The sequence below is a fragment of the Nycticebus coucang genome, chromosome 6, assembly GCF_027406575.1.
Source record: "Nycticebus coucang isolate mNycCou1 chromosome 6, mNycCou1.pri, whole genome shotgun sequence".
Taxonomy (NCBI): domain Eukaryota; kingdom Metazoa; phylum Chordata; class Mammalia; order Primates; family Lorisidae; genus Nycticebus; species Nycticebus coucang.
In genome coordinates this window covers 32,982,774-33,051,830 of record NC_069785.1, presented here as the reverse complement: position 1 = coordinate 33,051,830, position 69,057 = coordinate 32,982,774, and the positions used below count along the sequence as shown (strand labels likewise).

General features: G+C 48.5%; 3 protein-coding genes across 20 annotated transcripts; 2 read left to right on the top strand and 1 right to left on the bottom strand.

Moving 5' to 3' along the window:
- The first annotated feature begins 20,832 nt into the window (after nt 1-20,832).
- On the top strand, nt 20,833-43,079 carry ARHGEF40 (Rho guanine nucleotide exchange factor 40). 3 transcript variants are annotated; one of them, XM_053593963.1, is made up of 24 exons: nt 20,833-20,959; nt 25,179-25,376; nt 26,020-27,265; nt 27,411-27,578; nt 27,697-27,817; nt 28,744-28,840; nt 28,936-29,016; nt 29,146-29,262; nt 30,237-30,332; nt 30,420-30,535; nt 31,227-31,353; nt 33,189-33,311; nt 33,404-33,547; nt 34,026-34,636; nt 34,774-35,008; nt 35,559-35,645; nt 36,261-36,476; nt 37,484-37,654; nt 38,739-38,916; nt 40,278-40,382; nt 40,609-40,752; nt 41,255-41,385; nt 41,770-41,816; nt 41,931-43,079. In XM_053593963.1, the coding sequence occupies exons 3-23, from the start codon at nt 26,395-26,397 to the stop codon at nt 41,809-41,811; spliced, it is 3,981 nt and encodes a 1,326-aa protein (XP_053449938.1). In that variant the 5' UTR covers nt 20,833-20,959; nt 25,179-25,376; nt 26,020-26,394; the 3' UTR covers nt 41,812-41,816; nt 41,931-43,079. The 3 variants fall into 3 exon arrangements, with proteins under 3 accessions (XP_053449938.1, XP_053449937.1, XP_053449936.1); XM_053593961.1 differs by lacking the exon at nt 20,833-20,959 and adding an exon at nt 22,168-22,314; XM_053593962.1 differs by lacking the exons at nt 20,833-20,959; nt 40,609-40,752 and adding an exon at nt 22,166-22,314.
- On the bottom strand, nt 42,931-59,230 carry ZNF219 (zinc finger protein 219). 9 transcript variants are annotated; one of them, XM_053593966.1, is made up of 5 exons: nt 57,421-59,230; nt 46,378-46,466; nt 44,685-46,110; nt 44,255-44,386; nt 42,931-43,993 (listed from the first exon to the last, which is right to left on the bottom strand). In XM_053593966.1, the coding sequence occupies exons 2-5, from the start codon at nt 46,381-46,383 to the stop codon at nt 43,389-43,391; spliced, it is 2,169 nt and encodes a 722-aa protein (XP_053449941.1). In that variant the 5' UTR covers nt 46,384-46,466; nt 57,421-59,230; the 3' UTR covers nt 42,931-43,388. The 9 variants fall into 9 exon arrangements, with proteins under 9 accessions (XP_053449941.1, XP_053449940.1, XP_053449943.1 ...); XM_053593965.1 differs by lacking the exon at nt 57,421-59,230 and adding an exon at nt 51,878-52,082; XM_053593968.1 differs by lacking the exon at nt 57,421-59,230 and adding an exon at nt 51,388-51,768 and having other exon boundaries at nt 46,378-47,944.
- On the top strand, nt 52,122-57,427 carry TMEM253 (transmembrane protein 253). 8 transcript variants are annotated; one of them, XM_053593979.1, is made up of 10 exons: nt 52,122-52,258; nt 52,344-52,602; nt 53,805-53,947; nt 54,069-54,239; nt 54,603-54,713; nt 54,805-54,861; nt 55,426-55,536; nt 55,654-55,800; nt 56,136-56,208; nt 56,599-57,427. In XM_053593979.1, exons 4-9 carry the CDS (start codon nt 54,132-54,134, stop codon nt 56,202-56,204), a joined length of 603 nt encoding a protein of 200 aa, XP_053449954.1. In that variant the 5' UTR covers nt 52,122-52,258; nt 52,344-52,602; nt 53,805-53,947; nt 54,069-54,131; the 3' UTR covers nt 56,205-56,208; nt 56,599-57,427. The 8 variants fall into 8 exon arrangements, with proteins under 8 accessions (XP_053449954.1, XP_053449952.1, XP_053449953.1 ...); XM_053593977.1 differs by having other exon boundaries at nt 56,136-56,238; XM_053593978.1 differs by having other exon boundaries at nt 56,136-56,238; nt 56,555-57,427.
- Nucleotides 59,231-69,057: the final 9,827 nt, after the last annotated feature.

Here is a 69,057-nt window from a genome sequence, read left to right as displayed (position 1 = left end):
TTTCCCACCATTTCCTAGTTCATCATCCATTACTCAAAACCTCCACCAATGCCCATCGCTCATGTCCAAGAGACTGGTTATAGTGGGAAAATATTATGATCATTACTTTCTACAGCCTTTGCATAGAAACTTTTTATTTTGTGTTAGGTTATTTTATTTTATTTGTTTGTTTTTTATTTTTTTATTTTTTGAGACAATCTCACTCTGTCACCCTCAGTAGAGTTCTATGGAGTCATAGTTCACAGCAACCTCAAACTCGTGGGCTCAAGTGATTCTCTTGCCTCAGCCTCCCAAGTAGCTGGGACTACAGGTGCCCGCCACAATGCCTGGTTATTTTTAGAGACAGGGTCTCGATCTTGCTCAGGCTGGTCTTGAACCTGTGAGCTCAGGCATCCACCCACCTTGGCCTCCCTCCTGAGTGCTAGGATTATAGGAGTGAGCCACCTTGCCCAGCCTTTCACAGAAACTTTTTATACATGTAAAACAAACTGACTTTGATGTAAATTTATACAAATTGCTGCTTGCACCATGGCATTTAGCACATCTGCATGGCTTTAGGGCTCTTTCAGTAGCTATTCTTGAAATTATGATCTTGCAAGACACCTTGTCTGTGATCTCAGAGATCATTTATTCCTGCCTTTTTCATTTTGCAAATGAGAAAAATAACACTCGGAAGACTGAACCACTTTGCACAAGATCACCTGGCTAGTTTAGGCAAGAATTCGGTTTTTTTTTAAATGAGTCCAGAGGCTGGGCGCCGTGGCTCACACCTGTAATCCTAGCACTCTGGGAGGCTGAAGCAGATGGATCACCCGAGCTCTGGAGTTTGAGACTAGCCTGAGCAAGAGTGATATTCCATCTCTACTAAAAATAGAAAAACTAGCCAGGCATTGTGGCAGACACCTGTATTCCCAGCTATGTGGGAGGCTGAGACAAGAGGATCACTTGAGCCCAAGAGTTGGAGGTTGCTGTGAGCTATGACATCCAGCTACTCTACCCAGGGTGATAGAATGAGACTTAGTCTCAAAATAAATACATAAATAAATCAATAAAAGAGTCCAGGCTGGGCACAGTGGCTCACAACTGTAATCCTAGCATTCTTGGAAGCTGAGGCAAATAGATTGCTTGAGCTCGGGAATTTAAGACCAGACTGACAAAGGAGACTTCATCTCTACTAAAAATAGACAAACTAGCCATGCATTGTAGGGGGCACTTGTAGTCCCAGCTACTAGGGAGGGAGAAGCAGGAGGATCACTTGAGCCGAAGAGTTTGGTGCCACGGCACTCTAGCCAGGGCGACAGAGTGAGACTGTATCTCAATAAAATAAAATAAAATAAAAATGACTCCAGTGATGTTTCTAAATTGGCATTCCAATTACTGGTCCTAAATTGATCTCAGACATTTTTCAAGGTCAAATTCACCACACATGAATTGGCAAATCATTCTGCAAATAGGCAGACTCCCAGTTTTGAGACAAAAGCATGTTCATCCAAAAGAATGTTTACTGCACAAGATCCTGACATGTTTGCATTTCTGCCATTCACCTGAATGCTCATATTGTATCAATGAGATGGAGAAAAAATATATAGTCCCCAAGAACTTGATGGCAAACTATTAGTGAAGCACGTCCCTGGATATGCCTTTGGCTATTGGAAACATAAATAAGGACATGTGGTAAAAAAAAAAAAAACCTTGACCTCCCATCTGCTGTCCCAGACCAGGGTGGTGAAAACATAACAGAGATCCTGTTTGGTGAAGACCAGGTGGGCCTGAAACATTCCAAAGCGTTTATCTTTGGTAAGGATCACCATTCTTTACCCTCAACATTGGCACATCCGGAAATGACCAACTAGAACCTGTAGAGCAATGCTTCCCAGACTTTCCCTTGAAGTGCTAGTGATGGCAGAGGAGAACTAGTTAAAACACCCATAATGCCCAACGAGCTTGAGCTTTCTCTAGCATCGCCTTCCTTCACTTAACTAACATTTGTAAAATAGCCATGCGTGTGGATGTTTTACATGCTATCTTAAATTTTCATTTGTAGTAATCAGGGACCAAAGTTAATTTCCTGGTCTCGAAGGCTGTACTCTGGTTATGTAGGGAAGGGTATTTGTAATTGGGCAACTACCACTGAAGTATTAGGGAGTAATGGGCGTTGTGTCTGTAACTTATTCTCAAATAGCTCAGGGATGTTAACAATTGGGGAATCTGGGTGAAGCATATGGAGAGCTCTGGGTACTACTTCTGGAATTTTTATGTAATTTTGAAATTATTTCAAAATGAAAATATTTAAAATTAGTTTCAAAATGTTAGTCATTTAAAATTTTTTCTATCAGATAATTTTATTTTCTGTAAAGGTAATGTCTTATTCTACTACCATGCTCAAAAAAATCATTTTAACAAAATTGGGAAAGAAGGTCTCTATCTCTCTCTCTTTTTGTTTTTTCCTAGACAAGAGTATCACTCTGTCACCCTGTGTAGAATGCTATAGTGTCATAGCTCACAGCAACCCCAAACTCTTGGGCTTAAGTAATCCTCTTGCCTCAGCCTCGCAGCAGCTAGGATTACAGGTGCCCACCACCACGCTCTGCTAATTTTTCTATTTTTAGTAGAGACAGGGTCTCGCTCTTGCTCAGGCTGGTCTCAAACTCCTGAGCTCAGGCTCTCTGTCAAAAGCTTTTTATTTTGTGACTTCTGTATGCTCTGGACACACCTGCATTCTGCCCGGGGGTAGGAGTATACTGGCCTTAACTTGCTCTTTGTGGATTACTTTCTATCTCTGACGAGTATTCCCCTTCAAGAACAAGGTGAGCTGGGCACGGTGGTTCACACCTGTAATCCTAGCTCTGGGAGGCTTAGGCGGGTGGATCGCCTGAGCTCAGGAGTTTGAGACCAGCCTGAGCAAGAGTGAGACCCCTTCTCTAAAAAAGTGGCTGGCGTTGTGGCGGGTGCCTGTAGTCCCAGCTACTTGGGAGGCTGAGGCAAAAAGATAGCTTGAGCCCAAGTGTTTTTTTTTTTCTTTTTTTTTTTTTTTTTTGAGACAGAGTCTCACTATGTCGCCCTCAGTAGAGTACTGTTACATCACAGCTCACAGCAACCTCAAACTCTTGGGCTTAAGCAATTCTCTTGCCTCAGCCTCCCAAGTAGCTGGGACTATAGGCGCCCGCCACAACTCCTGGCTATTTTTTGGTTGCAGTTGTCGTTGTCGTTTAGCTGGCCTGGGCCAGGCTTGAACCCGCCAGCCCTGGTGTATATGGCTAGCACCCTACTCACTGAGCTACGGCACCAAGCCTGAGCCCAAGAGTTTGAGGTTGCTGTGAGCTATAGCACCATAGCACTCTACAGAGGACCACAAAGGGAGACTCTATCTCAAAAAATAAATTAAAAATTTAAAATTTAAAAAAGAACTAGGTGAGGAAGGGAGGATAGTCATGAAGCCAGGGCAGCAGAGAGGTCCTTACATGCTGAAAAATGAGAAAATAGACATAGAGCACTTGGGACAGTGACTGGGACTCAGAAAACACTCAGTAAATGTTAGCTTTTTTTTTTTTTTTATCAACTCTAAGAGGTCTGAAGACTGCATGCAGACTTGTGATAAATCAAAGGTCATGCAAGGGGAGCCACATGCCTCAGCTCCAGTTGGGTTGAAGACTACATCTTCTCCCTCATGAGGACAAATCCAGGCATCAGGAACTAAGGCAGATAGACAGAGGCAATATCATGGTGCAAATGGGCACTTCAACCCCAAAACCATTTGCTGGGAACGTTATAAAGAATATACCTCCGATCAGTTTAAGAGATTGGATTCAAGTGAACTCTGAAATGCCCTCCAGGTTTGGTATTGTATGAAACTGGGTCCATGTAAATTTGGTGAAATGCCTTGCACAAGGTCATGCAGCTAATTAGTGACAGAAGTGGGACAGGAATTTGAGGCTAATAATATATGATTCAGTATTCTTACCACTATGCTATTTTAACTTTGCATCTTGATTCATCTCAAAATAGGAATTTAAGTTGAACTCTGGGGACTAACCAGAAGCACCATAGAAGAACAAAATCAGTAAAAATTGGCACTGAAATGAAGCAAAGTTACATCTGACTGTGTAGCAGTGCAGCCTGACACAGCGGCTAGAGTGTGAACTTGACAGTCAGATTGAATTGGTTCTGTCACTCTGCTTCTGTGCTGTTTTGACCAAATGATTCAGCTTTCCACACATAGATATTGTTTCCTCAGCTATAAAATGATTGTAAATATTTCTGTCTCATGAAGATAGAAGTGCTACGAGATAAGTAGGAGAAGTTTTTAGATAGATTGATCAACAATAGATTAATACACACAAAGTTTGGCTCAGTGTCAAGAACATAGTAGACACCTGGAGTTGTGGCTCACACCTGTAATCCAAGCACTTTGAGAGGCTGAGGTAGGAGGATCACTTGAGGGCAGGAGTTTGAGACCAACCTGAGCAACACTACAAACAATAAAAAATTGAGCCAGGCATGGTGGCTTATACCTGTAGTCCCAGCTACTTGGAAAGCTGGGGCAGGAGGATCACTTGAGTCCAGGAGATGAAGTTGCAGTGAACTATGGTTATGCCATAGCACTCTAGCCCTGGCAACAGAGTGAGACCCTGCCTGAAAACAAGGAGGAGGAGGAGGAGAAAAAAGAAAAGAAAAAACAAGGAACATAGTAGACTTCTATTTGTGAACTTGTGATTTGATGGGCACAGGTACTGACCAGTCATGACCAATACTGGCTCAGCTGCCAAACTGGTGCCCACAAGGTAACTCTCAGCCCACAAAGTAATAATCAATAACAAGAAACCAGTGTAGCAAGGACAGATAGCATGAACTTTGGAGCCAAACAGTCCTATTTTTTTTTTTTTTTTTTTTGAGACCAAGCCTTGCTCTATCATCCCAGCTGGCGTGCAGTGGTGTTATCACAGCTCACTACAACCTCAGACTCCTGGGCTTAAGTGATCCTCCTGTCTCAGCCTCCTGAGTAGCTGGGACTACAGGTGCCCGCCACCATGCTCTGCTAATTTTTCGATGTTTCTGTAAAGATGAGTTCTTGCTCTACTCAAGCTAGTTTTGGATTCCTCAGCTCAGGCAATCTTCCTGCCTCAACCTCCCAGAGTGCTAAGATCACAGGCATGAGCCACGACACCTGGCCTGACTTAATTTTTAAGCCTTGCCCTGCCACTTACTGAATCTGTGGTCTTAACATCCCTGAGCCTCAGTTTCCTTTTCTGTAAAATGGGAATAATAACATGGAACACATAATAGTGTTTCGTTTATAAAATCATACACAAAGCACAATGCCTTGGCATATGAAGTACTTTTAAAATGATAGCTATTTTTTTTTTTTTTTGAAACAGAGTCTCACTGTGATACCCTCAGTAGAGTGCCATAGCGTCACGTCTCACAGCAACCTCCAACTTTTGGGCTTAAGCAATTCTCTTGCCTCAGCCTCCCAAGTAGCTGGGACTACAGGCGTCTGCCACAATGCCCAGCTATTTTTTGTTGCAGACTGGGTTTGAACCTGCCACCCTCAGTGTATGTGGCTGGCACTGTAACCACTGTGCTATGGGTGCTGAGCTGATAGCTATTATTTTTAACAAAGCACCTAGCATTGCACCAAGCACATACTAGATGTTCATTAAGTGGTGGTTGGTAGGATCCCTTTCCTCCTGTTGCTGTGGTCCAGCCCCATGCTGACCTGAACCTTTAGTCATGTGGTGTATGCTATCCTGGCTGCTTTTAATAAATTATTTAATATTGCACTCTATACCACCATACTCCCAAACATTTTAACATTCACCATACCACATGGAATATGTAAAATATATATTCCTCATACAACATCATTTTTGCAGAAATGTATCTGAAAGGATTTTTGCAGTTGTACATTTGAAATTATTTGACTGCAAGTAAGTTGTGATTGGCACTGTTCCTTCTGCAATCATGGTACTTGGGAATTCCTATAAAATAAGGAAATCTAACCTAAGATTGTTTTCCATTGTAATGAACTTTTTATGGATGTCTAATTTCCAAATAAATAAAATCAACTTTATGTCATTTTGGTACCAAGTAAGTAAAAAAGTCTCGCTTTGTTGGATAAAGTGCTGTGACATCATAGCTCATAGCAACCTCAAACTCCTAGGTTAGAGTAATCCTCCTGCATCAGCCTCCTGAGTAACTGGGAGTACAGGCACCTGCCACAACATCTGGCTAGCTTTTCTATTTTTTTTTTAAGACAGAGTCTCGCTATGTCACCCTCGGGAGAGTGCCATGGCATCACAACTCACAGCAACCTGAAACTCTTGGGCTTAAGCTATTTTCTTGCCTCTGCCTCCCTGGTAGCTGGGACTACAGGCGCCCGCCACAACCCCTGGCTATTTTTGTTGTTGTTGCAGTTGTTATTGTTGTTTGGCAGACCCAGGCTGGGTTCAAACCTACCAGCCCCAGTGTATGTGGCCAGCACCCTAACCACTGAGCAACAGGCACCAAGCCTAAATTTTTCTATTTTAGTAAACACAGGATCTTCCGCTTGCTCAGACTGTCTCAACCTCCCAAGTTCAGGCGATCCCCTGGCCTCGGCCTCCCAGAGTATTAGGATTACAGGTGTGAGCTACCACCCCTGGCCTGTAAAGACATTTTTTTAAAGATAGGGTCTAGCTCTGTTGTCCAGGCTGGAGTGCAGTGGTGCAATCATAGCTCACTGTAACCTCAAACTCCTGGGCTCAAGCAGCCTCCTGCCTCAGCTTCTCAAAGCACTGGGATTATAGGTGTGAGCCACTGTATCCAGCCAATAAATATTTTTAATTTGATTCTGCATTTGACTTTTCCTATATTAGAGCCAGTTTTTTTTTTTTTTTCAGTCTCAGTGTAGGCCCTTGAAAACTTCCCAGGCTTTAGGCAACGAGCCTCAGTGCTTAATGGATAAAACAGCCTGAGATTGTGGCAGTTGGGAAAACTCATGATGAATTACTAGGCTCAAAATACACAATCAAAGGAACCCCTTCCCCAGGCTTCCCTAAGTCGCCAGCTAAAGGGTCAGTACATACTTGAGGCAAAGCATGCTTGCAACTTTATTGGATTCAGAGCTTGCAAAGTCTCTGGTCAATCATCTTGGTCAGCAGGAAATGTTTAGGCCACCCGGGGCTTGTGCTGCCATCCCCACCCTCTCATTTCAAAGCCTGGGAGCTTGGGTCTGGAACTGTTAATGAGTAATCACTTGGCAATCCTTCCATCCCAAAGAGAGAAGCTTAGATTAGGGCCTCAAGAGAGAAATGACTTCCTGGGGGGTAGGGGAGAGGGAGGAGATTTACTCCCCACTGCCCAAATTAACTGCTTACTGGGTTCAAACATCAATGTTTTGTTTGCTTTGTGGGGAGGAATACATGAAAGGGTCCCCACTGCAGAAAGGGTGAATTGAATTGGTGAGCCACACTTCCCCCTGGGGAGAGAGACAAACATCTCAGAAAACTGATGTTCAGAAATCTTATGTTGAGAAATGCAGACACCAGGAGCCTCAGTGATTTTTGACACTTTAGAGAGTATTTTATCTCAAGGACAGAAAAGTCACACACAATAGAGGTTGAGATGTTGAGTAGGGTCCAACATACCAACACAAACGTGAGAAATGACAGTCCAGAGCAAGTTCCCTCAACTGCAGTCATTTGTTTAATTCCTTTATAATTTTTGCAATATCTTCTTACCATCAGTATTATAATTTGCTAAATATATATTCATTTAATTTAAATAATTATTTGAAAATAAAACTCTGTAATGCCATCTTTTAAAGAATACCAGTGTTAATAAATAGAATTTAGAAATAAATACAATGTCATCCAATTTTTTTTTTTTTGTCATCCAATTTTTTTAAAAATTGTATCCAGATATTGTCTTCAGCTGAAGACTCAGCCTGAGGCCATTATATCCCCTCTACTGAGAAGAAGGAACAAACATTAGAAAGAATGAAAGAAACCAGTGCAATGGTTCACACCTGTAATCCTAGCACTCCCGAGAGGCTCAGGCCAGTGGATCCCCTGAGCTCAGGAGTTCAAGACCAGCCCCAGTAAGAGTAAGATCCCTGTCTCTACTAAAAACAGAAAAACTAGCCAGGCACTATGACAGGCAACCGTAGTCCCAACTACTCTTGAGGCTGAGGCAAGAAGCTCTCCTGTGCCCAAGAGATAATGTTGCTGTGAGCTATAAGGACTCCAAGGCACTCTACCCAGGGCAACAGAGTAACAATCTGTCAGGAGGGAAGGATGGAAGGGAGGGAGGGAGGGAGGGAATGATTACTGGCTGGTGTGGTGGCTCAGGTCTGTAATCTCAGCAATTTGGGAGGCCAAGGCCAGGGGATCACTTGAGCTCAGGAATTCGAAACCAGCCTCAGCAAGAGCAAGACCCTGTCTCTGAAAAATAGCCAGTGCTGTGGTGGGTACCTATAGTCCCAGCTACTTGGGAGGCTGAGGCAAGAGGATTGCTTGAGCCCAAGAGTTTGAGGTTGCTGTGAGCTATGATGCCACAGCACTCTACCAGGGGCAAGAAAATAAGAATCTGTCTCGAAAAAAGAAAAAACTAGTAATGGGAGTGCAAGATCTAATGGGAGGTCTAATTTGAATTATTTGGGGATTTTCCATACTTCCTTCCCAAAAAGTTGTACTGGTTTGCAGTGCCACCAAAGTGTAAAAATGTTTCCTTCTCTCCACATCCACGCCAGCGTCTGCAGCTTTGAGACTTTGTGATGTGGGCTATTCTCCCTGGGGTTAGATGATATCTCAGGATAGTTTTGATTTGCATTTCTCTGGTGATCCAAGGATGATGAGCATTTTTTCAAATATTTGTTAGCCATTCATCTGTTTTCATCACAGAAAGTTCTGTTCATATCCCTTGCCCAGTGGTAGATGGGATTGTTTGCTCTTTTTGTGTGTGTAACCTAATTCTTCGTACTCTCAATGAACCTGAAACAATAAAAAAATAAAAATTGCAAGACAAAAAAATAGAAAACTAGCCAAACATGTAGCAAGCACCTGTAGTCCCAGCTACTCCAGAGGCTGAGGCAAGAGGATCACTCAAGCCCAAGAGTTTGAGGTTGCTGTGAGCTGTGACACCATGGCCACTCTATTCAGGGTGATAAAGTGAGAGGCTCTATCTCGAGGAAAAAAAAAAAAAAGAAGAAGAAGAAAGAAAGAAAAAATGCACTTTCTTGCTCTAAGAGGAGACTTTCTCTTACATGTTATCAGAAGGGTCAGCAGAGAATTACTTACGGCAATGTTGAACATTCCACAAACAGAGACACACTCATGATGCTCTGCCTCTGTGAGAAACTTGTTCTCCTTCCCTTTTCAGGGTGGAAGAAGCCCAAAGGGATGGGTTCAAAGTCAGGAAGCTCTTAGCCTCAGCTCTGCCTCTTGCTCAATAGCCTTAGGAAGGACACGTGCCCTTTCAGGAACTTGAGCTCATCTATAAAATGAGGGAGTCCACGGATGACCTCTCAGGTCTCTTCCAGCTCTGACCTGCTATCATTCCAAGACATTCTCCGGCAGGGCAAAATGTCAGGCGTGGAAAGAGCCCAACTCCCCATGCTGCTTTGCCAGCTGAAGCAGCAATTCCTTACCAGGAGTGACAGTTTTTTTCCAACTTCAATGGGAAACTGGCACATAGAATGGAGAGGAATTCGTTTGATTTCACAATTTTAATATCAACTCTTTCAGGAACAGGTAAGCTAGCCTAGGAGAGTGGCGTATAGACCCTTGGTATATTTGTCTTCAAAGTTTAGTTTTTCTTTTTGTGATACCCTCTCAGAGTTCCAAAAAAGAAACATGAGAGTCTGGAAAAAGAATAGGAGTTTTGGAGGTTGGGAGGCCTTGATTACAAATGGGGTATTTCAGGGCCGGGTGCAGTGGCTCACGCTTGTAATCCCAGCACTTTGAGAGGCCGAGGTGGGCGGATTGCCTAAGGTCACAGGTTCAAGACCAGCCTGAGCCAGAGGGAGACCCCATCTCTAAAAATAGCTGGGTGTTGTGGCGGGCACCTGTAGTCCCAGCTACTAGGGAGGCTGAGGCAAGAGAATCACTTGAACCTAAGAGTTAGAGGCTACTGTGAGCTGTGACGCCAGTGCACTCTATCAGGGTGACAAAGTGAGACTCTGTCTCAAAATAAACAAAGGCGGGGTGGGGGGTGGGGTAGATTTCAGACTGGCTGATTGCTGGAGCTAAAGAGTTCCAGACCAGTCTGAGAAAGAGTGAGACCCCATATCTACTAAAAATAGAAAAACTAGCCAGGCATCATGGCAGGTGCCTATAGTCCACGCTCCTCTAGAAGCTGAAGCAAGAGGATCGCCTGAAACCAGGAGTTTGAGGTTGCTGTGAGCTATGATGTCATCGCACTCTACCCAGGGCAACAGAATAAAATGACTCTGTCTCAAAAAAAAAACTGGGGGGAGATTTCTTTCACTTTCCTGGGTCTCATTTTGCTCATATATAGTCATACTCACCTCATACAACTACTGGGAAGGTTAAACAATGCATTTATTGGAGACATAAAAAGACATACTACGTGCTGTGGTATGTCTGAACAACATGTATGAGTGAACAACATGTATGACGACAGTCGTGTTCTTAAATATCCTGGACTGCAGATTGCCCTGTAGCAACTGTCTTAGGGCTCCCCCATGAGACCTATTCACCCACCTACTTCCTCTCTGTTCCACTTTCTCCCTTAGGAGAGATGATGCCAGCCAAGACAGAGTTCCAGTCCCTGCTGCTACTGCTCCTGCTGCTGGGGCTGTGGGTGGCCCAGGCAGTGCCAAGCCCAGGCACATGACTTCATCCCAGCAGTTTCAAATTTAACACGTGCAGCCCCGCCCTCAAGCAAGCAACTCAGCAATGGGCAACATCCATAAGCACACAAAACATTGGTAAGACCGCAACCCTTCCTGCTCAAATCCTCCAGTATGGCCAGCACCTGCCAGACCCCCAAAGTAGCCTGCAAGAATGGCCATGGAAACTGCCGCCAGAGCCGTGGGCCCATGGGCCTGAGCATGTGTGAGCATACCTCAGAGAGGTACCCAGACGGCAGGTACAAAGAGAAACAAGTGGATGCATTCTTCATTGTGGCCTGTGGCAAGAGGATGACCTTGGGTACCCATTCGTTCCTGTGCACTTGGACAATGTTGTCTAAGGCCTGGATCCCACCCTGCCTCACCCTCGGGCTTTTTATTAATCCTTACCCCCTTTACAAATATGATTTCACTCCCACACATCCAGCCTCACATCCTCTTAATTCGCTGATGGGGGTTATGGATGCTCCAATGATGAGGGAAGAGGGGACATTCTCTTTAGCCTTTCAGGGCTGCTTACTTTGCTTTTGTAATGTCTGATACTGTGTAGCCCTTCCAGAGTCAAGCACTCAGGATTTCAGCAAAGATGGATCCAGGTTTTGTGGGCCTTCTGGTGTATGTAATTTTGGAGACCTTTTCAAAGAAAAAGAACAAAAAATTGCAAATGCAAAGTAAGTCAGAGCCATGGAAGGGCTGCGGTTGGACAGTTCACCCAGGTGAAGGTAATTATCTGAAAAAGGAAGGAAAAGCTAGGCATCGTGGCACATGCCTGTAGTCCCAGCTACTTGGGAGGCTGAGACAAAAGGATTGCTCAAGGCCAAGAGTTTGAAGTTGCGGTAAATAAATAAATAAATAAATAAATAAGGAGGAAAAGAAAATCTGTGTTGAGTTCCCCGTGTTTGGTAAAAGAATGTGTCTGGGGTGGTGCCTGTGGCTCAGTGAGTAGGGTGCCGTCCCCATATACCGAGGGTGGCGGGTTCAAATCCGGCCTCAGCCAAACTGCAACCAAAAATAGCTGTGGCGGGTGCCTGTAGTCCCAGCTACTGGGGAGACTAAGGCAGGAGAATTGCGTAAGCCCTCCAAAAAAAGCTGGAGGTTGCTGTGAGCCGTGTGATGTCATGGCACTCTATCCAGGGCAGTAAAGTGAGACTCTGTCAGGAAAGGGAAAGGGAAAGGGAAAGGGAAAGGGAAAGGGAAAGGGAAAGGGAAAGGGAAAGGGAAAGGGAAAGGGAAAGGGAAAGGGAAAGGGAAAGGGAAAGGGAAAGGGAAAGGGAAAGGGAAAGGGAAAGGGAAAGGGAAAGGGAAAGGGAAAGGGAAAGGAAAGGAAAGGAAAGGAAAGGAAAGGAAAAGAAAAGAGTCTGATTTTGCTGTAATAAAAGACTAAGTTTTTTCTGATGGAGTGTGATTTCCTGTCTGGGGGTAAGTAGGGAAATCCCATTCAGAGGCCCGCAGTACCTGCTTGGCCCATCAGTCATCAGCTTCACCTTCCCTGCAGGCAGGAGGGAGGGCAGCACCCTGGGCAGGTACAGTCTTGGAAGCTGGGCTCAATCCTGTCATCCACACCCACACGAGGGCTGTCTGGTGATCCCATCTCACAGGAAGGGAAAAAGAAAAGGAAGAAGAAACTGAGCCCCAGGTTGCTAGGCACAGTTGAGGCCTGACCTCCCCCACCTGTGCTCAAGACCCGAGTTCACACATCATCCATAAGACCCAGAGGGGGAGCCTCAGCTTTCTGCAATGAACCTCCTCCCCTTGGGAATTTCTGAATCAGGCTCTACCAATTTTCATCAGTGCTTCTCTAACTGTAGTGAAGGAGCCGTTTTATGTGCAATCTGCCATAGACTGATGCTTTCATAAAATACAGTAAGATGGATTACCAAAAAGTGAAATAGAACATACAGATATAGAATATATGAGCCCCAATTTTTTATTACTAGATTCAATCAACATAAAACAGGCCAGATGCAGTGGCTCATGCCTGTAATTCTAGTATTCTAGGAAGCCAAAGCAGAAGGATCACTTGAACTCTGGAGCTCAAGACCACCCTGACCAGGAGTGAGACCCCATCTCTACTAAAAATAGAAAAATTAGCCAGGCATGTTGGTGGCAGGAGCATCGCTTTAACCCAGGAGTTTGAGGTTGCTGTTATCTAGGTTGATGCCCCAGCTCTCTAGCCTGGGGCAACAGAGTGAGAGGCTGTTGCAAAAAAAAAACCAAAACAAAAAAAAGCAAAAATAAAACCCATAAAATCACTGTCAAAGTGCTATAATTTTTCTTAATTCTTTCTCTTAATTTCTATACTTATCTTGATAGATATTCAGACAGAGCAAAGCATACATACATACGTACACATACATACACACCATATACATACCACACACTCAGGGATATATTTACACGTGTGCACTTGTGTGGGCAAGGCACACACACATATACTCATGCTGAACAATGAGACACTCCCTATGTTTCCCTCTACCATCTCTGCTTTCTCCTCATATTCGGATGGAGATTTTACCACACAGTTTATGTGAAAGGATGTTTGGTGAAACGTGAAGTGACAGAGAAAGCACAGAATCCAGAAATTCCAACTCCTAGCCCTCTTCCACCCTTTCTAGAACCAGAGCTCTTTGCAGCCTACCACCCCCACACGAAGTGTTGTTTCCCTCACAGCACCCAGGGCTCTCCACACCATGCTCTGCCCATCACTGGATCCAAGTCTGCCACTTGGATTCTCACCCCTGTGCTTATGACCAGAAAAGACATACCGGAAGTAAGAGAGAAACAGCACGGCAGACTTTGCTTCCTGTGGTTGCACCTTAAATGATAGTTCTTCTCAACGTCCTATTCTGAGCTCTCTATTTTTGTCTTGAGTGACTTGATACACTTCCATGGCTCTTCTGACCACCACTTACCTGCTCTCAAAGGCATACCTTCAGCCCAGATCTCCCAAGGTCCAGGCACACATGTCCTTCTCCCCACTGTCACCAGGTCCATCTGTGTCCCACAGGCATCTCACTCAAAAACACTCAAAACTAAGCTCCTGATCTGCTTGTCTTCCAGACTTGCCCCTCCAACTGCAATCTCTCAGTCTTGGTTAATGGAAAATCACATTTAATCATTCAGGGTCCTAATCCAAGAGACATCTGTGCCAACTGATTTTTTCTCCAGCAATTAACCACCTTATCCCTGTACTGCCTCAAGAGGGCACAAAAGTTCTTGAGTTTTCTTTTATTTTCTTGTTTCCAAATAGCGCTGGGTTCCTAACACACATTCTGGCCTTTGAGGGGGGCTATAATTTGGAGTTAGGCAAACACACCTATGTTGGTGCAATTACAGATTCACTAACTTGTTTAGGAGGCAAGATTAAATAACACCTATCAAACTGTCAATCAATGAGACAGAAGAGAAGAATAAATCAAACATATTCAGTAATATTTTCCCCCCATCTCCTCTAAGGTTTCTTTCATTCATCCTGATCTAAAGCTCTTTCTCTGTTTAATGTTAATCTTCCTATTGTATGTCTCTTTCTGACCTAATTTCAGGTCTGTAATTAGAGTCAGGCAACACCAGGAGAAATTCAACCATGCAATATCTATAAGAGTTGTGGCCCAGAAGCTGGGAAGAGTGTGGATAGAATACAGAATAGAATGAATCCTTAAGTAGACTAATTATATCCAAACAAGTGGTATAGAAACCTAGGTAGGAGTTTCTGACTTCCGTGTGTAGGCTGAAGAATTAGATGGAGTGTAATTTGAACCTAGAGGTCATGGGCTGTAAAACCGGCCCATTCAGAAAGTAATGACACAGCACCCATATAACAGGGCTCAGAGGGGCAGCCAGGGCCAGAGAAGAGCTACCCAACAGGCTTGGGACAAATCTCTAATGAGTATCCTCTCTGGGGCCACTGAGAATGTGTTTCCAAAGAAATCACCTGGGAAGGCGCTTCCCAGACATTTGAGACAACACAATTATTTCCTAGTGGGTAAGTATATTTTAATGTCCAGAAATTTTAGAATTAAGGGTAGAATATTTAAAAGAGTCGAAAGCTTAGTTAGCATTAATGTTTAAGGAAATCTATAAGACTGGTAATCTAATTTAAAATGTACATTATTTGAAATAGAACTTTCCTTTAAAATTAGTTTTAGAATGTTTAAGGAGGGGAGGCATCTCTGGCTCAAAGGGGTAGGGCACTGGCCCCATACACCAGAGATGGTGGGTTCAAACCCGGCCCCGGCCAAAAATTGCAAAAAAAAAAAGGGAAATTAGAATGTTTAAGGAAACATAGGAATTGAATCATCCTGTTTATAAACTCTTAAATTTATAAGGGATTTTAGGTATTCAGGAATGTTTAGTTGGTTTTCTCAGATGACCAATTTACTTTATAAAGTCATAGAATATATTAAATTTATAAAATATATATTTTAATATCTAAAGAGTTTCATTATCTCTTTGTAAGTGGGACCAAATAATCAACAAATATAATATTTTGACTTGGCACTCGTAGTACAGTGGTAACAGTGCCAGCCACATACACCAAAGCTGTCGAGTTTGCACCCAGCCCGGGCCTGCTAACCAACAATGACAATGGCAACAAAAAATAGCCAGGCGTTGTGGCAGGCGCCTGTAGCCCCAGGTACTTGGGAGCTGAAGCAAGAGAATTGCTTAAGCCCAAGAGTGTGAGGATGCTGTGAGCTGTGACGCCACGGGACTCTACCCAGGGTGACATAGTGAGACTCGGTCTCGAAAAAAGAAAGAAAAGAAAATGGAAAAAGTAAAATTCAGAAACTATGCTTGGGTCTCCACCATGCTCAGTAGGGACTTTTCCTCCTTGGCTGAACTTGGAATCTGGGGGTTTTTTGGTTTTTGGGGGTTTTTTTAGCAAAGTCTCACTTTCTTGCCCCTGGTAGAGTGCTGTGGCATCATAGCTGTTGGACTCAAGCAATCCTCTTGCCTCAGCCTCCCAAGTAGCTGGGACTACAGGCACCCACCACAATGCTGGGCTACTTTTTTAGAGAAGGGGTCTTGCTCTTGCTCAGGTTGGTCTTGAACTCATGAGCTCAAGCAATCTACTTGCCTTAGCCTCCCAGAGTGCTGGGATTACAGGTGTGAGCCACCATGCCCGGCCATGAACTTGGAATTTTTAAATTACCTTTTACCAAGTAAAGTGGCTTTAAAAACAAACTAATAAAACAGATTAAGCAACCAGTTCCATCAATAAATCAGAGTGTTTGACTGGAAGTGAGGGGTGTGCGTATATGTATCTGTGTATATGTGTGTATAAACACACTTGTGTTCATGGTGAGGAGGTGAAGTTATGTTAGTAGGAGTGCTATATTCCACCAATTGTAGATTCTTTGGGGTTTAAAACTTCTCATTTGAAGTGCAAATATGCTTTGGCAGAAACAAAACAAGATCACCTAATGATGAAATCAATCACTTTGGTGCTGTGTTTGGCTTGAAAACATTTAGAATTCTGGCACAGTATATATTAATATGAGGTTTCATAGTAGGGGTCTTATGAGTAGGTTCACCATGGGCAAACACCCGGAGGGAGACAAATATAATGAGCATAGAAAAAGAGATGTCAAAGAACTGGAGACAAACTTTTACTCACCTACTTGGCAGTTATGAAGATTGGAGGAAGGGGGCGACTTCATACAGTTGTAACTCCCAGATTGCCGGGCCCCCAGGACACTCAGAGTCTCCTGGGGGGTCTGCCACTGAGGGCTCAGGGCCACTGTTAGATATAACTGGCACAGACTATGTCTTAATGAATGTTCATTTAAAATTTGGTTTGGGAGCAAAGAACTGAGGCTAGGAAAAAATACATAGAGATCACAAATCTGGAAAGTTTATAAAACAATTTCTTTAAAAACTCTCATTATGCTTAAAATTTTTCAGTGAGGAGGAATTTACTGCCTACAGAAACAGCTTGTCCCATTTTCAGGCAACTCTAAATATTTAACACTTCCTTACATAGAATCTCATCTACTTCTCTGTAAGTGCAACAAATGCAGTGATGCCATACCAATTTGAGCCTTTCAGGATTAGTCCAATTACCCTACACAATCAACCTTTTAAATACTAGAGAGTTTCATCACCTTTGCCCTCCAAATTTTGCCTCATCTGGCAAGAACAACAGCTCTAAAATGGTTCTTACTATTTGACTCAATAATTCCATTTTATAAAATATACCAAATGGGAATAACTCAAAGTGGAGAAGAGTAAATATGCATTATACAAATCTGCTTATACCTTTTCTTTGTATAACAGAGAAATGTTTAAAATAATACAAATTCCCAGAAATTGAGAGGAACTAAATGAATGATGAACAACCATTGATGACAACATATGCGAAAATTATATTCACGCCTGGAAATATATCCAGGCAATGCTACATGAAGAAAATAGAACATACAGCTATATTTTCAAATCGGTTACAACTATATAAATGAGTTTTTGGATTTGCACATCAACAAAGTTCACAAGTGAATCTACAGCCTTTCCAGAAGTCCCTTGAAACCTTGCTTCTTCCAGACTCTCCTAGTACAATAAACCTACATCTAATCCATATGACGCTCCACATTTGTTTTAAATTCTGTCCTGTGCATCTTCCACTTCAAAATTTCCCCCAATGCAGCAGTCCCCAACCTTTTTGGCCCCCAGGGGCCAGTTTCATGGAAGATGATTTTTCCATGAACAGAGGTGAGAGAGCAGGGAACATGGGATGGGGATAGAGCTCAAGTGGTGATGTGGGGATGAAGCTTCACAGGCTCGCCTGCCAGTCACCTCCTGCTGTGCAGCCAGTTTCTTTTTTTTTTTTTTTTTTGTAGAGACAGAGTCTCACTTTATGGCCCTCAGTAGAGTGCCGTGGCCTCACACAGCTCACAGCAACCTCCAACTCCTGGGCTTAAGCGATTCTCTTGCCTCAGCCTCCCGAGCAGCTGGGACTACAGGCGCCCGCCACAACGCCCAGCTATTTTTTTGTTGCAATTTGGCCGGGGCTGGGTTTGAACCTGCGACCCTCGGCATATGGGGCCGGCGCCCTACTGACTGAGCCACAGGCGCCGCCCTGTGCAGCCAGTTTCTAACAGGCCATGACCAGAACCTTTTTGGCACCAGGGTCCTGTTTCATGGATGACAATTTTTTCATGGACAAAATGGTGGTGGGGGATGGACAGGAGGCAGAGCTCAGATAGTGATGCAGTGTGGCTTGGTTCTTAAAAGTCATGATCTTAAAAGGCTGCAGGCCAGGGGTTGGGGACCACATCTCTAATGGACAAAAATAAATAAATAATTTTTGAGGACTGGGGCCAGGAAGACAAGAAAGCTAATCAACTGACCACAAGCCTCCCCCTCCTCTCTCCTTGCAGTCCTCCCCTAAATTGACAATATCTTTGGGGACCTGGTCAGATACCAGCTAAGAAATAGCAGTGACAAGATAAACAAGATCCCTCTTTATAAAGTTTATGTTTAAATTGTATGTGGTGGTAGGGGAGAGTCTATTTTGAAAGATAGAAATTAAATATATACATAATGAAATAGATTTAAATCCTGGGAAGAAAAAATAAGACATTAGGAGAGATGATGAGTAAAAGATCACTTTAGACGGAGCTGTCAAGAAAGACCTTTGAGACTGTAATATTTTAGTTAAGCCCTGAAGGATAAGAGCCAGCCATGGAATTCTGAAAAGAAAGCTTCAGGCAGAAGAAAAAGAAAGCTAAAAGGTACCAAATGAAGAATAAGCAGAGGCACATTTACAGAACTGAAAGCAGCCCACTATGGCTGGAGGGTCATTAGTAGCTTAGTATATAAGGCTGTGATAAGAGATGAGACAGAAGAGACAGGCAGGAAAGGAGTCATGATGTAAATGGATAGCCCCTAGAAGGGGTGACAGATCTGACTTGGATTTTTCAAAGATCATTCTGGCTGTTGTGCAAAGAATGGCTTATCAGTAGGTAAGAGTAAATCAGGTAAACCAGTATGGAAACTAATGCATTAGCACAGGAAAGTTGTTGGTGTTATTGACTTTGATGATACTTAGTTCAGAGAAGTCAAGTTGAAATATTACCAATCAAATAAAACCAAAACTAATGGGAAATTAAACCACAAATAGAATTGAGATATATTTATATATTATGCAGATTTCTTATCCTAAAATAACAAAGGTTTATCACACCCCATTTCTTTGGAAAGCACAGCTAACAAGAACATGTTCTCTCAAGTCTATCCCTAAAATTCCCCTTTGTAGCCCTTAATTAATTCCCCCTTATCTTGAGGCCTGGGACTGAGACAGAGCCCTAGTCACTGCTACTCTCCAAGTGGGTAAATAGTGAGCAGCTTCAAGCCCCAACCCTACTTAGGATGGCAACTATAGCTCCTAATGTATGTAAACCAGGCAACGAACATTCCTCCATATTCAGATAACACTACTTTCACATTAAGAATTATATGGGTGGTGCCTGTGGCTCAAAGGGGTGGGGTGCTGGTCCCATATGCCAAAGGTAGTGGGTTCAAACCCAGCCCCCAGTCAAAAAACACACACACACAAAAAGAATTATACTGGAAATTTCTTAGGAATTATTTAACTGTTGTTTACTCTAGAACAAGTCTAGAAAAAAGTAGTCTTTATGCTCTGACCCATAGGGACATATCTATCACTTTTAGAAACTCTTTCAGCACTGGCTACAACAAAAACAAAGTTCATATTTTTCAACATGATGGTTAAGTGGTGGTAGAAAAGGTGAATGTAGTGTTCAAAGCTCTTCTTTTATAAACTTTGATAGCTTAGGTGAAGCCTTTAGTAATTTACTGGTTGACAGGGAAGGCTCTGGAGTCAGATAGCCTGGTTTCAAGTCCTGGCTTCTCCACTTACTGTCTACCATTCAACAAGTTTCTTAACTTCAGTAAGCCAAAATTTCAACTCCACACCAGGATTTTGATAGCCCCGAAGTACCTTAAATTGGTGAAATCTAGTGAGAACTGTGAATGGAATAAAGGGCTTCTAAGCCTGGTCCATTCCCAGCCTCTAATTTTCTCCATTATAACCTTACCCTTCCTATTCCCCACCAAAACACACATATCAACGTACACTCCCTACTTTGTGCAAATACATACCCTCACACTTTTAGGTAAGAACCTGCATTCTTTGGAGAAAGTGGTATTTAACCACTGCAACCATATATGTCACTTACTTGAAATAAACCTTTGTAACTTAGCACAGATTTTTAAACTCCAGGCAACAAGCGGTAACTGCATCCCAGACCCCATATCCAAACTCCCTCCCTCCATCAGCTCAAAGATCTTCAGTGGTTCCTTTTTCCATGGGGAAAAAATAATCCACTCCTTTTCCCCAGGAGTTCATGGGCCCCCATAGCCAGCTTAATTTATATTCCACTTCCTAATGGTAGTGAATCTTGGAGTCCAGTGGAGAACCTTGCACTCTACCAAGTGTTATCCAAACAATTTGGTTGAGTATAAGGAACGTAAGATCTTGGTAAGGGAAAGTTCAGACTCTCAACACTGAGAATGGATGAGCTGGGTTTAAGACAAGCGAGCACGTTCATAAAACATCTCTAAGAAAGTTTTCTAACCCTCAATGAATCCCCAACAATAAAAAAAAAAAAAAAAGAAAGAAAGTTTTCTAAGTGCTGGCAGCTGTAACCAGATACGGGCAGTATTTACCGAGTGGACACCAGGGGGTAGCAAAATCTCATTCTCCTAGCTCTGAGACAGTAATTATAACAAAGCTAGAGAACCTAGGTGACTGAGGGTCCCTTAACCCGTTATTGGAAAGAGCTCCAACTCCACGGCTCTAACTTTACCAGGAAGATGGTCACTGGGGTTTGCTGTCCTAGATTCTTTGGGGGGCGCTATGGCGAAGAGGGCTGTTATCGTCTCTAAGAAGAATGAACATTTTTCCTCGTCTTTTCCAGACCCAAGCGACTGAAAAAAAGGATGAAATTTAGCGTCCTGAATAGGTAAGAGAAGAGCATGTAACTTTGGCAACACGCCCCTCCCCCCAACTGCCCAGAGGTGCCAGCCTCCCAGCTGCAAAGGAACTGCATCCAAGGCAGGACGTTTTCTAAACGTCGCCCCCCAACTGCACAGGTACAGGCCTTCATGCCCCTCTCTGCAGACTATTTGGCTTTCCCATAACCTTTGAAATGCCCCCCCTTTGGACGGGCCCGCCGTGCTGCAGGCCTTCCGGCTCCTGCTCAAAGGTGGGCAAGGCGTTTCCCTTCGGTGCCACTGCCTTCCTTGGCGCTCCTGGGAGACCCCACTAGGCCTTCATTCCCCATACAGACGCAATAGAGGATGCTGGGAGTTCGGTGAGACAGAGGGAGGCTAGACCTTTCTTAACTAGCCTGCCCGCTTTTGTCCACTGTGTCAGATACCCATCCCCACCTCCTTGAGCCGTAGCGGCCCTGGAGATTCTCTACCACCACCCCACAAGAAAGAAGGGTCTCTAGTATCCAGTATTGAATCCTCTGAGTGGGGAGAGGGTGCGGGTGGAGCTGGTGCCTTCTCTCCTCCAGCGAAAGGAGAACGAGGGGATGCAGAGGGGAAGAAGGGCCACCCAGGAGGGGACTCCCAACACATCCGCCAAAGTGCACGCCCCACAGGAGGATCTTGATCCGGAGACCCTGCCCCCTCAGCCACGATGTCCACCCGAATCCCAAGCCTTCGCGGCTCACTCCCTAATTCCCCCACGCTCCCGCCTTCCCAGGCAGCACAGAGGAGCCCATTGTCCAAGTCCAGAGGCTCGAGGCCCGAGGAAATGGGAGGGAAAAGAGGACAGGCAAGCCCCTGGGAGGTTGGGGGAATCCCCTGATTTCCAGGCCCTCTGCTCTACCCTAGGCGGGCAGAAGGGCCTGAGGGTCTCTTCTGAACCCCAGGTCCTGCCAAAGTCTGGAAACTGAGGGGAGAAGAGGATCCCAGGAAAGTTAGAGACAGGAGGCTTCTGCACCCGGAAGACCCTAGTCCTAGGCAGGGGACCCCAAGGGAATTCACGCCAGCCCCAGCCTTTATAGTGTCCCTTGCAGAGGCTGAACTGATGCCACCAGAAGCGAGGCGACGGCGGGAAAAAGGGGGTATTCTCGGTGGGGTGGGCCTCCGAGGGTCACTGGAGGGTGGAGCGGAGAAGGAAAAGAGTGAACCAGACGGTTTCGCTGAGGACGTCGAGGGAGCAGCGCGGAGGCTCTGCACTGGAGCTGGAGTCCCGGCGTGGGGTCCCGCGCGGAGGCGGGGGCAGGCGCTGAGGGGCGGGGCGGGGAGGGGCGGCCGTCTCGGCCCTCCCTGGTGGGGCCCCGCGGCCTGGGAGCCGGAGCGCGCCGAGCCGCCACCGCGGCCGGAGCTGTCCCCTAGCCAGACCCGGCGAGACGCGAGCGGCGGGAGGGAGGAGGTGGCGCGCCCGGCCACGCCCGCCGACAGGAGCGTCGGACGCGGCCCGGCGCAGAGCCATGGTGAGTCCAACGTCGCAGCCCCTAAGGCCCCTCGGCCTCCGCGAAGCCCGCTCCGGGTCCCCAAGTCCCGTGCCTCCAGCGAATGCCTTAGAGTGTTCAGCACTCCTGGGACTCTCCTCCCTCCCATCCCCCCTTCTTCGATCTGTCCATCCGTCTGTCCCACCGTCTGGCTCTGTCTGCACCGGGTATTGCCCTCACCCTTTCTTTCTTCCTTCTCTCCTTCGCCTCCTCCCCCATTCTCCCTTCGGTCTCTCCCTAGCCCACACACCTCCCCTTCGCCCTCCGTCCTCCTCTGTCCTGACCTGTGCTTTCCTTTGCTGAATGTTCCCTCGGCCTCCAGGTCCTAGTTTCTATCCTGTGAAAGACCAGTGCAGGTTGGTCCAGTAGTAGCCCCCTAGAAGGGGCTCGGCCTCGGGTCATGAGAATTGACCCGACTGGAACCACCATTTTTCATCCCAGTCCCAACCCCGTGAGGCAGGCCCACCCATCCGGCCCTGGGGGACCGACCACAGCTGTGGCTGGGCCGAGGCCAGGGGCATGGCCAAAGAGGGAAACTCCCGCAGAAAAAGGGGATGCCTGAGAGTAGTGGACAGCGGGGTAAAGTGTTAACTGTACCAGGGGGCGTGACGCTGCCAGAGATTTGGGGGTGGGAGAAATGTGCGCCAGAGATCTCGCTGCAGGGAACAGAAGCTCTCCTTCCCAACTCTCTTTCTGCAGAAGGGAATGAGCATGGGCAGGAGCTCCCTACAGAGGGTTGGGGGCCCTGGCTGCAGCAACTCAGGGCACAGGAAGCAGGAGGGTACTGTAAGAGCAAGCCCACACCAACAGGAGTGAACACTGTCCTGGGAACTTGCGCTCTAGAAGTATTCTCTAAAATATCATTACAAGAGCGGGCACTGACGAGAGCGCCCACGACAAGGGGGGTCACGGCCAAGGGGGCGCTTGCTGCGGAGGAGGAGGGGGAGAGGCCTAGCCAGGGGGCGCTTACTGCAGGGAGTGGAGGAGGGGCCGGAGCTTTACCCGGGCCGTTCCTCTATGAAGGGAAGGGCACCCCCTGGCAGGAGGCTGGAGCAAGAAGAAAGAGGAACTGGGCCAGGGAGAGCTGACTCAGTCTCTCTGGTCTCCTCTTTGGTCCTGGTCGGCAGGAGGCCCCGTCTCTGTGCTCCCACCCGCCGCCTCCCGCCGCAGACCTCTCCTCCCCTCCTACCGCTGCTGTTTCCTGTGGCTGAGACTCTCGCTCAGCCATGAGCTCACCGCCCCTAATGGGTTGCAGCTGCCTCGCTGCTCGAGCTCTAGCTCCCCTCCTCCCGGCCTTGGAGCCGACGGCCCACTCTGCCTCACCCCTGCCCTCTCCACCTTCCCCCCCACACACGCGCAGAGCCAGCCGGGTCTCCCGGGGTCCCGGGAACACTGGGGGTCTGTCTGTTCGCCCACACACCTTGGGGCCGGGTCTGTGTGCTGACGCACTGAATGTCCATCTCTGGAGTGGCAGCCCTAGCTTCTCAAACGGGCAACAACTCTGGCTGGAGGCACTCAGAAAAAATATGCACTTTTGTCTGGGGCAAAGGCAGTCCATGAGGGGGAGGGGCTGGTAGAGAACTAGATAAAGGCTGCACTGAGCATCCCCCTCCTCATTTACAGCAAAGTAATCTGGTAAAAGGCACTTCAAAGGCTATCTTGAAAGAGAAAAAATTGCAAACGGATAGCCCAAGGAGTGGTTGTTTGGGGTGTGGGACGGAGAAAGATGCCTCATTGATTCACTTAGGGAGGCGGGTCTGGATGTAGCATGGCTGTGTCTTTTGAGAGGGCAGCTCCAGCTCGAGGTTGGCAGCGAAAGGTCCCACTGGAATCGGAAAAGATTTCAGCCCAAATGCATACCATCAATGCCTCCTCCTCACTTCCCCCACATGTTCCTTTTGTGACTCTTTCATCTTTCAACTGCCCCCACCAGTTCTTTGTAACCCAATCCCATATGTTCTAGAATGGGTGATTGCTGTAGAGCCACTCTGGGAGAGGGAAAAGAGGTGCTAGAGAGTCCAAAAACAGTCAGTCTTTCCATCCTTCTTCCCATTAAATGACCATCTTTAAGATATACTTCTACGCCGTGTCACCTCCACTTAAGATGGGGGTCTCTGGGTGGCGCCTGTACCTCAAGCAGATAAGGCACCAGCCACATATACCAGAGTTGGTGGGTTGGAATCCAGCCCGGGCCTGCCAAACAATGACAACTACAATCAAAAAATAGCTGGGCATTGTGGCGGGCCTTGTGGTGGGCCTGTGTCCCAGCTACTCAGGAGGCTGAGGCAGGAGAATCGCTTAAGCCCAGGAGTTTGAGGTTGCTGTGAGCTGTGACGCCAAAGCACTCTACCCAGGGCAATAGCTTGAGGCTCTGTCTAAAAAAAAAGATGGGGGTCTCCGGATCAAAGGTCCTGTGAGAAAGGATCTGCAGGATGGCTGTGTGGAAGTCCCTCCCATTCCCTCCAGAAACCTCACCATCAGCTCAGTCCTCTGAGGAGTCTGCCTCCTTTCTCTTGAAGAGGACCAGTGCAATCACCCCGATTTGCAAACACCAGGAACAGTTCTGGTCAGAGGCATCCACAACTAATTCTCCCTAGATGTCTAAAGCCGGTCTCAGAGCTTGGAGTGTGAAGTGTACTGCTAGGCTTGTGCATTCTAACTGGCCCAGTTCCACTCTTATCTGGACTTATTCAACCAGCATTTCACTGGTTGAATAAGTATCCACTTTCTGCACACATTGTACAATTGGAGCCCTGGAGACACAGCCACCCCCAGACCAGTGCAGACCCCAATGAGCCATGCTTGTGTGATCTCTAGGGGTCTATATCCTTGTTCTTCTTTCCCAGGAGCCTGAGCCAGTGGAAGACTGTGTACAGAGCACGCTCGCCGCCCTGTACCCTCCCTTTGAGGCCACAGCCCCCACCCTGTTGGGCCAGGTGTTCCAGGTGGTGGAGAGGACTTACCGGGAGGATGCACTGAGATACACACTGGACTTCCTGGTACCCGCCAAGCATCTGCTTGCCAAGGTCCAACAGGAAGCCTGTGTAAGTGGCTGTGCATCCCTTTCCCACCTCCCCTAAGATCTATTGCCTCATTCTAAAAACTAGACAGAGACACAGCCTCCTCCCCCACCCCCAACCTGAAGCACTTAAGCTTTATTCACTGTCCTTCCTCAAACTTTAACCCTCACAGGCACTGACCATTCAGATACTAACACATATACACACACATTCATCTTCCCCAAATATTAACCCCTAGAAACATGGATCATGACCCCCCAGACCCAATTCCAAACATTTTCCCTCCTAATATGAATTTCTCAAGATACTAACTCCCCCAGATAGGATTCAACAGAGATCCTTCACTTCTGCAGACATAAAGACCTAAGAGTCTTTGATTCCCGCAAGACAATACCATCTTCTGACCACATCTTTGTAATGATTCCATTCTTACTCTCCTACACATGGAACTAGCTTCCTAGAGAAGCTTCCTACCACCAGAAGACTGATTCATCCCAATTCCTTCCTTTGTGCCCATGAATACTCCAAGATCTACCCCACTGCTTCCTTGAGATTATAACCCCCAGGCATAAAGCCAGTCCTGCCTAGGTTGGGCCCATTCTAACTGCCTCCTCCTGCTGGTTTCTCAGGCAAAGACCTGAGTGCAGCCTTCCACATCTCTCCGCAGGCCCAATATAGTGGATTTCTCTTCTTCCATGAGGGCTGGCCCCTCTGCCTGCACGAGCAGGTGGTGGTGCAGCTAGCAGCTCTACCCTGGCAGCTGCTGCGGCCGGGAGACTTCTACCTGCAAGTGGTGCCTTCAGCAGCCCAAGCACCCCGTCTGGCCCTCAAGTGTCTGGCTCCAGGGGGTGGGCGAGTACAGGAGCTTCCAGTGCCCAATGAGGCCTGTGCCTACCTATTCACACCTGAGTGGTTACAAGGCATCAACAAGGACCGGCCAACAGGCCGCCTCAGTACCTGCCTATTGTCTGCACCCTCTGGGATTCAGCGACTGCCCTGGGCTGAGCTCATCTGCCCACGATTTGTGCACAAAGAGGGCCTCATGGTTGGACATGGGCCAAGCACACTGCCCCCAGAACTGCCCTCTGGACCCCCAGGGCTTCCCAGCCCTCCACTCCCTGAGGAGGCCCTGGGCACCCGAAGTCCTGGGGATGGGCACAATGCGCCTGCTGAAGGACCTGAGGGTGAGTACGTGGAGCTGCTGGAGGTGACTCTGCCCATGAGGGGGAGCCCAACAGATGCTGAGGGCTCCTCAGGCCTCTCTAGAACCCGGACAGTACCCACTCGAAAGGGTGCTGGAGGGAAGGGCCGGCATCGGAGACACCGGGCATGGATGCACCACAAGGGCCTGGGGCCTCGGGATCAGGATGGAGCACGTCCACCCGGGGAGGGGAGCAGCACTGGAGCGTCCCCTGGGTCTCCCTTGGGAGCTGAGGCTCTCCCTGAGGCAGTAGTCCTGAAGATGTCCGAGCCCCCAACAGAGGCCCTCAGGGAAGCCTCTGACTCTTGCCCCCTGAGAACAGGAGAGGTTGGAGGAGAAGCAGGACAGGGGGCTGAAGGTCCACTTGGTACCCCTCGGAGAACAGGCAAGGGAAACAGGAGAAAGAAGAGAGCTGCAGGCAGAGGCGCTCTTAGCCGAGGAGGGGACAGTGCCCCACTGAGCCCTGGAGACAAGGAAGAGACAAGCCACCAGGAAGCCCTTGTCAATCTGCCCTCATCACATGAGCATGAGCTTCCAGAATGTAGCCTGTTTAAAGAGGAGCATGAAGGCTCTGAGAAGCCAGAATCTGAACCAAAAGAGGAACTTGAACCAGCAGATGAAAAAGAGTCTCAGCGCCCAGAAGCCTATAGGTCTACAGAAGAGACAACCAGAGAGAGAGAGCAGGAGGGGCTGAGCCTGGAATGCATAGCAGGTGAGATGACACAGGCCAGGGAGGCAAGGGCCAGGGCAGGCTGACCAGAGGGAGGGGGCTAGAGAATGAGCTGGGGTTAGGCTAGGAGCAGAATAGCCAGTAGCATCCTCACTTTGGGTCTAATGCTCTGCCTGTGTCTGTGCAGGACACACAGGTCCAGAGGGGCTCCTGTCTGACCCCCCAACAACACCCCTGGAGACTGTGCAGGAAGAAAGAGGGGACAGCATCCCAGAAGAGGCCCCTTTAGCCTCCATCTCTGATGACCCTGATGTAGCGTGGGACTTGATGGCATCTGGATTCCTCATCCTGACTGGTCAGTGGGCATCAGTGGGTGAAGGGGAAGGGATTGGGATTGGGGAGGGAGGCGGGGGGAAGGGAGGTAGCCAAGGACTGCTCCCAGCCAGGACAGCCTGGCCATTTTGTGTCTTCAGGTGGGGTGGACCAGAGTGGGCGAGCTCTGCTGACCATTACCCCACCGTGTGCTCCTGAGGAGCCTCTACCCTCCCAAGACATGCTGAGCACTGCTCTTCATTACCTCCACTCACTGCTCAGGTAACTGAGATCCAGCGCTGGCACCCTGGACACTAACCTCCTGAATCATAAGGACCCTGATCTCCTACTTCTCAAGATACTGGCCTACTGACCTCTAAGACACCTACTTCTTCAGCCTTCAGATTTTTAAGTCATTGACCTCTGACCTTACTGATCCAGGATAATGATCCTCAAGATCAACACTGTTGACTTTCAATACCCTATAACACTACTTAGATTATCAAGACATTGGTTCACTCATTCAACAAATATTTATTTATTTATTTATTTGGAGACAGAGTCTCACTTTGTCACCCTCAGTAGAGTACAGTACCATGGCATCATAGCTCACAGCAACCTCAAACTCTTGGGCTCAAGTGATTCTGTTGCCTCACCTCCCTGGTAGCTGGGACTACAGGCTCCCACCACAACACCCGGCTATTTTTAGAGACCGGGTCTCGCTCTGGCTCAGGCTGGTCTCCAATCTGTGAACTCAAGCAATCCACCCACCTCAGCCTCCCTGTTAGGATTATCGGCATAAGCCACTACACCCAGCCCTCAACAAATATTTATTGATCACCAAATACCTGTTAAACACCATACTACAGCTTAAGTGTGAATTTATCCCATCCAGAACATAGAATTCTTTTTTTGTTTTACGTGCAGAAAAGCCAAAGAACATAGAATTCTTAAGTTTCCTAATTTCAATCCCTTGACTTGAGGAATGTAGGGCCATATAAATATAGACTACTGATGGCCAGGTCACTGCCTCTTGGACACATATCCCACACTTTGGCCTTTTGCTCATTGCTCCTCTAATCTACCAAGAACTAACTTCTGAAGACTTAACACTAAAACCAGACCTTGTATCGCTGCCCTCTCCTATCTGATATCCACTCAACACACATACACACACGGCAGTCCCCTTGCTCTTCTTGCCCCCACAGGTCTGATCTACGGATATTGGGGCTGTCTGTCCTGCTGGACCTTCGTAAGTCACCCCCACTGCCTCCAGCACTCATTCCTGTCCTGAGCCAACTTCAGGTAACCAGTCCTTGAGATAGGCAGTTTTCCCAGATCCTAACTCTTCTCTAGTGGTCATGCCAGGCCCACAATTTAGGGTTGTTCTCTGCCCTCAGGACTCGGAAGACCCTCCCCTCATTCAGCGACTGCTGATTCTCACTCATCATGACCTTCCAACTGAACTCTGTGGATTTCAGGTTTGAGATCTTCACTCCCACTTAGTCCCCCATCAGTAGTGGAGAGAGGAGAAGAGGCTGGCCAAAGCTCTAGGCTGGTCTCTGAATCCATGGTGCCCAAGCAGAAAACCTGCCTTCTTATATCTACAGGGCGCTGAGTTACTGTCAGAAAATGATCTGAAAAGAGTGGCCAAGCCAGAGGAGCTGCAGTGGGACCTAGGAGGTCACAGGGACTTATCTCCCAGCTACTGGGTAGAGATACACCAGGTAAGGTTCCTCTATGCTACCAAGAACACTAGGAGCCAGGAATGACCCAGCTGAGGATTTTCTAGGAGTGAGGGCAGATCTAAGACACACCATGGGGTTGCAAAAAAGTGGTTTCCATTCCATTCAAATTCAACAGTATTTATGGCTGACAAATCATGAGCAAACTGTTGTACTAGGTGCCACAGGCTATTGTGGAGATGAGAGGAATATGTTAAGCAAATTCTTAATATGACAGTAAGTAGCGTATGCTTTTTGGTGGCAGATAAGTCATGGAACAACTAGAGAACAGTGCAAGATGGTATCATTGGGTTTCTAAAGCACTGAGAACAAAAGACTGGTTCTTGTTCCATGTAACCCTGGACAAGTTACTTTATTCCCTTCCAGAGAAGGGCCCTTTCTGTACCTTCTCCTTACACCAACATCCAGGCAGGCCTCCAAGTCCTCATCAGCAAAGTGTAGCTAATTATGATACGATCTCTAAAAGTGCTTTCAGCACTTATCTTCCATGATTCTCTGAACCTAGAGTACTGTGCATGTTCAAGAAGAAAGGAATAAATATGATCTGAGTATGAAGGGGGTCTGTAGCAGGGTCATAGAGCTTTCCCTTTACTATCAAAGGGGAAATAGATCTAAATAGACAGGGTTGTGGAGAGTGGAGTGGGGTTGACAGGGTAAAGTCCAGTGCAGACAGAGGGAAAGAAGGCTTACAGTTACCAAGCTGTACAATGTGCCAGGCCCAGGCTAGAGGCTGAGCTGGCACTCTGTCTTTAAGACTCACAAAATCCTATTCTTATCCTGACTTTACAGTTGAGGAAACAGGTTCAGGAAGGTTTCTGAACCTGCCCTATGTCATAATAAGCAACAAAGTAAGGAACTGAATTCAACATTGCTTCCATAAAAGTCTCCCAGGTTGCCTTACCCACAGCCTATCCTAAATTCTGACCTTTAACTCTAACCTTGCCTGTGGGTTTCAGGAAGTGGTAAGGCTATGCCATCTGTGCCGCGGTGTGCTAGGCTCTGTTCAGCAGGCCATCAAGGAGCTGGAGGGAGCAGTGGAGCCAGAGGGAGAGGTATGAAGTAAGGAGGAATAACAGGGGATGGGGGATGAGCCAGGGTGGGGACTCCCAGGTGGAACCTCTACTGTTCCCTATCCCCAGGAGGTGGAGGGAATGCTGGAACCTCTGCAGAAGGTGTTGGCAGATCCCCGGCTGACAGCACTGCAGAGGGATGGGGGAGCCATCCTGATGAAGCTGCGCTCTACCCACAGCAGCAAGTATGAAGGATGGGTGTGCGGAGGCAGGTGGAAGTGGGAAGTGGAGTCATAGCCTGTGGCTGCCAACAAATTTTCACTGCCAGATTATTCTTAACTGTGCATGTCTTTGAGCAAATTATGCTTTACACTTGTTGTCTCACAACCTTCACAGCATCCCTATGTGCTAGTTACCATTACAAATAAGGATGTGAGCTGGGTGCGGTGGCTCATGCCTGTAATCCTAGCACTCTGGGAGGCCAAGGCGATGGATTGCTTGAGCTCAGGAGTTTGAGATCAGCCTTAGCAAGAGTGAGACCCAGTCTCTAAAAAAAAAAAATAGCCAGGCATTGTGGCAGGCACCTGTTGTCCCAGCTACTCAGGAGGCTGAGGCAAGAGAATCAGTTGAGCCCAATAGTTTGCGGTTGCTGTGAGTTTGACACCATGGCACTCTACTGAGAGTGACAAAGTCAAACTCTGTCTCAAAAAAACAATGAGTATGTGGAGGGTCAGAAATGTTAAACATCTTGGCTAAGGTCATTCAGTAAAGAGTTAGGATCCAAATCAAAGCAGTCAGAGCAATCCCATGGTCTAATCGATGATGCTATGCCACCTCTCATGTTTGCCTCCCTTGGAAGGATCACTTGGAGGGATGCAAGGACAGAACTAAGAGGTTCAGTAAGGGCAGTGCTTCATTCTGCCCCCCCTTCCCCAGGCTGGAGGGCCCAGGTCCAGCTACACTATATCAGGAGGTGGATGAGGCCATTCACCAGCTCGTGCGCCTCTCCAACCTGCACGTACAGCAGCAGGAGCAGCGCCTGCGCCTGCGCCGACTCCAGCAGGTAAGCCAGGACCCCTGGACCCTCTTTAGCCTGAGAGCCAGACTTCAACACCAGTTTTCTGCTGATATTAGAGTTGATGGTGCTCCTTCTCTCCTCACCTCCCTTGGACGTCAGTCATGGTCAGTGTGAGGATCAACAACGTAATGGGAACCTCTCAGCACCAGCAAAGAAAATAAGCCAGATCTCCACCTCCCCACTGTTTATCTTTGATCAAGGATCCCTAGAGATGTTGAGAGATGCTTGGGTGCCCTAGGGGATTCTCGACAGAGCTGATTGACTCTAGAGTGACTACTTGCTTAGTTTAAAAATACTAAATGTGGGCTTGGTGCCTGTAGCTCAGTGGTTAGGGCACCAGCCACATGCACTGGAGCTGGTGGGTTCAAACTCACCCTGGGCCTGCTAAATAATAATGACTAAAAAAAAAGTACTAAATGTGTAATCCTAGCACTCTTGGAGGCTGTGGAGCTCACTAGTTCGAGACCAGCCTAAGCAAAAGTAAGACCCCATCTCTACTAACAAAAATAGAAAAACTGTAGCAAGAGGGTCACTTGAGCCCGAGCTGGAGGTTGCTGTGAGCTATGACACCATGGCACTTTACTCAGGGTGTCAGCTTGAGACTCTGTCTCAAAAAAAAGAAAATACTAAACGTCTCATGATATCTGTTAACTACATTGTCACACATGCTCCCTGACCTCCTTAGGCAATGTCATCCCTCAAACCTTTGGCTGTGAAAGTCTCACTTTTCCCCCACCTTGGAAGAGGGCACTGGAAGCCCCTGAGAGGAACCACAGGCCTCTTTAAGAGGAAGATTCAGAAATAAGGCTGGCTTCTCTCAACCTTGATTCTTCTCTCCTGGAGTTAAGAGAGCCCCTAAGGATTTGTTATCTACCTTCTGTGTAGAGTAGAGGGCTTTGAAATCTGATTGTTCCTCCTTATCCCGAAACAGGGTGAGTGAACACCTCTGTACCTGAGTTTGTGTATCAGGGAAGAGTCATAGCAGGGTCACTGCTAGAGGGGAGCCAGGACTTTCTGATTCCTCCACCCCAATGTCCAGGGGGTTGCAACTCCTACTTTTCATTGGCTTGACTGCTTATTAACTGTTTCCCTCCCTATGTAAAAACAGGATTTAGAATCTAAAGTGCTTAGCTTGAGTTCTTCTAACTCTGCTGTTTGTAAAACGCTGTACAAGTCAGGAAACTTCTAAGGCACAAGTCCTCATCTGTAGAATGGGGGTGATGAGAGTTAACTCACAAGGCAGTTAGGAAGATGTATTCATCAATCCTCACCTCAATGACACTGGCTCAGACTTCTCTTTCTTGGGCTATTATACCCCAGTTTCTAGCCTTTCTTCAGAGGACAAAATGACTGTCCCTTTTTGGTCAAACTTCTCAGAACCAGCCTGAGAGTCACTATAGCCTCATAATAGGAAGCTAGAGCTGGGCACACTTCCACATTCACATGTCCACTTTCTGGACTGTCTCTCCAGGACTGGTTCCTCTGTCCCCTGCTTACCACTCACCAGGGCTCAGTGCAGGCCCTCAGGTTATATAAATGACCTTCATCTTGCCTTTGGTTCACACCAGTTTCATCTATTTCATACTCAGGAATAGCCCTGGAACTCTAACCCACACCCCTCACTGCTAGCCTAGCTTCTCCCTTGTCTGACACTTGACTAAAAACCTCTTATCCAGTTTCTCATTTGACCCTTGTGGAAACTACCATCACGCACTGTTGTCATTCCCCACATAGCAAATGAGATGCAGTAGTTCACCCAAGTATTGGGGTGGTGCCTTTTCTCTTCATGGGCCCCTCCTCTCACACTCCATCTTCCTCAGGTGTTGCAATGGCTCTCAGGCCCAGGGGAGGAACAGCTAGCGAGCTTTGCTGTGCCCGGGGATACCCTCTCTGCCCTGCAAGAGACAGAGCTGCGATTCCGGGCTTTCAGCACTGAGGTCCAGGTGAGAAGGGGAAGGAGGGCAGGCACCGGAAGACAGATGGGGGAAACTACCTGGGAGTGAGGAACAGGTCTGAGTCTAGCTTCCTGCTCCAGGAGCGCCTGGCCCAAGCACAAGAGGCCCTGGCTCTGAAAGAGGATGCTGCCTCCCAGAAGGTTCTGGATATCTTTGAACACCGGCTGGAACAGGTCGAGAGTGGCCTCCATCGGGCCCTGCGTCTACAGCGCTTCTTCCAGCAGGTGCATGCAAAGCCTCTTCCTTCTGTACCCACCATTTCTATTTCTTTCCTCCCTTTCTGTCTGGAGATGTTAATCAGTTTCAGGGACGCAGGACGCCATCCCCTTGATTTTCAGTCTAATTCTTCTGCCTCCTTGCTGAATGACCTGGGACAAGGTGTACTAAACTTGAATGTGCTTCCTAGACCTTCTTCACAAGACTGCCTAAGGGATTATATGAGGCATTATGTAGAAGTACTTAGTACAGGGCCTGCCAAGTATAAACTTGATATAAGTATTAGCTGTTTTTATCTAGGCTACTCTGTCTCCATACCAACTCCAAATGACATGGTTAGGCAGTGATGCTGGAATATAGAGTATGGGCAGGGTGATGAGCATTGGAAAGCCAAGGGCAAGAGGACAACAGCTGTGGTTGGATGGCATTTGGGAGTAGCCCGGGTCCTCACCCTTTCTCTCCCATCCCACCCTGTTGGCTTTGTAGGTACACGAGTGGGTGGATGAGGGCTTTGCTCAGCTGGCAGGAGCTGGGCTGGGTCGGGAGGCTGTCCTGGCAGCACTTGCCCTGCGGCGGGCCCCAGAGCCCAGCACTGGCACCTTCCAGGAGATGAGGGCACTAGCCCTGGATCTGGGCAGCCCTGCAGCCCTGCGAGAATGGGGCCGCTGCCGGGCCCGTTGCCAAGAGCTGGAGAGAAGGATTCAGCAACAGCTGGGAGAGGAGGCAAGTCCCCGGGGCCACAGGCGACGACGGGCAGACAGTGCCAGCAGTGGAGGGGCCCATCGAGGCCCCCACAGCCCCTCACCCAGCCTCAGCTCCCTGCTGCTCCCTGGCAGCCCTGGACCACGGGCAGCCCCATCCCATTGCTCCTTGGCCCCATGTGGAGAGGACTATGAGGAGGAGGGCCCCGAGCTGGCCCCGGAAGCAGATGGCCGGCCCCCAAGAGCAGTGCTGATCCGAGGCCTGGAGGTCACCAGCACTGAGGTGGTAGACAGGACGTGCTCACCACGGGAACACGTGCTGCTGGGCCGGGCCGGGGGGCCAGATGGACCCTGGGGAGTAGGCACCCCCCGGATGGAGCGCAAGCGAAGCATTAGGTGAGAGCCCAGCCCAGTTGGTGTCCAAGAAGCAGATACACTGCTCAGCAGGACAAGACTAAGACAACTGTTGGGGGTGATGGCTCCCTCCTGTGCTCCAGGTGACACCCCCTCTGCCACTCCTGTTGTACCTACAGCACCCAGCAGCGTCTGGTGTCTGAGCTGATTGCCTGCGAACAGGAGTATGTGGCTACTTTGAGTGAGCCAGTGCCACCCCCTGGGCCTGAGCTGACTCCTGAACTTCGTGGCACCTGGGCTGCTGCCCTGAGTGCCCGGGAGAGGCTTCGTAGTTTCCACCGAACACAATTTCTGCGGGAGCTTCAGGGCTGTGCCACCCACCCCCTGCGCATTGGGGCTTGCTTCCTTCGCCATGTGAGTGATCCTCTAAGACAGGCGTCCTCAAACTTTTTAAACAGGGGGCCAATTCACTGTCCCTCAGACCGTTGGAGGGCCGGACTATAGTTTAAAAAAAAAAAACTATGAACAAATTCCTATGCACACTGCACGTATCTTATTTTGAAGTAAAAAAACAAAATGGGAACAGATACAATCACACCACCTCATATGGCCCGCGGGCCGCAGTTTGAGGACCCCTGCTCTAAGACTTCTTCCAAGTCCTCGCCCTTCCCAGCCCTATCCATCCATCCCTCCTCTCAGTATCCACTGCCCTTTACCCTATGTGTGACTCTGGGCCCCAGCCCTGTTCTGTGGGTCCCTCTGCCCCTCCTCAGCCTCTGTGTTCCTGCACACAAGCTGCCTGGACTTTACTCTCTCCACAGGGAGAGTTCCTTCCCCAGCAGGCTGAGTGCTCCCTGATAACCTGCCCCTCCTTTGGGCTGCAGGGAGGTTGGGAAGGGGGAATGAGAGAGGTCTGTCTACAGAGACCTCACTGGGGATGCCTTATCTCTCCCTACTGGCACAGGGGGACCAGTTCAGCCTTTACGCCCAGTATGTGAAGCACAGACACAAACTAGAGAATGCTCTGGCTGCGCTCAGCCCCCCAACCAAGGTAAACTTTTCTCCAACCCCCATGAGGAAAGAAGAGGGGCCAGAAAGACCAAAAACCCACCGAACTTCAAAATCCCACAGGGGAAAAAAGCTTTCCTGGATGTTCCCAGGAACATCCCCCAATAATAACCTCCCAGAATTGCTGAGGGTGGGATGTGCCCCGGACTGGGAACCAGGTGAGGCTGGGTTTTATCCAGTCCACCTGAGGGACCTCGGGCAAGACTTGATTCCTCTGAGCCTCTCTTTCTACATCTGGTAAATAGGGGCAATGTTTGCTACCTCTAACTCACAGGGAAGCTCTGAGGATCAAAAGAGCTCACTCACATCAAAAGATGTGCAAGTGACTTCAAAAGTTAAAAGCCAGAGAGTATAAGGGATTATTATTTGGACTTCTCTTCCATTTACCTTCAAGATAAAGAGAACAATTGTATCTCCTACAGTTTCCCTCCCTGCTTTCTTTCCAGGGAGAGTTTTTCTGCTTTACGTTGGGAGTATCTGGGCTTCTCCCATACTCAAAAGCCTAGTGTACCACCCACCTTCCTTGCCCATACAAGAGATTGATCCTCAGATGCCCCGGTCCTGCCCTTCATCTCTGTCCTTCTCCTCCCCAACCCAGGGCTCCCTGGAAGCCGGCCCTTACCTGCCCCGAGCCTTACAGCAGCCCCTGGAGCAGCTGGCTCGGTATGGGCGGCTCCTGGAGGAGCTCCTAAGGGAAGCTGGGCCTGAGCCGAGTTCTGAGCGCCAGGCCCTTGGGGCTGCTGTGCAGCTGCTCCAGGAACAAGAGGCCCATGGCAGAGACCTGCTGGCAGTGGAGGCGGTGCGTGGCTGTGAGGTGAGGCCGTGGCTCCAATCACTCCTGATCAAACCTCTTAGCCCTGTGCCCTTGGAAGCAGTGTAAGCTGGTGATAAAAGAACCAGACTCCAGGTCAGAGGGCCCCAGGCTCTGATTTCTGACCATCTGGGTGGCCTTGGTTGAGTCACCAAGCTTCACTGAGCCTCAGTTTCCTCATCTACAAATAAAAAAGCTATGTCTTGCCAATATCCCATGTTCTGACACCTACCTTGTGGTCTCTCCTATTCCTTTCCTAATTCGTTTTGGGTTTCTTTTGTTTGTTTGTCTTTTTGTTGTTGTTGTTGTTTTGAGACAGAGTTTCAGCTGTTGCCCTGGGTAGAATGCCATGGTATCACAGCTCACAGCAATCTCAAACTCTTGGGCTTAAGCGATTCTATTGCCTCAGCCTCCCAACTACCTGGGACTACCGGCACTTGCCACAATGCCTGGCTATTTTATTTGTTGCAGTTGTCATTGTTGTTTTAGCTGGCCCAGGCTGGGTTCGAACCAGCCAGCCTCAGTGTATGTGGCCGGTGCCCTACCCACTGAGCTACGAGCGCTGCCTCCTTTCCTAATTCTTATTTTTCCCTATCTACCCTACACTTTCTCCTTAACATCCAAAATAGTCCCTAGTCTCTTCTACCTACTCTTTTTCCAGCCTGATGATCTAGAATAGGTTGGAATCCTATATGGAATAGACCTACTTCCCCTTCGGTTCTTTGCTGACTCTCTTCCTGGGTCCCCAGCACACGAAGGCTTCCCTGTAGGAGGCTATAAACCCTACTGTGCGATACACCTTTCCTTCTTCACAGGCAAGGCTGTGCAGCTAGACCAGATGTGCTGTGCATAGTGATCAGTGGTTGAATTCTAGGCTGAGGCTTCCCCAATTTTCTGACTGCCTAAGAACCAGTGCATTAGGCCTCTTGCCCTATACATCTATTTTTATGCCCCATAAAATAGGCAGAAAGGGCCCTTGGGCCAACCATCTTTCCTTTTCCTTTTCCCAGATAGATCTGAAGGAGCAAGGACAGCTGTTGCATCGAGATCCCTTCACTGTCATCTGTGGCCGAAAGAAGTGCCTTCGCCATGTCTTTCTCTTTGAGCATCTCCTCCTGTTCAGCAAGCTCAAGGGCCCTGAAGGGGGATCAGAGACTTTTGTTTTCAAGCAGGCCTTTAAGGTACAATGCCTGGAGTGGGGTACAGGGCAGGCAGTCATGCTATTTTTGAGAACTCAGGATGTTCTAGAAATTCTGTCCCAACCCAGGTTCAGAATCTGCATCATCTAGAATAGGCTTTGGAGCCTGGGCTTGGTGACTCACTCCTATAATCCTAGCACTCTGGGAGGCCAAGGCGGGTGGATTACCTGAGCTCCTGGGTTCAAGACCAGCCTGAGCAACAGCAACACCCCATCTTTAAAAATAGCCAGGCATCATGGTGGGCGCCTGTAGTCCCAGCTACTTGGGAGGCTGAAGCAAGAGAACCACTTGAGACCGAGAGTTTGAGGTTGCTGTATGCTATGATGCCACGGCACTCTACCAAGGGTGGCAAAGTAAAATTCTGCCTCAAGAAAAATAAATAAATAGAACAGGCTTTGGCCTGTAAGCAGTTGTCAAGTTAGGGTCTTAGAAAATGTTACAAGTCCCTGTCACTGATCTACCTCAGGGGGTTTTCCTTATTGCTCATGCAAAACACTTATAAGGCATTCCAAGCCAGTCTGGAAGGGGACCATACCCATTAAGGACACAAATGCCTTTTGAGTCAGAGTGGTTACTGGTGGATGAGAAAGGACACTGTATGTAGTATGTAGCTTACCTTGACTGAACTAAAGAGCCAAGAAGAAGGCCTTTTAGGGAAATAAGCTTGGTGTTTAAATAAATGTTTATAGCAACCTCTGGTCCTGGATCAGGCAGTGTGACATGGATTCTAAGGGTTTCTAGACTTTGCCCCTTACACTAGTTCCAGCTCTTCATGGGGGAGTATAGCATAGACAAAAAAGCTTAGGTTTGGAGTAACATAGACATTGGTTCAAGTTCTGGCTGTAATAAGCTATGATAAGCCCCTGGGCAAGTTGCTTTATATCTCTGGGCTTCATTTCCCCTTCTGTAAATTATGGTTGTTATGAAGACTAAATGTAGAGCACTTTGCTCATGGGAGATGTTGACCAAACATTTACTGAACATCTTCCAGATGCCGGGCTAAGCACAGAGCTTGCCCATGTGAGACCACCTAGGGCTCACTCCCACTTCCCCTATTCTTCTTCAGACTGCTGACATGGGGCTGACAGAAAACATTGGGGACAGTGGACTCTGCTTTGAGCTATGGTTTCGGCGGCGGCGTGCACGAGAGGCATACACTCTGCAGGCTACCTCACCAGAGATCAAACTCAAGTGGACAAGTTCCATTGCCCAGCTGCTGTGGAGACAGGCAGCCCACAACAAGGGTACTGGGCAGAGCCAAGGGAGGATGTACTTGCAATCAGGGCTATGGCAGGATGTTTTCTGGAGAGCATGGAGACTGCTTGGGAAAATGGGGTGTAGGATAAAAAAAAAGCACAACTTATAAGAAGATTCAAGATCTGGCTTGTGAGAGATAGAAAAGAGCCTAATGTGGCTGGGCCTAGTGGCTCACACCTACAGTCCTAGCACTCTGGGAGCCTCAGGCAAGTGGATCGCCTGAGCTCAGGAGTTCAAGACCAGCCTGAGCAAGAGCAAGACTCCATCTCTACTAAAAATAGGAAAACTAGCTGGACATTATGGCAGGTTCCTGTAGTTGCAGCTACTGGGGAGACTGAAGCAAGAGGATCTCTTGAGCCTGAGTTTGAGTTGCTGTGAGCTATGACACCACAGCACTCCAGCCTGGGGCAACAGTGAGACTTTGTCTAAAAAAAAAAGATGCCTTGGCACCCATAGCACAGTGGTTATGGTGCCGGCCACATGCACCAAGGCCGGTGGGTTCAAACCCAGCCCAGGCCAGCTAAAAAACAATGACAACTGCAATAAAAAATATAACCAGGCATTGTGGTGGGCGCCTGTAGTCCCAGCTACTTGGGAGGCTGAGGCAAGAGAATGGCTTAAGCCCAAGTTTGAGGTTGCTCTGAGCTGTGATGCCACAGCACTCTACCGAGGGCAACATATTAAGACTCTGTCTCGAAAAAGAAAGAAAGAAAGAAAAGAAAAGAAAAGAAATGGGCCTAATGAGAAAGAGAAAGCTAGAAAATTTCAGAGAGGAAAAAGAAAATACTGGGTAAAAGAAGATAAGAAACTGCTCACTGGACTCAGGTTTATGAACTGGTACCACTTACTTGCTATGTGACCTGGACTCATTGTTTAGTGGTTGGTTTGGTTTGGTTTTTGTTTTTTGCTTTATTGCTGGATTTTGCTTTGGTTTTAATTCTCTGAGTTTCATTCCACTCACCAAAAAATTAAATAGTAATGTCTTCATGTTAGTGTGATAGGATTAAATGAGATTATGTATTTGTAAACTATAAAGATATGTAAAAATGCCAGTTTTGCTCTGAAAGGCCAAGATACAAGGAAGAAGCTGAGTAGTGAAAGGGAAGTTGGCAGCTGGGATGCCCAATGGGCAGGATGCACCATGTGGGAAAGAAGAGACAGTTATCTGAAAAGGAAGTGGAACCATCATTGCTGCTCAGGTTGTAACAGTTGACAGGAAGAGATACCAGAAGAATGAGGAAGGGATGAGATTTGGGAAAGAGCAGAAAAAAAGAGTTAACCATGATGTGTTAGGGCTGGAGCTGAGGAGGGGCGAGAAGAGGTTGGTAACAGGGTCTTTGTTCCCTAGAGCTCCGAGTGCAGCAGATGGTCTCCATGGGCATTGGGAACAAACCCTTCTTGGACATCAAAGCCCTTGGGGAGCGGACATTGAGTGCCCTGCTCACTGGAAGAGGTAAGAGCCAGGTTGCTGGGGGATGGCCCCCAGGAGTCAAGACTTTGACAATGAAGATACATGGGGAGGTGTGGTATAAAGTCAGGAAGGGTAACGAGTGGGCATTTCTTCTCATAATCTATGGGACTGTCTGGGCGGCTCTGTGTGAGACTGAGGGTTATTCCCAGGGAACCAGGAGAGCTTTTCCACACCAGCACCCCACCACCCCAATCCCCACTCTCTGCAGCCGCCCGCACCCGGGCCTCCGTGGCCGTGTCATCCTTTGAGCATGCCGGCCCCTCCCTTCCCGGTCTCTCACCGGGAGCCTGTTCCCTGCCTGCCCGCGTGGAGGAGGAGGCCTGGGATCTGGACGTCAAGCAAATTTCCCTGGGTGAGGCACCTCTCAAGGGTGGCTCCCAGCATCTGGGTCATTGTGGTGATGTTCAGGCTGCTTGCTGCTGAGCAATTCCTTTTTCTAGCCAAGTAGCCCAGTTGCCATGACAACTATGTACAGCTTCCCCATTGCTAAAAGAGCCTTCCATCTGGTTGCTAGGGTGATGCTTACAACAGCCTGTTGCTAAGAAGCACTTCCTCTGTACCTCTCTCTCTAGCTCTCCTTGAGTTTCTATGGAAACTGCCTCAGCTTCCTGTTGTACCCTCCTGGTTCACCACGGCAATCCTTATAGTTTCCTGTCGCTTCTTCCCTGGTTGCTCTAATGATGCTGCTGACAATTTCCTGCCTCTTGGTAGGGGGGTTCTCTTGGAACTGGATTGCTATGGTGACACAGCTTCCTGTTGCTAAGGAGCTTTTTCTTCCTTGACGGAGCAGCTTGGTTGCTTAAGGTAATCTGGAGAGGTTCTATACCCTGCTCTCACCCTAGCTTCCCCTTCAGCCCCAGAAACACTTGACTCTTCTGGAGATGTGTCCCCAGGACCAAGAAACAGCCCCAGCCTGCAACCCCCCCACCCTGGGAGCAGCACTCCCACTCTGGCCAGTGGAGGGATCTTAGGGCTATCCCGGCAGGTAAGTCCCTGCAGTAAGGCTGGGAATGGGGTGATCTCTTCAGCTACTTTCCTGGAGGGCTTTTCTGAATATTCAACCCACTGGACTGGGGGTGAGGGTAGGAGGAAAGGAAACAGTGATCTTGTGTATTGTCCAGTCTCACTCTTTTCCTCCAGGCCTGGCTGAGATGCATAAAGGTTAGCGGTGAAAAGGAATTTTTAATAAGGAGCACAGTAGATGGAAAGGAGAGAATGCCAATAGCCTGTTTTGGACTTGGGTTATAATAGCAAAATCCAAGAACTTTGGGGAGGAAAGAGATGAGTTGACAGTCTTAGCAGAGAAAAGAGAGAGTAAGAGAGAGGATATGAATATATCCCTAAATTCACTGCAGTTTCTTTTCTTCAGACTCATGCTAGAGCCCTGAGTGACCCCACCACGCCTCTGTAACCTGGGTGAGTCCCAGTACTTCTTTCCCCCTGCATGTAGCTTTCTTCCTCCTCCCAGATGCATGGGAGTCACCTTCATCCCTCTCCCAAACCATCTCTCTCTCCTCTCCTGCCTTTCAGAGACTATCCAGAACTTGGCTGCAACCCCTCCTTCTCAGCATATTTTGGACTGGGATGACAGTGGGACATAACGGAGAACTGGACAAGCACTGAATTTCTTCCCCCTGATTCCCAGACATAAAGGAGGTCTAAGGACCAGAGCATCACCCTGCTACTGCTGTCTCTAGTCTCTCCAGCTTGGTGCCTTCTCCTGCAGGAACCAGAATGGCCACATTGCTTGCCTTCACATCCTGGAGCCAGGGAAATTATCTCTTTCAGACCTTCCCAATCCTCAAGCCAGCACTCTCATGCCAGCCCTCCCCTGACAGCCTATGTTCTCTTCTGACCCCACCAACTCTCCCAGAGAACATTTATCTCTACCAGGTCAACTGGAGTTCCTGGTGACTCCATTCTGAGGTATCACTGGAAATGGAGCTATGCAAACCATTATAGGAGGGTGGGGTAGGGAATTACAGACTTTATATATGTAATACTGTTATTATAATACTATTGTTATATTAAATGTATTTACTCACACTTTGCCTCCAAGGAGCTACAGCAGTCCTCAGATAAAGGTGATCTGAATAACTTGAGAACTCCCCCTCAACTAAGCCTTAGAACACAGAAAATACAACCAAAGCTGAAAGGTACCTTCCACCTCTTACTGACCCAAAGCTGACTCTAAGCCTGGGAGAATGTGCCTCCTCCACAGTGGCTCCAAGAGGCTCAATGCACTCTTTGAAGTTCCTTCTCCCACACTGCACCCGCCTCTTCAGGCTGATCTGGTCACAAACTGGGATCCAGCACAATCCAGCAGTTCTCAAATTGAGGCTCTTGGGCCACAATGTATGAGAACTCCCCAGGCCACTTGTTAAATGCTAATTCTTGGGCCCCACCCAGAGCTACTGAATCATAAGCCTGCAGATTCTGCATTTCTTATCAAACTCTTTGGGTAGTGTCAGAAAAGGTGACTTTCCTGGACAGAAGAGCCCAAGGAGGGAATTTGATAATAGACACAGGGCCTGTGCCTCAAGACACCTGTTTATTGGGGACACGACTCTGCGACAGGGATGACAGGAATCGTACCAAAAATAGCGACGTCTACAGGGCCCCTGAATGGGGCAAGAAGGGTACAGTGCCCCCCACCCCCACCCCTCGTACAAAAATAAACTCTCACGCCTATGGACCAGCAAAGACTGGCAGAGTGGCTCCTCACCAGGGACACAACCTCTGCCAGCCCTGGGACCCCGTTCTTTGACCCTCACCTCTGCCACTTCTAAGGCACTGTGACTCCCTTGGGCTGGGTGGGTACTGCCCGCCCACCCGCCTACGCCCACCGCCCCCTCCACCTCTGGTCCGTCTGGGGCTGGGATATGGGTCCCATGCTGCCCCCTGCTGGCTGCTCTACCCAACTACCTCTAGCGCTCCCCCGCTCCGGCGGAGTAAGCTCACTAAGCTAATCGCCCCTAAGAGGGCTCCCTACCGTTCTTGCCCTGCCAGCCCCGCCTCTCCCGATCTCGACAGCCCGGGGCCCTCCTCCCCTTCCTGCAAAGGACTGGGAGGGGTCTCTCCTGATGGTGCCCGGGCATAGGGCGGGGATGCGTCAGCCTGGGGTGGTCGGCGGCCCCGAGCCCGACGGCTGTGATGCACTTGAAGGTGCAAGGCCATGAGCTCGGGGGCTCCAGTGGCAAAGGGGCAGAAGAGGCAGCGATGCAGGGCACCGCCCGGCCCGGCCTCGCCTCCTGGCCCAGCCCGCAGGGACAGGTCCAGGGGTTCAGCCTCACCGCCTCGCCCGTTGCGCAGGGTCCTCCCGGGACTGGCGGGTTTCCGACGGGACCCCGGCCCGGCACCGCTCGGAGGAGGCCGGGGACTTGCTGCGCCCTCGACCCAGGTTGCAGGCTGTGGAGCCGATTTGGCTCCGGACGACGGGGCAGAACCCCGCTGGGAAGTGGGGGGTGGTTCCGGGGGTGGCCCGGGGCCTGCCCCGCTTCTCTGCTCTCGGTGGTGACGCTGTAGGTGATACTTAAGCGAGCCGGACTGGGTACCCGCGTAGTCGCAGTGCGGACACTTGTAAGGGCGCTCGCCTGGGAAGTGTGTGGACAGGGTCACGAGGTTGTGATCACTGCACACACCCGCCCACATTTCGCTCAATTTACAGACCTTATTCTCAGGACCAGTTAAAAACATTGCCTCTTACCCACTTCCATTTAAAATAAAGGGGGGGTGGGGTCCTCACTGATAACCTCTGGCCAATCCGATGGCTTCCAAACAAGGGTTACCTTCCCAAACCCACACCTTTCTTCCAGTCCTCCAGGCCCCGCCCCGCCGGAGGATGTCTCCCTCACCTGTGTGCACTCGCAGGTGCACTTTGAGGTGGTGCGCTGAGCGAAAAGATTTTCCGCAGAAGGGACAATCCTTGCCGGTGGCCCCCCGGCCCCCTTCAGGCCGGGTCCCTCCAACCAACAGCCCGTTCTCTTCTGCAATACACATGCCAAGAGGGAATCAGAGGAGCCCTTCGTCCTCTCTAGGCCACGCGCCCCCACACCCAACCGACCACCCCCACGAAAGACTGCTTCCCCTCGGGGACACAGTAACTTGAGGGGAGTCTGAGGGGTTGAATTTTTAGTGTCCTCAGATAACAAAACCTCCAGAAAGAAAAAAAAAATCTCAATAGAAATAAAAGGTTTTTTCTACAGGGAAGCTACAGCAGGTAAGTGGTTGGCATTAGTCGGCCAAGAACGAGGGACACCGGGAGAGAGAAGGGTCCCCACGTACCCTGCGTGGTGGTTGATCTTGCTTGGGCCCCGGCAGCGGGTGCAGAGTGCCCTGGCCCCTCGCCGGGGCGCGAGTGCACGGAAGACAGAGGGCCCATCGACCTGCCCCGGGCCCAGGTCTCCTCCTCCGCCTCCACCACTTCCTCTTCCTCCTCCGGCTCCTCCGTTCGGTGCCGGCGAGCCCGGGCCGGGAGAGCGGAGGGCAGTGGGCGGAAGCCTCCGAAGCTGCGGCCGGCGCCGGGCTCAGCGCCCTCGCCATTGGGCCGGCCTTCGCCCGCTCGCAGGCTCAGGTACCCCAAGAGGCTCGTGGGCTCACGGCGCTCAGCAGGGGTAGGCGCCGGCGCCAAGAGGAGCGCTGGCCCCAAAGGCTCATAGGCCAGCAGACCCAGATCAGGAGGCTGGGGGGCCCGGGCCTGCCCCGAACCGGGGCCCGGGGCACGCAGTGGACCCAGCTTGCTGGCGTGCACCTTCATGTGGTTCTTAAGGAACCAGGGCTCCTTGAAGCAGCGGCCACACACAGGGCACGCATGATCAAAGGAAGCCTTGTGCTTGCGCATGTGGCCCTTGAGAAACCAGGACTGTGTAAAGCTCTGGCCGCACACTTGACAGCGGAACTCCGGGGGCGCAGGAGGCTCTTCGGGAGTGGCAGGGGCGGGAGCCGGGGTAGCCTCATGTTCAGGCTCCGGCTCCGGCTCCGGCGCCGGCTCCGACTCAGGGACCGATCTCGGTTCAGGCTGGGGTGGAGGCTGGGGTTGGGGAGCAGCGGAGGCGGCCGCCAGGGGGCGCTCGGGAGCCCCGTGGGCCGTCAGGTTGTGATGAAGCAGCTCCTCCTCCTGGCTGGAGCCGAAACTGCACAGGCTGCACTTCCAGGGCCTGTGCAGAATGTGCAAGTGTCGTTCGCGCTCCGCAGAGGTGCGAAACTTGCCTTTGCAGTAGGGACAACGAAAGGCGGACGTGGAAGGAGCCTGGGGCCGCGCCGGGCCCTCGGCGGCAGGGGACGTCTGCATGGCCCCCGAACTGCGCGCTCTCCCGAGTCGGGCCTCGCGCAGCAGGGCGCGCTCCTCCAACTCCAGCAGTAGGCGTGCGGCAGGGCTGCGAGGGCGTCCCGGCTGGTGCGTGCGCAGGTGCGAGCGCAGAAGAGCCCGCTGTGCTGCGCGGTGGCCGCAGTGCGGGCACTGGAAGGCCTGGGAGCCGGGGTGCGCCCGCAGGTGCAAAGCCAGGATGGAGTTAAAGCGGAAGCGCTTCCCGCAGACAGGGCAAGGGAAGCGCCGTTCGCCCGTGCGACTCTCAGACCAGCTCAGGGTTCCCATTCCCGGCGACCCCGAGCTGGCGCCTGGCCCGTTGGAGTAGCGCTGCAGATCCAGCTCACCGTCGAAAGCTGGCGGCGACGGCGCTAAGTGGCCGCCTGGTGCACGGGGACGTGAGCCCTGTGGAGAAAGACGTGGACAGAGCAAAGGGTGGAGAATAGAGGCTGTGCAGGGGCGAGGGGATTGGGGACCAGAACACGATGGAAGGTGGGCACAGGTGAACGACGAACAGCGGGTGCCGCTCACCTCGGGAAATTGGGAGATGGATGAGAATTGAGACGTTGGAGCCACAGAGATACTTCTAACGATGGGAGGTCAGAGAAAGAGGTAGGCATGGGGAGGGCGTATGTAGTTTTAAGTACTTGTTGAGGCCAGAGCTTCACTCACCTCCATGGACCCCTTTCACATTCTTTGGTTCTGGGGAGTGCAGGGAAGAGGAGGAAAAGCTGCTAGTGAAGGCAACAGGTTCTGAGGGGCTAAAGCAAGAGAGAGACAGATTTGGAGGAAAAGATGAGCCCTCATTTTCAGCAGTGCAAAAACCACCCTCTACCCCAGAATCTTAGCGCCCTGTATGCCTAAAACCTATCCCTTCTCTCTACTTACATCCTGAGGCACAGGGGCTGCTGTACTCAGAAACTGAACCCTTTGATTTGCCAAGCACACAAAACTCCCTGATAACCCAGATTTCTTCCCCAAATAAGATGTTTTAAATGTCTAAGTCCAGAACCACTACCACTACCACTCCACTCCCTGGTGGTAGGGAAACCATCACAATGTACCGCTCTCCCATTTGGGTTGGGTTGTGCAGCATGATGAACAAATGAGGTGAGCCTGCCATGGTCCCCAAGTTATCCAAGTAGGACCAGTTGATCTCAGACCCTCAACTGACCAGCCAACCAAACATCCTTCCAGGTTCCACACTGCTTCCCTCTGCCTGTCTTTCCGTCTTTTTCCCCCTCATTCTCCCTCCCTCCGCCTGGATTCCTGATCCATTCATTTCCATTCATTACAGAGACTCATTCATGCATGGGAGAGAAACACCTCCCAGCAGCAGAGTCTGAAGACAGACAGAGGGGGAGGGGCGCGAAGAAGGAGAGAGCCAGAGGGAGAGGGAATGAAGAGAGAGTTGGGGGAGGAGTGGAAGTTAAGGGGCATGGCCAGCCTGGGGAAGGGGTTAAAAACTGCAAATATCGTATAGGATTCATCCCCTAGTTTCAAACCTTGGAGCCTGTAGTATGATGGGGCATCTGAGCCCCTTTGTCCAGGGCTGTTCCGAGGCAGGCTTTCCTCCTCTCTGCAGGGGAGAGGCTCCCTCACACAAGAGGAGGATTACACTGGCTCTGAGCTCAAGAGGCTGGAGTGAGGGATGGGGGGCGGGGCTGGGCTGGGCCATCTGCACAGATAAGGGCTCAGCACATGCTCTGAACAGGAAGGGGTTAAAATTCTCCAGGCTAAAATTCCCTAGGCCTGGGACATGCAGACTACAGTGCTAAGGAAGGAAAAGAGCACTCAGAGGAAGAGTATGGGGTGGGGGGTGTTCCTGATTCTAAGCTTCAGAGGAGATCACCCTTAGGATTTAGAAGCAACCCCAGAATTAAGATTCATGGAAACAGGCATGAGAGGATGACCAGAAGTTGTCCAGTCTACCTTTTGGCCTCTATATAGGATTGTATCTGGTCAAGACTAGATGAATGTGGGCCTAACCTATTTTTTAGGTAAGATAGAATATTTGAGATACAAAGAACTTCCTTACATTATGCATTATGAAACTGAAATGGGTTACTGAGAAAGAAAAGGATTCAAGAATTACTTAGCTTAAGGATCTTTAATAGAAGAAAACTGGGCCAAGAGTCAGCCCTGCTTATCAGCAGAGAGAAAAGGCTCTGGAGGTCCAAGGCTTCCTTCATTTTCAACATGTAGTAGATGTGGTAAGATTCCATGAAGGGGAAGGTACCTGTTACATGCAGAATCTGGGCTATGGTAGTATAATTAGCAGAAGATTAATTAACAAAGTGTTTTTGTCCAAGGGTCACTAGATGACCTCCACTACTATTTAATATGTTGTCTTTCTGTAGCACCAAACTAGAGTACCCACTCTCATCCTCTGGTTTGTCCAAATAAACTCCTTTCCTGGGAATAAGAGCCTTCCTGGGCTCACTAAATAGTGTTATAAAAGGTGAATTATAATAGGGCCGAGGGGTATAAGGCTATTGTGGACCCAGTCTAAGCATTAATAGCCCTACAGCCTTGGTAAATCACTTAACTTAACCAGTTTACTTATCTGTAAATAAAATAAGGGGTTTGGACTAATTTACCCTGATAGTCCCTTCCAGCTAGAAAAAGTTTTGTGGTTCTGTGTCACAAGACTCTTCTGGACCCCAGAGAGATGTTAAAACAAATGGCCATTCCTTCAGTACCATGGAGAGTGCAGTGGGCTACCAGAGAAGCCACTTTGGCCACCTCAGGACCACAGAGCTATGAAGAGCTAGAGGGGCCACGGTTGCCATTTTAGCATCACAGATAAAGTACTGAGAAAAGCTAAGGTTTTTGTTTTTTGGGTTTTTTTAATTCCTATCTGGGAACCATAGGGAAAAAAAAAAAAAACAGTGGTACCAGAGGGATTATTTTGGCCTTTGGATATCACTGAAAATAGACAGAGGTAATAGAAAATAGAGGTAACTAGAAGAATTTTAATTAGCTATAAGGAGTGTCCTGATAGTCACAGTTTGTACATCCTGGAATGAGTTACTGAGGCATCATATTTGGGTCCATCACATTCTGTTGCTCTCCTGGGGATTCCCGGAACATCCTGGTGTACAGCCAATCTGGTATATTCAGAGGAAGCAGATGGCAGGGAGAGGGGGAGCTGGGAATACTGCATGGTCATAGCTGACTAACCTACGCACACATACTCTGATTCTGAGAAGATTCTAGGGCCCCTAAAACTGTCTATAAGATAGCAAGCAAAAGACTTAATGGGAAGCTGGCCTCATATCCTAGGCAAGAAAAGTAGGAATAGGGCAAAGCCCCCACTACCACCACCATCACCGCAAAACAACAACAAATCCTCTTTTCACATAGCAGGTTCCAGGATGAAAATATAGTAATATACAACAAATTCTAAACTGAAGCTGAATTCCTCAACAGGAAAAGTTTCCCCAGAAGATGGCCTAAAATCAACAAAACTCATTGAGAGTCTTTCCTAGGCTCAGTCAAAAATCTCCTGAATCAAACAGTGCCTGTGGCTCAGTGAGTAGGGCACCGGCCCCATATACCGAGGGTGGCAGGTTCAAACCTGGCCCTGGCCAAACTGCAACAAAAAAATACCCAGGTGTTGTTGGGAGTGCCTGTAGTCCCAGCTACTTGGGAGGCTGAGGCAAGAGAATCGCCTAAGCCCAAGAGCTGGAGGTTGCTGTGAGCTGCGATGCCATGGCACTCTACTGAGAGCAACATAGTAAGACTCTGTCTCAAAAAAAAAAAAAAAAATCCTGAATCATCGTCATACCAAACCAGGTTCCAGGTGTCTGACCCCATCATTTTTTTCTCAATAATGGAAAGCACTGACAGAGGACTGAGATTCTATGAACTGATTTGGAACCTAGGTCATGCATGTATTGGCAGAGGAAAATAATCAGTTTTCTATAGTCGGCCCTTAAACACCACCACGAGACTTGGCTAGATAGTAGCACTAACCTACTTTCCGCCTCCACGGGAATCAGGGGATATCTTGCCCTTATTTAGATTCCATAGGGATGCCGGGCCTGGGATAGGGATCAGAAATCTTTCAAAAGCAACAGGCCAATTATCCTTACATACTAAAACAGCACTGGTGGGGAAGGGGATGTGGACAACCAAACCTTACTGAGTTCAGAAGGATGAATGGTTGGGGAAAAGATTTAGAAAAAACTGGTACATAGAAGCATCTGCTAAACGGACCACGAAGACTGTCCCTCAAGCCTTGTGCTTCAAAAAGGTTTAAGGTCAAAGTGTAAGGGGTAGGGGCTCAGGACTTCTGGGGTCTGACTATAACTAGGTCTCTGTCTCTGGTCATCTTTAATACTTGATGTTTTTCCCTTTGTTGAAAAACCTATGCCTCCCAAGTCTGCTAACAATTATGATTGCCACTGAACTAGAGGGGTAAAAAGGAAAGAGAACTTCTTAGGTAGTCTAGAGTCAAGATTACCTTGATCACACACAAAAAAAAGTTGTTCACTTTTATGGTCTCTTCATGGCCCTTTGCACCTCACTACTCAGATAGCTTCTCCAAACCCACCCTACTCCACAGCTTGCCTGCCTTTTATACCTAGCTCTTAGTAAACCTTCCTTCCCCTCCCTCCTCATTCTCCTGAGTTGGGAGCATGGAACCTCAGTCATAGACTCCAGACAGCAGGAAGAAAGTACACCTGCTCACCTGGTGCCAACCCACCATGGTTGAGTCTTATCTCAGAGGCATGTCCTAACATGACCCCAATTCTGAAAGTTCTAAAGGGCCTGGATTGGGGAAGAGGGCTGTGTAGCCAGCCCTAACTCCCCTTAACTGGAGCTGAACCTAGAAAAGTCAGTCTTAGCACCCATAGGAGCTTCATTCCTCAGACTAGGACGTGGGGAAGGTGGGGGAGGTGGGCAAGAGAGACTCTGGGAAAATCCCCCTCCAGAAATAGGTTGGCAAGTAGGGTAGGACCTATGATTCCACTTGAGAGGGTTTCCCAGCAGCACCTCGGACCCTTCGGGGAAGATAAGCCAGAAGGATGATAGGGGGCAGGGTTGGGAGATAGGGAGGCCAGGGCTCAGCTACCCCTGGCCAGGAGAACAAAAGCTGAGTTACAGCCGCCTCCGCTGCTGCCGCCGGCCGAGCTCTTTGTGACACTTTGTTTGGGACTCAGAGAGGGAAGCACCCCCCATCCTTTCCCCTCCTCCCACCCCACCCCCCCGTGCTCCCGGAGAGTTTGGGTTCCTTCTCCCTCCCCCACCAGCCCTACCTGGGCCAGGGGGTGCGCATCCGCTCAGGCTGGAGCCTCAGCCGCCCCGCACCCCCCAGGCCCCTCGCGCCCTGCCTTCGGGCCCCTACAAAGACACTCGCCACCCCCGCCCCCACCCCGGTTGGCCCTTCCCCTTTGGTCTCCGCTCCCCAAGCTCTTCCACCTGGCCCCCCCTCTCTGGGGCCCCCACCCTAGCTCTCCAAGCTTCCGAGGCCGCCACCCCCACCCCGCCCCCCCAAGAGCTCTGGGCGAAGTTTGCTTGGGGCCGAGCCGGCGCCCCTCCCCCGCCCCCGCCCCCTGCACCTGCTCCGAGTCGGGCGCGCGGAGCAAGCCCCCCCTCCGGGATGGGGGAGGGGGCGGGGGCGGGGGCCGGGTGGCGGACGTGGGGGGGCCGCGAGTGGGGGGAGCGGCTACTCACGAGCCCCGGGCGGGCGGCGGCGGAGCGGGCGGCGGCGGCGGCGGGCGGCGGGCCGGCGGCGCGGGCGTCAGCGTTACGTGGGGCCGGGGGAGATGCGCCGGGCCCCGGCCCCCCCGCCCCCGACCCGGCCCCCGCCCCCTCCCCGGTCCCCCGCCCCCGGCCCTGGCCCGCATTGTGTGCGGCGGGAGGCGGCCCGGCCATTAGCATGCGGGGGGCGGCGCGGCGGGGCTGGGAGCCGCGCGGGAGCGGGGTTCTGGCTCCGGGAACAGGGAGCTGGGGACCCCGGGAGCCGTGAGAGGCGGCCGCCAGGGGCGGGGTGCGGGCAGTTTGGAGACGGGGGGCGCTGTCGGTGGGAGGGAGGAAGGGAGGGAGCGGGGGTGGGGCGCACAGACGATTCCTACTGGAGACTGGAAGAGATTTTGAAAGGTCATCTCGTCCTTCCCCCAGCCTCCAAGCAGCACTGCCCCTCCCACCCTAAACCCGGACATACCAGGGAAGGAGTTGGCTCTGCCGCTCTTTCTGCCCCAACATGCACAGACTCGGGAAGTTCTTCCTGGGGTTTTATCTCAAAGCCTCTCCCTTACAATTTCTGTCTCTCTTTGGGGGGAGGAGGAGGGGCGATTATAGAGATAGTTAATGTCGGCCGTATAAGAAACATTATTTAAAGTTACTCTTAGGTCCTTTCTGTTCTTGATAAACAATTCCCGCTCCTTCCTCTCGAATTCTGTTTTCCATTCCTCAAGTCACTTTAATGGCTCTCCAATACAACAAATATTTACTGAGTGCTTACTAAGTACCAAGCACTGTGCTCAGCGCTGTGGGGGATGCACAGATGATGTGCTACCTTCCTTAAGGAGACTAATCTAGACTTGTAAGTAGTATATTCTGATTAAGTCAACATTTATGGAATGCCTGTGCACATATTTAATCCTTACAATAACCCTCTATAATATTAGTCCTCACAGGTAAGGAAAATGAGGCTCAAGGAGTCTCTTTCTCCACTGGCCTGCAAACTCAGGGATCTTCAGTGCAAGCCCAACATCTCACATGACCAAGAAATAAAATTAATCCACATGAGGACTGAAGAGGAAGGAGTGGACACACAACAGTTCCCGGAGAGTTTGGGGATCCTGAATCCCTTTAAAATGTGATCCATACTACAAAAGAGTGATCCTGTGCCTCATTGATATTGGCTCAGCACTGAGCAGGGCAGAAGTGAGTTATAAGGGCCATTTGCCTCCCAGAACCCCGCCTCCTGGTACTAACTCCCAGGGGTCTTCTGGCTGTCTTCTTTTATTATCAATAATAATAAATGATAGTAATGATGGCCACTAACATTTATTGAGCACTTATAGTGCCCATTGCTAGGCTAATCTGGTTCATATAAAAATTTTTTTTTTAATGCTCAAGGCAACTACCACTTGAGATTGGTATTATATTAAGTAAACTTCCCTTTATAGATAAGGAAACAGAGAGATTAAGCAACTTGCCCAAGATCTGGGATTTGAACAGAGGTCTGGTTGCCTCAACTTTAGGCTCTGCACCAAAATGGGCCTTTCCTGTCTTTGATCTATAGAATATATATTGGGGGGCCCAGCTGGTTTTGCTTCCTACTATAGAAATAAATGTCCTTAGCTTAGCTTCTGAATAAGCCCTTTAATATATGGGCATCACTGTGACCCCATCAGGCACCACTAATGATCAATTCACTCACTGTGAATTAACAATTGTTAGCCCCTTTTTATCAGAGGGCAAACTAAGGTTTAAATAGTTAGAATAAGTATCCAAGATCACACAGCTGGGAAATTGGCATAGGTAAGATTTTAGTACAGGCCAGTCTGGTTACAAGGCACCTTTACTCTCAAAAATAGTAATTGTTGCAATAGTATCCTTCCCCAAACTGACCATGTGAATACCATCTTCCACATATGTCTAGCTGCAGATTATCACTGAGTCAAAAATAATTCCCACTATAAACAGGGTTCCCCATCTATTTATTTAGTCAGTGTTCAATTCAGAATAAATACTTCAGCAAAGGAAAGAGAAAGAAGAAAGTGTCCAGAAAGTGAGAAATAGGAAAGTTAGTGGAATTAAATCTTACCTGATCTGGGGACAAAGCTGCAAGTGGTAATGACAGGGGACCAATCCAGACAGAAAGAGGGATCTCTCTAGGGAAAAGCAAGTAATTTGAGAAGGAAGTCAAAGAAAGGAGAAAGATTAGATGGAAATGAGGGGAAACTGAGGTCCAGGATTGATAGTATCCATGGGGATGAAGTGAGTGAAACCAGAAGAGGAACCTAGGATGGGCAGAAATGGGGGCAAGGGGAAATGGGAACAGAATGAGGCAGTCCTGGGTGGCTTGTGGAGTGAACTGAATGAAGTTGGTGTCTACCCAGAACCACTCCCTGGATCCTTAGGTGGACCTTTGCTCTACCACACCCAGCCCTGACAGCCTTTCTCTGCCAGGACAATTTTGTCTTCTGCTCTGAGCTACCAAGCTCCTCCGGAGTCCTAGAAGCCAGCTGGGTCCCATTCCTTTGGAGTAGCTACTTCAAACTAGGTAGGTGTGAGGCCCTGGGCCTCAACTTCCTGGACATTGGGAATGGGCTGTCTCCTAGGACTCCCTGTCTGTCAGAGGGGTAGCCAACAGAGATGCTGTTGCATGTCCTGTCTCCTTATAGACAGGACCCCTACTGCATTTCTCCCAGCCCAGAAAGCTCCCAGGGCTTGTGGTCAAAGGCCCCATGGAGGAAAGAGCTGGTCAGCAAGAGCAGGAGAGACACGGCCTTCGTCTGGAAAAGTTACAGCACTGGGCAAGGCACAGGAAGAGTGGGCACCTTTTGGTGCTGGCGGTGAGGCCATCCCATGTGTCAGCACATCCGTTTGTACCCAGTTCAATTCCATCCATCCATGTTTAGTGAGCACCTACTATGTGCCAGAAACTGCTAGGCTCTGAGTGGGAGGAGGGAGGAGGAAACATAGAAATAAATAAGGCAAGATCCTTATCTCCAAGTAACTTCTATCATGTGGGGAAAATATACAGGATGAGGAAGAAAAAAATGATATTTACCTTTTAATTATCACCTCCTTCACTGCCCTTGGTTGACTACTTTCCTTCACTATGCATTCATCCCACATGCTCTAGAAGAGGTATGGGGTTGTGAGAAGGAAGGAAATCTAACAGTTCCCTCTTAACTATCTGCCCTGTCACCCAGGTAAGCCAGTTATGGCTGGCAGTGGCTGTGGTGCCCTTTGCTGTCTCAGTTGCCTGCCTGAACTCTGCATGTCACACGGCCACAGTGCTGCCTCTTGGGCCAGGAGCCTCAGTAAGACCTACCACAACAGGGTGGAAGGAAAGTTCTAGAGGCTCCCCCCCAATGGGTCCAAAGCTCAACACTTGCCCTTCTCACCATTCAGGGTCTCCTCACTGGGATTGTCACCCTTGAGCTTCGAAGAGCACCCCGCCTCTGGAAGGTGAGAGGAAGAGAATGCGGTATTGTCCTCCCCTGGAAAGTAGACACACATATACTCCTCAGCCCAAGAAGTGATTCTCTTAAGTGTTGACTCATTCTCTTAGCTGTCCACCACTGACTAGCCTAAAAGACTGAGGGACAGCAAGAAAGTTAGAGGGATGATGGCCCTGTTTAGAGGTGGAGAAGCAGGAGCTGAGTTTTTGGGGTTTGGGGGGGGTTTTTTTGGAGACACAGTCTCACTTTGTCACCCTTGGTAGAGTGCCATGGCATCATAGCTCACAGCAACCTCAACCTCTTGGGCTCAAGCACTTCTCTTGCTTCAGGCTCCCAAGTAGCTACAACTACAGCAGGAACCCACCATAAAGCCAAGCTGTTTTTAGAGACTGGGTCTTGCTCTGGCTAAGGCTGTCTTGAACTCATGAGCTCAGGCATTCCTCCCAGAGTGCTGGGATTACAGGAGTGAGACACTGCGCCCAGGCAGGATCTGAGTTTTGTTTTCAGATAGGCTGCCAATTGGGGCCTGGGGTCTCCTAGAAGGGGCAGGACTGAGCTGGCTCACTTGCAGGTCCAGGCTATGATGTTACTCAACACCTTCAACGTGATCTTGGGTTTCATCGTGGTGGTGGTCGAGGTGATGAAGACAGCCTTGGGGCCTGTCCCGACTGTATCCTCCCAGGTATGGGTAAATGAAGAAGAAAGTGGGAGGATAAGAAGGCAAGAGATGGAGAGGGAAAAAGGTAGGAGCAAACAGGTGCGGAGTCCCTAAAGCATCCTCAGCCCTGTCTACCTGCAGCTGGCTGGCTTGCTGGTGCTGGAGCTGAGTGCTGAGGCCTTCACCCTAACGGGAGTGCTGCTCTCAGTGCATGCCCTATTCTTGCTGAGCCAGAGGAAGCCCGGATGCTGCAGGAGCCAGAGTTTGCACTATCAGGAGCTGCAGGAGGTATTGGGGGCTGGGAGGAAAGCAGTGAACTGCCAACTCATTTTCCACTGGCTATCCCTGTCAGTGGCACTTCAGGGAAAACAATGGGGCAGGAGGGAAATGAAGAAGTCCTAGGTTGAAATGGATTGGCTTTCTAGCTTTGGACATTTCTCCCCTAATGGTGGGTAAGATGAAATTTGTTATCTAAATGACTGGGGATAGAAGAGTAGAAAAGCATTAGGAAACTGCCCTGTGGGAAACACAAGAAAAAACGGGGGAGGAGAAGCAACTGCTTCTCTCTGGGGTTTTTCCTATCTTGTCCCTACAATTTACTCACACCTCTGTCTGGTTTTCAGGGCCTCTCTGAGTTGGAGGAGGTTCCCAGTTTGGAGAGTGGTTCCACGGTGGCCAGCACAGGAAACTGAACAAGTGAGAGAGCAGCCAAGGGGGAGCAGACAGGTGCTGCTCTCCTTCTACCCTTCAGCCCTCTCTTGACGATCGTGCACCCCACCCCACCGAACTCAGAAGCTAGCTTTCTTGAGACGTGCATGAAGCCTGTGGGGTGCCTTTGGTTATTACTCAGAGCAGGCCCCTTTCCCTCACCTCACCGCTCTGAAAAGCTGCTTCCTCCCTTGCGTCCTTATCCTCCTTCCCCACTGCCTTTCCATACAGCTTTACATCTGTCTTATCTCGCTATTCTCTTGTCTACCTCCCACAGTTCCATCCACTTTAAGCCCCGGTTCCCACACATGGCAACTCTCTGAATCCATTCCAGAGATGTTCCAGTTTCTCCTTCCATTCTGTCCCTTTCTACTCCAGCGGAGACTACAAGTCCCAGGACGCCCCGCCTGCCCCCGTGACCTGCTGGAAAATAAACAGCCTTCCCTCCACGGTGGGGGCGCTGTGCATCTGCAGAGTGACGCGAGGCTCTGGAAGTCAGGGCCTCGCCGAGAGTTTCCTCGGACGCGACCACTGGCCCGCATTCGGGGAAGGGCTGGGCGGCCAGTCCTGCGCGGGGGCGCCGCCACCCCAGCCACAACAACTGAGAGATAACTCTGGATGCATATCCCTCTTGCTGGAAGCTTCAGAGACCGGCGAGGGCTAAAGGATGGCACTTAGCAGAGCCGGGGTTTCCCAGAAACTGTTGCCACCCCCTCGTTCGAGTGCCCAGGTCCAAAGTCCTGAGACTTGGAGCGCGCGCGAGAAAGGGGTTGGAGATGATGAGTCAGAAGCGCGGGCCTTTTCTTGTCCCCCTCCCCCGGGGCCTGGGCGTCGGTGGAGGACAAATTCTCTCGGCAGGCGGAGGGAGGGACGTTGCCACCCGACCTAACACTTTCCCGCCTCTTGCGAGCACGCTAGTGTGACGAGCCCGCGCTGCCGCCACCCTTTCTCTCCAAGGCGGGATCGGGACTGCGCAGACTCGGCCTCTGGGCAGCCCCGCCGACCTTTGATCCTGGCTGCCGACGCTTAACTGAAGCTGTGGTTGCGCTCAACCCCCACCGTTTATGACCTTTGCAAGTGTGCTCGGGTGGGCTTGGGGAAATCCCAGGAAAACTGGGAGCCTCAGTAGCCCCAGCCGGGTAGTTTGCTAGCCACTAAAAACTACATACGGACCAGAGCTGGAGTACTAAAAGAACTCACCCCAAATTCATATAGTGCCCAGGATGGGTGCTCGCCTCATACTCATTTTTGTTCCCACTGGAGGCTTCTTTCCCTAGGGACCGCTGCTTCTCCAAGCTTAGCCAAGCGCAGACACCAGTGAGGACAGAGCGCAACCTGGCTGCCTTGCCTTGACATTGCAGTGGCGCCTTGGGAGTGGTAACAGCCTTCTTGTGACAAGGTTAAGTGTGAATACTAGTGGGTGGGGACAATTTTGCATCGGGCTCTGGAATGGAGAAAAGATCTGGGCCTCCCTCTTTTCTTCCTCCCTCCAATCTTAACTGCCAGAATAAAGGAAAACCAATAATCAAGGGCCCTAACAAAATAATTTTCTTCAAAGTTAGACGGTAGTAAGTAGATGAGGAAGCTGAGGGAAGAAAATCAACAGTTTGCTTCAGCTTTTAGTTATTTGATCAGAAGTCTAGATATTATATTCCAGTTTCTAGAGAAGCTCCATGACCATGCAAAAGAGTCTTGGATTAGGTTAGGCTAGGTCACAAGAGTGGGGAACTGGTGGCCTCAAGACCACACATGGCCCCCAAGGCTGCAGGTCCCCCACCCTGTGGCTAAGTTATGTTGTGGTAAATGCCAAAACTTAAGTGGCTTAAAACCACGGATACTACCTGTCCAAAGTAGGCTAGGAAGAGATTCTGCTCAGGTACCCAAGTTGATGGAGCACTACCATTTTGAGATCCTAGCAGTGTCACCATGGAGCTTAAGGTTACCTACCTCATAAAGTGAAATAAGCATGAAGAATTGTTCATGGGCTCCTAAATGCTTCTGCCCTGAAGGGATAAATATCGCTTCCACTCACAGTTCATTGGCCAAAGCAAGTCTTACAGCCACACTGGCCACAGAAGAGGCAGGAAGGGCAATCTTTCTTGAATGTCTGGAAGGTGAGGGGAAGCAGAAATATTTTCTTAAAAGAAAAAGGATTAATCATTTGGGAGGATTATTAAACACTTCAGCGGTTAAAACACATCTGTTCTAGCAATTATGCCCAGATCTACTTTGGTTTGGTTCCAGAAGACCCTAAGTGAAGTTCTAGCATTTTTTTCTCAAAAAAGATTGGACTGGGAGTCAGGAAATCTAGATACTGATTCTGTTACTTGGGCAAGTGAAACCTCTCTCTGAACTACACTTTGGTCACATGGAGATCATAATAATATTTATCCTCTCTACTGGAGCAGCAAGGCTTAAATAGAATCACATATGGGTAAGTACTTCAAAACTATAAAGCACTTCAGGAGTTGAAAATAAATTGTCTGCAGAGGCAAGAAATGGTTTAAATGAATGAAGGAGATTTGAGGTAATAGGAAGTGGTGGGAACTGTGGCAAACAAAAAGCACACATTCTACTTAAAGACTTCGCCCCATCAGCTCTGCCTAATTTACTATCATGTGGGACTGTGGACTTGGTAGTGCCATAGCTCCGGTTTTTCTACAGAAGTCAGAAGTTCTGAGTTTTAAAATATGAAATCGCCTGTAATCCCAGCGCTGTGGGAGGCCGAGGTGGGCAGAGCTAGAAGGAGACCCCACCTCTAAAAATAGCCAGGCATTGTGGTGAATGCCTGTAGTCCCAGCTACTCGGGAGGCTGAGGCAAGAGGATTGTTTGAGCCCAAGAATTTGAAGTTGCTGTAGGCTATAACACCACAGCACTCTACCAAGGGTGACAAAGTGAGAGTTTGTCTCCAAATATAAATAAATAAATAAAATGTGATGTCATCTGATTTTAGAATGTTGATAATTTTTTAAAATCAAGAGCCAGGGCTCGGCGCCCGTAGCTCAGTATGGTGCCAGCCACATAACACAAGAGCTGGCGGGTATGAGCCCAGCCCAGGGCCAGCTAAACAACAATGACAACTGCAACAAAAAAATAGCCAGGGGTTGTGGTGGGCTCCTATAGTCCCAGCTACTTGGGAGGCTGAGGCAAGATAGTCACTTAAGCCCAAGAGTTTGAGGTTGCTGTGAGCTGTGACACCACGTCACTGTACCGAGGGCAACATAATGAGATTCTGTCTCCAAAAAAAAAAAAAATCAAGAGCCAGATTCAACCTGTAGTTCTTCAATTATCAGTCTCATTGTACAAACATACACAGGAATTCATGTTTTGGATGTACAATATAGTTACTGTGTAAAAACGCAAGCATCTTGGAAAGATTAAACAGGGCGGCACCTGTGGCTCAAGGAGTAGGGCGCTGGTCCCATATGCCGGAGGTGGTGGGTTCAAACCCACCCCTGGCCAAAAACCACAAAAAAAAAAAAAAAAAGGTTTATTTCCAAAAAGAAATAAAATAAAAGTTTAAAAAAAAAAATAAATAAAGATTAAACATTAATTTTTTTTAAACATTAAGTTCTTAAAACCTTTTTTTCAAATCATATCCTTCTAGGCCCTAGAATCTAGGGTATTTGTTCTTAAGGAGGGGTCATTTTGCCCCTCACAGGATATTTTTTTGGGGGGAGGAGGACAGAGCCTCAACCTGTTGCCCTGAGTAGAGTGCTATGGCATCACAGCTCATAGCAACCTCCAACACCTGGGCTCAAGCGATTCTCCTGCCTCTGCCTTCCAAGTAGCTGGGGACTACAGGTGCCTGCCACAACGCCCAGCTATGTTTTGGTTATAGTTGTCCTTGTTGTTTAGCGGGCTGGGCTGCATTCGAACCCGCCAGCTCAGGTGTATGTGGCTGGTGCCTTAGCTGCTTGAGCCACAGGCGCCGAGGACCCCACAGGATATTTTACAATGTCTGAAGACATTTTTGGTGGTCCCAACTGGGGAGTGAGGATCAAGGGACTATGTAGCAGCAGATTAGATAAGAAATCAGAAAAGTTGGGATTTTTTATTTATTTTCTTTTTTGAAACAGAGTCTCCCTTTGTCACCCTCAGTAGCTCACAGCAACCTCAAACTCTTGGGCACAAGCGATCCTCTTGCCTCAGCCTCCCAGAGTAGCTGGGACTACAGGTGCCTGCCACAACACCCGGCTATTTTTTTTTTTTCTTTTTTGGCCGGGGCTGGGTTTGAACCCACCACCTCTGGCATATGGGACCGGCGCCCTACTCCTTGAGCCACTGGCGCCGCCCTACACCCGGCTATTTTTAAAGACGGAGTGGGGGGGGGTGTCTCACTCTAGCTCAGGCTGGTCTCGAACTCCTGACCTCAGGCAATCCACCCGCCTTGTGGTGCGTGAGTCACCGTGTCTGGCCAGAAGAATTGGGATTTAATGCCATTGCTACTAAAGCCCCTTTGCTGTGCATTATTCTCTACCAGCTGCAAGTGAAGACTCTGAGACTTGCCCTGTGTTCCTCATTATTCCTCCCTCCACACTGCCTGTTGCCAGAGCCCCTGGCTGCTCCATGACGGCATTTTGCTTTGTGGCAGTGCTTCCCAATAACCACTGTATCTACCCCTTTCTTCATCATTTGGCCTCCATGGAGGTCACTCATTTTACTCCGCGAAGGTCCACTCATTTGAATTGGAAATTCACAGAAAGAACTGTGACAAGGTTCTTGCTGACGTCAGTTTTTAAAGGCTGCGATCCCCGTCTCTTGTTTTAAGCATTGGAGATCTCCAGTTCATAATATGTGGCTTCATATGCAGCTGAATTCTTGATAGTTGGGAAATTCTTCGTGCTCATGAACTTTACCCTTATTCCTTCGAAATTCAGTCATTTATTCTGTCTTTGAACGCATGGTTATAGACAGCTGAAGATATTTCGCAAATGAATCCTCTTCCGTTTCTGGATCTACTTTTTGGCAAGATGGCTCAGGTTGTGAGTCCCAGGCTGTGTCCTCTGCTGCCATCTCGTGGCCTCTTGGCTGCCCAGGTGGCGGTGCCACAAAGCTTCCCTTCCGTAATGGCGTTTGCCAGTGCCTTACTTAGTTGGGGAAAGAATCTTCTCACCACGCCGTGGGCGCTCCCCAAATTCTTCCCCTTCAACAGGTTCGGAGGGCAGAAGCACACGCGGCCTTTTGGGAAACCTGGGCTTTGCGATGAGGTGGAGGCGGGGGCCCTTCCTGATCATCTGCACCCCCTTGGGCCTTTTCTGTTATGCAACCCTGGCCACCTGCCACAGAAATCGGTAAACTCGACTGCCCCTGAGTAATTGGAGCTGAACTGGCCTGCTTGGCAAGGCTGATGAATGCACCCTCTCCTCACTTGCCACCTGGGGCTGACATGGCTTAATCTCAGTAAGAAATTAAAGTTTCTAGATTGTTTCATTGTCTAGGCCCATTTTGTGTTGCTCTGTGTCCATGCCCTTCATCTTGGCCGGCCCTGCTGGTGCTGCCTCAAATTCAACATGTGTTTGATTGTCTTGAGCAGGAAAGTGACAGTGGTGTGATCACGTGTTTCATGTAAATATGATAGGATCTATGCACTCTAGTGATTAAGGTCCATCTCCAGGGGACAGGGAATGTGGGAGACTGCCCTGAGCTGAGCTGCTGGTGACGGAGCAGTGGCTGAGCACTGGAGGAAGGCAGAAAAACATGTTTTTAGTTTGTACTATTTTTTTCATTACAATAATATTCATATATATACAGTTTAAAACCTTCCAGACTAGCACAGTGGCTCACTCCTGTAATGCTAGCACTCTTGGAGGCCAAGGCAGTTGGATCGCCTGAGCTCAGGAGTTTGAGACCAGCCTAAGCAAGAGCAAGATCCCATCTCTACTAAAAATAGAAAAAGTAGCCAGGCATTGTGGCAGGCGCCTGTAGTCCCAGCTGCTTGGGACGCTAAGGCAAGAGAATCATTTGAGCCCAGAATTTGAAGTTGCCATGAGCTATGAGCCCATGGCACTCTACCCAGAGCAACAGAATGAGACTCTGACTCAAAACAAAACCTTCCAATTGGTACAGATGTCCCCAGTTAGCCCTTCCTCAACTCTCCCCAGCCCCCATAACTCCCAGCCCCAGCCTTCTCCAAAAGGAAAAAGAGGAGGAGGAAAGGTGGAGAAGGAAAAGGAAGGGAGGCCTTTGGTGTTTCTTTTAACCTGCCTTCCCCCATATTAATAATTCAGAAGGAAGGACCTACTTGTATAATTTCCTAGGGCCCCAGGCCAGAGATAACCATACTTAGAGGTAAATTGCTACTAAGCTAGTATTATGTTGCTTCTCCTTAAAATGCAGATGCTATTTACACAAGGGGACTCATCTCCTGTTTCTTGTTTTTCCTTCTTTGTTTACTTCTTTCTCCTGCCTTATTTCATTTATATATATATATATATTTTTTTTTTTTTTTTTTTTTTTTTGTTACAGTTCAGCCGGGGCCGGGTTTGAACCCGCCACCCTCGGTATATGGGGCTGGCGCCTTACCGACTGAGCCACAGGCGCTGCCCCATCATTTATATTTTGTGTTGCAGGTTTTCCTTGAATCCACTTATCTGAGTCATTGGTTTATTTTTCTTATCAGAAACTTTTGCTAAATTCCGTTAAAGGAATTTTTTTGTTGTTGATTTTTGTCCATTTTTTCTTGCCATTGTAAAGTTTTCTTGTTTAAAATGGCCTTCTCCTGTCCCCAGATCCCAAGATAATTAATTTGCTTTGCCTATTTATCTTTATGAGTTCTCTTTATGTATAAAGAAAATTCTTTCTGCTCACTCTTATTCTTTAGATAAAGCTAAAGTTATGGTACAGGTGAAACAGAATTTATACCTTTGTAAACCTCAAAGATAATTATGAGAGGAGAAAACTGTTGTTTGTGAACCTAAGAAGTGAAACTGAGTCCAATGGTTACTTTTTTTTTTTTTTTGAGACAGCCTCAAGCTGTCACCCTGGGTAGAATGCCATGGCATCATAGCTCACAGCAACCTCAACTCCTGAGCTCAAGCAATTCTCCTGCTTCTGCCTCCCAAGTAGCTGGGACTACAGGTGCCCGCCACAATACCCAACTTTTTTTTTTTTTTTGATTGTAGCCGTCATTGTTGTTTGGCAGGCCCAGCTCAGGTGTATGTGGCTGGCACCTTAGCCACTTGAGCCACAGGTGCTGAGGCACCAATGGTTACTTATTATATAGAGATCAATTTTAGAGCAAAAAAGAGAAGAAACCAAAGACCTTTCCAAAGAGGAGATGCTTTAAAGTTGGGCTTTCAACCTGTAGATATGTTATGCAATGAATTTTCTCTTTTTTTTTTAAGCATTTCTTTCTTTATTTATTATTGCAGTTTTTGGCTGGGGCTGGGTTTGAACCCACTACCTTCAGCATATGGGGCCGGCACCCTACCCCTTTGAGCCACATGCGCTGCCCTCAATGAATTTTCTCATGCACTCTTCGGTTGTTGAAGCAAATATTAAAATATTACCCAAGTGGCTGAGGTAGATAACTTTCCTTTTCCAACACTCAGATTCTGCTAGTCTCTCAAGAGTGGTTGTTTTTAGGACGGGCACAGCGGCTCACGCCTGTAATCCAAACACTCTTGGAGGCCGAGGCAGGTAGATTGCCTGAGCCCAAGGTTCAAGACCAGCCTGAGCAAGAATGAGACCCCGTCTCTAAAAAAAAAAAGTAGCCAGGCATTGTAGAAGGCACCTGTAGTCCCAGCTACTAGGGAGGCTGAGACAAGAGTATCTCTTGAGTATAAGAGTTTGAGGTTGCTGTGAGCTATGATGCCATAGCACTCTACCGAGGGCAACAAAATGAGACTCTGTCTCAAAAAAATAATTAAAAAAAAAAACCAAAACCACCACCCAAATCTGAATTCTTCCCTTGGTATTTGCTCCCTACTCTACTTTCTGAATTTCCTATTTTGTGTTATCACTTAGCAACAGGCTAAATGATGGCTCCTGTCCTTCATTTCCTCTAGCCATATGCTCACTCCCTCATTCTATAGGGTTTCCTCCCACCAGTGAATCAGTTGTCTTCTCCCATCACCAGCACAAGCCTCCTAACTAGTTCCTATGTCTCTGTGGTTGTCCTCCTTAGACACATCTTTCATATAACCACATAAATGTGACCACCGGGTTTCCCTGCTTAAAAGCCCTTGATTCTCCCCATCACTCACAAGATCAAGTCCAAGCCTTCTGAAATGGTACATTGACTTCTATGATTTGGCTCCTGTCTGCCCTTCCAGCTTCGTCTCACATGTCCCCTCCCTTCCCCCACTTCCTTATTCTATGATAGCAATTTAAGGAAGATGGTGTTGATGTACAGCCTTGAAAAAAGCATTTTTTAAAATTATTAACTAACATGTGTGACAAACTCCTGCCTTCTGTACTTGAGCTTTACCCTCTCTCCCCACCCTTTTTTTTTTTTCTTTTTGATTAGCCCAAGGATGATAATGATGACAGACTGACTCAGTGAAGGGCTGGGTGAGGGTCAGGGCTGATGTTGCACACATTAGAGAGATGTCAAAAAAATAATAAGAATATAGTGGAAAGTCAAAGTAATATCATGTCAAAATATCTGAATCAAAAATTCTCACTTTGGTCGGGTGTAGCATCTCGCACCTGTAATCCTAGCACTCTGAGAAGCTAAGGCAGGAGGACTGCTTGAGTTCAGGAGTTCTAGACCAACCTGAGCAAGAGCAAGACCCCATTTCTACTAAAAATGGAAAAATTAGCCGGGCGTTGTGGCAGGCACCTGGAGCCCCAACTACTTGGGAGGTTAAGGCAGGAGGATTCCTTGACCCCAAGAGTTTAAGGTTGCAGTGAGATATCATGATGTCACTGCACTTTAGCCAGTGTATCAGAGGGAGACTCTGTCTCAAAAAAAAAAAAAAAGGATTCTCAGCTCCACACCAGTCACTCAGTGGTTAGGTCACCGGCCACATGCACTGGGACTGGTAGATTCGAACCCAGCCTGGGCCTGCTAAACAACAAGGACAACAACCAAAAAATAGTCGGGCGCTGTGGGGGGCACCTGTAATCCCAGCTACTGGGAGGCTGAGGCAAGAGAATCCATTAAGCCCAAGAGTTTGAGGTCGCTGTGAGCTGTGATGCCATGGCACTCTACCAAAGGGTGACATAGTGAGACTCTGTCTCAAAAAAAAAAAAGTATTCTCGCTTTGGTGTATGTATATGACTTAATTCCATGCCTATTCAAGCTGCTGTATTCAGTTCTAGCCACAAGTGTTGCTGACTGCCCCTATCCTTCAAGACTCTATCTGCTTAGTCTGCACCCACTTTGGGAAGTTTCTCTGGCCTCTCCCACCATCATCTTTTCACTCTGTCACCATGGATAGAGTGCTGCGGCATGATAGGTCACAGCAACCTCAAACTCTTGGGCTCAAGCGATCCTCCTGCCTCAGCCTCCAAAGAAGCTGGGACTATGGGTTCCCACGACAATGCCCAGGTAGTTTTTCTATTTTTTTAGTAGAGACAGAGTCTCCCTCTTGCTCAGACTCATCTCAAACTCCTTATCTCAAGCAGCCACCCTCATTGGCCCCCCAGAGTGCCAGGATTACAGGCGTGAGCCGCCACACCCACCCATCATTCAATTTTTTTGGGGGGTGGGACAGAGCCTCAAGCTGTCACCCTGGGTAGAGTGCTGTGTCATCACAGCTCACAGCAACCTCTAACTCCTGGTTTCAAGTGATTCTCCTGCTTCCCCCCTCCCAAGTAGCTGGGATTACAGGTGCCCGCCACAACCCCCGGCTATTTTTTTGGTTGCAGCCATCGTTGTTTGGTGGGCCCTGGCTGGACTCGAACCAGCCAGCTCAGGTGTATGTGTCTATTGCCTTAGCCACTTGAGCCACAGGCGCTGAGCCAACGGCATTCAATTTTTAAATGGGCAAATAATTCAAATAGACATGTCTCAAAAGAAGATAGATGAATGGCAAAAAATCACATAAAAATGATGTTGAGTAGGGAAATACAATTCAAAACTACAATGAGAAACCACTTCACCCTCACTAGAATTACTATTTTTTTTAAAAGGGGAAACAAGCATAGGAAAGGATGTGAAGAAATTGAAAATTAGAACCCTCATATATTGCTGGTGGGAATGTAAAATGGTGAACCATGTAGAAAATAGTTTGTTGGTTCTTCAATAGGTTAAACATAGAATTACCATATGATTCAGCAATTCCATTCATAGGTATATACCAAATGAGTTTTCAAACAAAAATAAGCACTGTTCACAATAGACAAAGGTAGAGCAATTCAAATGTCGGTGAACCTGTGAATGGATAAGCAAAATGTGATATATATTCATATGATGGAATGAAATATTTATTGTTCATCCATGCTACAACATGAATGACCTAGAAATTTTTATGCTAAGTGAAATAAACCAGACACGAAAAGCCACAAATGTATCATTCCATTTGTATGAAATATCCAGAACAGTCAAGTTCATAGAAATATAAAGCATGTTGGTTTCTATTAGCAGAGGCTGGAGGAAGGAGAGAATGGTGAGAGAACAGTTAACCACTAGGTTTTCTTCTGACATGATAAAAATGCTCTGTAACTAAGTACATAATGGTGATAGTTGCACAACAGTGTAAATGTACTAACTAAATGCCACACTGAATTGAATTGCACACTTTTTTAAAATGATAAAATGGTGAATTTTATGTTCTGTAATTTTTTTTTTTTTTTTTGCAGTTTTTGGCCGGGGCTGTGTTTGAACCTGCCACCTCCAGCATACGGGGCCAGCGCCCTACTCCTTTGAGCCACAGGCACCACCCCTGTTCTGTAAATTTTACCATAGTTAAAAAAAAACCACATTACAAAGCAGTAACTATAATTGGTTTTTATAGAAGTATATGCACAGAAAAAAAAGGTATGGAAAGATAAATATCAAATACTCTGTTCATGAACAGTCGTATAGGACTAAGGTTCTAATTTTTCTATAGTAAGCCTGGATAACTGAGTCCTTGAGTTCTTGAGTCCTTGAGTCCTTGTTTTGTTTTGTTTGAGACAGAATCTTACTATGTCGCCCTTGGTATAGTGCCATGGCATCACAGCTCACAGCCGCCTCATACTCTTGGACTTAAGGGATTCTCTTGCCTCAGCCTCCCAGGTAGCTGGGACCACAGACGCCCACCACAACACTCGGAGATTTTTGTTGTTGTTGTCATTGTTGTTTAGCAGGCCCTGGGCCAGGTTCAAACCCGCCAGCCCTGGTGTATGGGACGGGAGCCCTAGCGGCTGAGCTATAGGCGCCGAGCCAACTTGACTCCTTTCAAAACATGCTGTAGGATAATATTTAATGAAATAAGGTAAGTGTTTATCATATGTTTGTATATTATGAAAGCGAAACACTTGGCTCGGCGCCTATAGCTCAAGGGCTAAGGCACCAGCCACATACATCAGAGCTGGCAGGTTCGAATCCGGCCCGGGCCTGCCAAACAATGACAACTACAACCAAAAAATAGCTGGGTGTTGTGGCAGGCATCTGTAGTTCCAGCTACTCAGAAGGCTGAGGCAAGAGAATCGCTTAAGCCCAGGAGTTGGAGGTTGCTGTGAGCTGTGACTTCACGACACTCAACTGAGGATGACATAGTGAGACTGTCTCAAAAATAAAAAATACACATATTCCATAGAAAAAAGCCTACTGGAAGACTATATGCCAACATATTACTAGTGGTTATTTTCAATAGGGTGATTATAGATAAATTTTATTTATTTATTTTTTTTTTTGTAGAGACAGAGTCTCACTTTATAGCCCTCGGTAGAGTGCCGTGGCATCACACAGCTCACAGCAACCTCCAACTCCTGGGCTTAAGCGATTCTCTTGCCTCAGCCTCCTGAGTAGCTGGGACTACAGGCGCCCACCACAACGCCCGGCTATTTTTTGGTTGCAGTTTGGCTGGGGCCGGGTTTGAACCCGCCACCCTCGGTATATGGGGCCGGTGCCTTACCGACTGAGCCACAGGCGCCGCCCAATTTTATTTATTTTTTATAAAATATATTTCAGAATTCCTCTAGTGAATATATATTACCTTTATAATCTGAGCTTTAAATATTTTTTAAAAGGTTTTCCTTATATTGAGCCCAAAATTCTTCTAATTGTATGAAATCTTTAGTTGGGCAAAAATTGAAAGGTAGAGGTTAAAGATACCCAACAATCTGGAATCTGGAAACTATTAAAACGAAGGAGGAAGTGGGAGGTGGAGGGGGAGAATGTTCAGAGAGACCAGTAAGCATGTGCTTAATGTTTTTTTTTTTAAATCTCTTGCATAGCTAACTAGCAGAGTCAAAGATGTTATTATTACTGTAGGGGAGAAGTGCCTTTCAAAAATGAAAAGGCAAACAAAGAAAAGAGAACAAGGACATCACAAAATCATATTAAGAGGTTCAGACTAAAAGTTGTTTTGCAATAGCTTGTAACACGGAGTGCCAGGAAGTTTAAAAAGAACTCAGCCAAGGAATTAGAAAACGGTTGTCCAAACCTGTGGCCTCTGCCTACAGCTGGTGACTGGGTTGTGGGACAGATGGCCTGCTAGTATGGTTCGTGGTCATGAAAAGGCCTTCAGAAAAGGCCTGAGGAAATAGCAGTTATGAGCAATCATGTAGCATCTGTAATAATAATAAAGACACCTGCATTTCTAATAATAACATTTACCTTTGTCATGCTTGGTACTATATATTTAGTGTCCTAAGCATGTGTTTTAACTCATTTAATCCTTGCAACACCCCTAAAAAGAAAGCAATATTATTATTCCTGTTTTACAGATAAGGAAAATGAA

Bases quoted from the DNA above. Each gene is read 5' to 3' on its own strand.
- ARHGEF40 (XM_053593961.1), top strand. The intron at 33,548-34,025 runs GTGCATGCAAAG...TTGGCTTTGTAG, and splicing joins TACAGCGCTTCTTCCAGCAG to GTACACGAGTGGGTGGATGA. The intron at 41,386-41,769 runs GTAAGTCCCTGC...TCTTTTCTTCAG, and splicing joins TCTTAGGGCTATCCCGGCAG to ACTCATGCTAGAGCCCTGAG.
- ZNF219 (XM_053593966.1), bottom strand. The intron at 44,387-44,684 runs GTACGTGGGGAC...TGTGTATTGCAG, and splicing joins AAGATCAACCACCACGCAGG to AAGAGAACGGGCTGTTGGTT. The intron at 43,994-44,254 runs GTGAGGGAGACA...CACACTTCCCAG, and splicing joins GCACCTGCGAGTGCACACAG to GCGAGCGCCCTTACAAGTGT.
- TMEM253 (XM_053593975.1), top strand. From the start codon at position 54,132: ATGGAGGAAAGAGCTGGTCAGCAAGAGCAGGAGAGACACGGCCTTCGT. The intron at 54,862-55,425 runs GTGAGAGGAAGA...GCTCACTTGCAG, and splicing joins GAGCACCCCGCCTCTGGAAG to GTCCAGGCTATGATGTTACT. The intron at 55,801-56,135 runs GTATTGGGGGCT...TCTGGTTTTCAG, and splicing joins ACTATCAGGAGCTGCAGGAG to GGCCTCTCTGAGTTGGAGGA.